Source organism: Nilaparvata lugens, chromosome 10 (genome assembly GCF_014356525.2).
Source record: "Nilaparvata lugens isolate BPH chromosome 10, ASM1435652v1, whole genome shotgun sequence".
Classification (NCBI taxonomy): domain Eukaryota; kingdom Metazoa; phylum Arthropoda; class Insecta; order Hemiptera; family Delphacidae; genus Nilaparvata; species Nilaparvata lugens.
The window spans coordinates 40926619-40998707 of record NC_052513.1 but is presented as its reverse complement, the minus strand read 5'-3'; the positions used below and the strand labels follow the sequence as shown (position 1 = coordinate 40998707).

General features: G+C 37.3%; 5 protein-coding genes across 5 annotated transcripts; 4 read left to right on the top strand and 1 right to left on the bottom strand.

The window, feature by feature from the left end:
* The first annotated feature begins 17752 nt into the window (after positions 1-17752).
* Positions 17753-18718, top strand: LOC120353204. Its single transcript, XM_039436023.1, has one exon. It carries the CDS (start codon positions 17753-17755, stop codon positions 18716-18718), a length of 966 nt encoding a protein of 321 aa, XP_039291957.1.
* Positions 18719-19520: 802 nt separating this feature from the next.
* LOC120353203 (piggyBac transposable element-derived protein 4-like) lies at positions 19521-21839 on the top strand. The gene is made up of 3 exons (XM_039436022.1): positions 19521-19747; positions 20049-21141; positions 21420-21839. Exons 2-3 carry the CDS (start codon positions 20062-20064, stop codon positions 21837-21839), a joined length of 1500 nt encoding a protein of 499 aa, XP_039291956.1. The 5' UTR covers positions 19521-19747; positions 20049-20061.
* A 69-nt stretch (positions 21840-21908) lies between these two features.
* Positions 21909-22694, top strand: LOC120353202. The gene has a single exon (XM_039436021.1). The coding sequence runs from the start codon at positions 21909-21911 to the stop codon at positions 22692-22694; it is 786 nt and encodes a 261-aa protein (XP_039291955.1).
* Positions 22695-26805: 4111 nt separating this feature from the next.
* Positions 26806-28068, top strand: LOC120353201. The gene is made up of 2 exons (XM_039436020.1): positions 26806-27290; positions 27363-28068. Exons 1-2 carry the CDS (start codon positions 26806-26808, stop codon positions 28066-28068), a joined length of 1191 nt encoding a protein of 396 aa, XP_039291954.1.
* Positions 28069-32765: 4697 nt separating this feature from the next.
* On the bottom strand, positions 32766-57209 carry LOC111050571 (ketosamine-3-kinase). The gene is made up of 7 exons (XM_039436870.1): positions 56842-57209; positions 50533-50674; positions 46871-47064; positions 42044-42097; positions 40565-40706; positions 37880-38054; positions 32766-36143 (listed from the first exon to the last, which is right to left on the bottom strand). Exons 1-7 carry the CDS (start codon positions 57025-57027, stop codon positions 36071-36073), a joined length of 966 nt encoding a protein of 321 aa, XP_039292804.1. The 5' UTR covers positions 57028-57209; the 3' UTR covers positions 32766-36070.
* Between the last annotated feature and the right edge of the window lie 14880 nt (positions 57210-72089).

Sequence of the window (72089 nt, the reverse complement as noted above, 5' to 3'; positions counted from 1 at the left end):
CTGCAGGGAAAAAATAACGCAGCAATCGAGGAAGCACTGGAGTTGCAGGACAATTTCCATTAAATAAATTAAAAGAGACAAAGGCTCAGGGTTGATGAGAAAATGTAAGGAGTTACTCAGCAGAGGAGGGCAGTCTCTGTAGGATGAGTGACAATTCATTTAAACATCAATTCATTTAATTTTAATTGCTTATTCAATCCTTACTCAAACTTACATTACTTCAAGTAACACGTTGGCTACCATGTGTACAATATCTGAGCACATTGAATCTTCACTCCAGCCCATGTGTACAATACTTGGACACAACTGATAGCAGTTTTCTCTACAGCTGTGACCAAATACGGTCACACTCCAATGCTATTCTTATGCGTTGTTGGTCTCAGCAACTTGGAAACTGAATATGATTATACACAGCCGTGTGTACCAAATATTGACACAGCCCAAATTCAAATATTCATTTTTTCAAATTATAAGGGAGACACAAATGATTTCAAAACATATTTTGTTTATAAATTTGAAAAAAAAAATCACTCCAGGCCGGGGGGAAATCTTACCAATGTGGCCCAGGAGCCAAAGTGTTTTAAGGCAGTCAATTTTATGTGGAATGGTTGGCCGGAGGGCGGTGGTCATGGGTGGGGTTCAACCATTTGGCCCCCTTCCACCACCCACAAAACGCCAAACACACCCCCAAGGACTCCCTTAGGGAATGAGTCCTCAATGTAAGTTTAACCAACTGTTTCCTATTCTATTGACCTACATTCTTCACTCACACATGAAAAATTACAATACCTACTGTAATATTACATTTTTTTCTCACATTGGAATCGAATCTTCAATTCGAGATCTATGAAACTTTATAGTAAATATCAGAGTCATCAATAGACGGACAAACTTTTCGACGGAGAATTTTTTTATCGTAAATGATTGTTGCATTGTTCCATGGTGTCACCGAGGCTTGGTTAGCAGAATTAATAGATAAATAGTTTATTTAAATAGAGAATATATATGAAAGTTTAAAATAACAGTTTCAAAATAAAGTTTTATTGAGAACAGATGTAGAATGTGAATTCTAAACTTGTAAGTTATAATTTTTTGGTGACGTGTCTGTAAAATCGACACCGAACCAGGCTTTGTTCTGACTTGTAGTTTTTTCCGGTGGCTTCTTTCTTCTCTAGAAAAATGGCTGGCTATGTGTTGTTGTAAAATTTTGCTCTGAATCATTTTCGTTTATTAATGTTTTAAATTGAGTTTTAAACAATTTATAGTGTTCTATTTTGTTCGTATATTGCTATTTGTGTATTCAAGCCATAGCCACTGTTTTTCAACTGTAGACTAGATAAGTATTTTAGTTCGTAGTAACTCTAAATAATTAGGCTTATAAGATATAGTTCTTTGTGTATTTGTATAAATGCTATTCCAACCGATTTAAGGAAAAATTGGTAGCACGGCACTACTTTCATTGTGAAGAAATTAATTAATGAAGGTGTGATTTTTGTTTACAGCATAGAAAATGCAAAGAATCAGTGAAAGCACTTGAAATTCCCTGCAGACTGCAGGGAAAAAATAACGCAGCAATCGAGGAAGCACTGGAGTTGCAGGACAATTTCCATTAAATAAATTAAAAGAGACAAAGGCTCAGGGTTGATGAGAAAATGTAAGGAGTTACTCAGCAGAGGAGGGCAGTCTCTGTAGGATGAGTGACAATTCATTTAAACATCAATTCATTTAATTTTAATTGCTTATTCAATGAATCATTGCTAATTAATGAAGGTGTGATTTTTGTTTACAGCATAGAAAATGCAGAATCAGTGAAAGCACTTAAAATTCCCCGCAGACTGCAGGGAAAAAATAACGCAGCAATCGAGGAAGCACTGGAGTTGCAGGACAATTTCCATTAAATAAATTAAAAGAGACAAAGGCTCAGGGTTGATGAGAAAATGTAAGGAGTTACTCAGCAGAGGAGGGCAGTCTCTGTAGGATGAGTGACAATTCATTTAAACATCAATTCATTTAATTTTAATTGCTTATTCAATCCTTACTCAAACTTACATTACTTCAAGTAACACGTTGGCTACCATGTGTACAATATCTGAGCACATTGAATCTTCACTCCAGCCCATGTGTACAATACTTGGACACAACTGATAGCAGTTTTCTCTACAGCTGTGACCAAATACGGTCACACTCCAATGCTATTCTTATGCGTTGTTGGTCTCAGCAACTTGGAAACTGAATATGATTATACACAGCCGGTGTGTACCAAATATTGACACAGCCCAAATTCAAATATTCATTTTTTCAAATTATAAGGGAGACACAAATGATTTCAAAACATATTTTGTTTATAAATTTGAAAAAAAAAATCACTCCAGGCCGGGGGGAAATCTTACCAATGTGGCCCAGGAGCCAAAGTGTTTTAAGGCAGTCAATTTTATGTGGAATGGTTGGCCGGAGGGCGGTGGTCATGGGTGGGGTTCAACCATTTGGCCCCCTTCCACCACCCACAAAACGCCAAACACACCCCCAAGGACTCCCTTAGGGAATGAGTCCTCAATGTAAGTTTAACCAACTGTTTCCTATTCTATTGACCTACATTCTTCACTCACACATGAAAAATTACAATACCTACTGTAATATTACATTTTTTTCTCACATTGGAATCGAATCTTCAATTCGAGATCTATGAAACTTTATAGTAAATATCAGAGTCATCAATAGACGGACAAACTTTTCGACGGAGAATTTTTTTATCGTAAATGATTGTTGCATTGTTCCATGGTGTCACCGAGGCTTGGTTAGCAGAATTAATAGATAAATAGTTTATTTAAATAGAGAATATATATGAAAGTTTAAAATAACAGTTTCAAAATAAAGTTTTATTGAGAACAGATGAAGAATGTGAATTCTAAACTTGTAAGTTATAATTTTTTGGTGACATGTCTGTAAAATCGACACCGAACCAGGCTTTGTTCTGACTTGTAGTTTTTTCGGTGGCTTCTTTCTTCTCTAGAAAAATGGCTGGCTATGTGTTGTTGTAAAATTTTGCTCTGAATCATTTTCGTTTATTAATGTTTTAAATTGAGTTTTAAACAATTTATAGTGTTCTATTTTGTTCGTATATTGCTATTTGTGTATTCAAGCCAATAGCCACTGTTTTTCAACTGTAGACTAGATAAGTATTTTAGTTCGTAGTAACTCTAAATAATTAGGCTTATAAGATATAGTTCTTTGTGTATTTGTATAAATTCATCTGAAGATTATAAGTTCATTTGCTCTGAAAACTGGATTTCTCATTCATAGGCGATAGATCCATTCATAATTTATCAAGAATCTATTACATTGGAGCCGACAACTATCCTTAGGTTAATAGGTGTTAAATGCTATTCCAACCAATTTAAGGAAAAATTGGTAGCACGGCACTACTTTCATTGTGAAGAAATTAAAAATATTTGGAGTGTCTTAGCAGTGACTCTGATTATATTTTCACTGACAATAGTGATGAAGATCCTACCTACGTAGATGAAGAATCAGGGCCAAGCAAGAGAAGAAAAACTACCACAACAGACGTTTTACAAGATGCTGATTTCAGAAACTGATCTATCCAGTGATGAATCTCAACATTCTGATGCAGGGGCACTACAATGTGATCATCTTGTGTGGAGTGAACCAACTAGAATTGCTAATTATTTTGTTTTTGATACACAGCCGGGAATGAATTTTGATTTTATTTCTACGTGGTTAGGTAACTCACCCATAAATTTTTTTGAATTATTCAATGATCATGGATTATTGAGCTTCATTGTAGATGAAACTAATAAATATGCATTCCAGCAAACAATTTTAGGTATATTGAAAGGAAATGTGAAAGAAAACTCGATAATAGCTTTGTGGAATGATGTGGATGTTGAGGAGCTGAATTTTTTTTTGGATTTCTAATTTGGATGGGACTAGATAGGAAGCCTAGAATTAAATCATACTGGTCAACTTTTATTTTATATCAAAATAAATTTAGACTCAATTCTGGCTTATCCAGAAATCGTTTTGAGGCTATTTTGAGCATGATTCATTTCAATGACAATGAACTTTGTCCTGATGCAGATGAGAGTGCAAAAAGATTGCACAAAATTTCACCAGTCATTGAATTACTGAATTCTCGCTTCATAGAAGCAGTCACACCCGGCAAGTCATTGTGTATTGATGAAACAATAGTGCCCTTCCACGGTAGAGTAGTTTTCAAGCAGTATATCAAAGGGAAACGCCATAAATATGACATCAAGCTATACAAGCTTTGCTCACAGGGGGGATACACTTGTAAACTCAAAATATATAGTGGTAAGGAGACAATCTTGGACAGTAAGCCAATTACAACAAGTTTAGTTTTGAAACCAATGAACCCATTTCTAGATGAAGGTAGGCATTTGTTCACTGACAATTTTTATACTTCAGTTGATCTTGCCCATGAACTGATCAATAGAAAAACGTACCTAACTGGGACCCTTTGTAGGAATCGCAAGCATGTGCCTAAGGTTGTAGTGAACAAAAAGTTGAAGAAAGGTGAGCTTGTCAGTCTACAAAGTAATTCAGACGTGATTGTGGCGAAATGGAAGGACAAGAGGGATGTTTTGTTCTTGACAAGCAGAGCAGTTCCGGAAATGGTTACCATCACCACAAAACGAGGCCAAGAGATACAAAAACCAAAGTCGATTGTAGAGTATAATGCTGGTAAAACGTTTATTGACCTATCAGATCAGATGAGCTCCTACAGCACTCCACATAGACGCGGCCAGAAGTGGCATAGGAAATTGGCATTTGAGCTACTACTAAATACTTGCCTTATAAATGCTCATTACATTTTCAAGAAAGTGAACATGGATATTACCACATTTAGGGAAAAACTTGTAATAGCGTTATGTCCAGATAAAAAAATAGTAGTAGGAATCACCAGCTCACACCATCTCACATATGCTCATATAAGAGAAAGTGTATAAACAATTTATTTATAAACATATAAACGTTAGCTTAGGTGTTTTATTTGACAGTGAAACAAATTGTATATGGGTTGTTGTGGAGAAGGTTCTGGTTCATAAAGTATAACCTTGACAAATCACCTTCCATACCATCGTCATCATCATCATCATCATCTGAATAGTACATTATCCCCTCTTCCTCATCGTCTTCTTCATAATCTTTTTCGACAAATTCAAACTTTTTGAATCGATATTTTGGCATCTCCAGCTGGTAGTATCTAGATTGTAACTAATGAAGAAGCAGTTGTGCAAGATGTGCACATGTCAGGTGCCTCAGCTTTGGCAGCTATTTTGCCCAAACTGCATCCACCAACCCCATCGTCTTCTTTGCAGCCAATCATTTACTAGTGTATAAGGATCTCAGTCGTGATGGATTCCCACCTGGACTTTGACAAGCATATTGATCATCTTACATCAAATTGTATTGAATGTCGGAATATGTACGTTGGTTGAGTCATTTTAGTGATTTTCATCGTAGAGAAATTGATTAATCAAGGTTTGATTTCAGCAATGACATTCACATCAACAGTAATAGTCAATAAAATTCTATTATCATTCTATTATTGTAAGGCATTATTCGATTAAGGTGAGGTATTGCAAGGTGACATGTTTGACTTGTTTTTCAGAATGCCAGTCGGAGGTTAAAACGTACGACCTTGTGGCAACTATCATGCTATGCACTAAATCATTACATCTGCTATGCACTAAATGATGCAGAAAAGATCTGGTACGAATTGGATGACGACCATGTGACCAAAGTCACAGATGAAAAGGTTTCTTCATGTGAAGCATACATATTGTTCTATAGGTTAGTCCATTTCCAATGATTTACACAATTTATTGAATCATTTTCTGTACCCAGGAACAATGCCCTAGAATATTGGTAGGGAGTTCGGAAACAGTATGTATAGAAAAGCGAAATTGCACTCATTCATTCTATGCATGAGTAGTGCTATGCACTAAATGACGCAGAAAAGATCTGGTACGAATTTGATGACGACCATGTGACCAAAGTCACAGATGAAAAGGTTTCTTCATGTGAAGCATACATATTGTTCTATAGGTTAGTCCATTTCCAATGATTTACACAATTTATTGAATCATTTTCTGTACCCAGGAACAATGCCCTAGAATATTGGTAGGGAGTTCGGAAACAGTATGTATATAAAAGCGAAATTGCACTCATTCATTCTATGCATGAGTAGTGCTATGCACTAAATGACGCAGAAAAGATCTGGTACGAATTGGATGACGACCATGTGACCAAAGTCACAGATGAAAAGGTTTCTTCATGTGAAGCATACATATTGTTCTATAGGTTAGTCCATTTCCAATGATTTACACAATTTATTGAATCATTTTCTGTACCCAGGAACAATGCCTAGAATATTGGTAGGGAGTTCGGAGACAGTATGTATAGAAAAGCGAAATTGCACTCATTCATTCTATGCATGAGTAGTGCTATGCACTAAATGACGCAGAAAAGATCTGGTACGAATTGGATGACGACCATGTGACCAAAGTCACAGATGAAAAGGTTTCTTCATGTGAAGCATACCTATTGTTCTATAGGTTAGTCCATTTCCAATGATTTACACAGATGGTTTCAATTTTAGTGTTAATATGAAGGATAGATGCTTGAATTAACACTACTGGTGTACAGAATGTTACCTTCTTGTTCTATTTTCTCATCAGCATGCTTCAATTTTATCATGTACAGTATAATACTGTAATTTTATGTTAATGGTCTTCCATTAGCTTAGGAACTCGCTCCTCAATCATAGGCGTTAGCTCATTGTTCATTAGTTTACAAAATCGAAAAAAAAACAAGTGAAAGCCCTTACAATTCCCCACAGACTGCAGGGGAAATGAATGCGGCAATCGAAGAAGCTCTGGACAGGCAGGATAAATTTGAATAGATTAGATCCTTTAATAAATTGTAAAGGATGTGAATACCATTACATCACATTAGGTTTAGGAATTTTTAACCGTAGTTTAGTATTAATAGTGATAAGTGAGTGCTGAAAAATGTGAGGAGTTACTCAGCAGAAGAGGGCAGTGTCTGTAGGATGAGTGACAAATATGCTTACTGGATTTTCAGTTTGCACAATTGGGATTCGAATATCACCAGATAGCTCAATTGCTATTGCTACCACCATGGACAAAGACAAGCAATTAAGGAACCACCATCGTTTCATCCAACACCATGGAATAATTGGAAAAAGAACAAGCAGCGCTGTGAAGAAAAGCCTGGAAGAAGAAAAACTCTTCACCCACTGCATTGCTGTAGAGATGAGTGGCGTGGAGAAGACCCTTCCCCCACCCCGCCAATCCATTTCCTCCCCACCTCTGCTCACAAACATTGTTCAGCCTGTGACAAATGATAAATTGAATTGAATTGAGTCCAAGATCGGCACTCATTTCTCTGACGACTGATCTCTCAGCACGGTTGCACTTGAAAAACACCAGATCCCGGTCATCCTCCAGCGCTGCCACACTCTTGCCGCCATCTTTTCTCTGACGACTTCCGCGACTTTGTCAAACTGTGTCTGCTGGAGAGTCCCTACGAGCGGCCTGGTCTCACAAATTGATCAATTGGGGCCCTAAGAATATTTTGGAGAGTGAGAAACTCAGATCTCAACTGGAACGATGCCCGGGGAGCAGGAAGCTCCATGGCTGATTCACTCCTGTCATGGACCAAAGCTTTCAAGTATGGCATTTGACCAAATCGGTGGAGGAGATACATAAGACAAGTTCTGAAATATATTGATAAAGGGTTGGTGTGATGCCGGCCAGGCAAGCTGCCCTACTGGCCAGCCATGGTGGTGGTAGATGAGGAGGGCAAATATTATTAACAGAAACGTAAGTCATCAAAATGATCTACTTATAGTCATCTAAAAAAAATGATCTCTAAAAAATAAAATGATCTCTAGATAATGATCTCTAGTAAAATGATCTCTGGATAGTCATCCATTTCATATTGTACAATAATTAAAAAATTGAAATGAACAAAGAGAGATGCTTGAATTAACACTACTGGTGTACAGAATGTTACCTTCTTGTTCTATTTTCTCATCAGCATGCTTCAATTTTATCATGCACAGTATAATACTGTAATTTTATGTTAATGGTCTTCCAATACTATACTTTAGCTTAGGAACTCGCTCCTCAATCATAGGCGTTAGCTCATTGTTCATTAGTTTACAAAATCGAAAAAAAAACAAGTGAAAGCCCTTACAATTCCCCACAGACTGCAGGGGAAAATGAATGCGGCAATCGAAGAAGCTCTGGACAGGCAGGATAAATTTGAATAGATTAGATCCTTTAATAAATTGTAAAGGATGTGAATACCATTACATCACATTAGGTTTAGGAATTTTTAACCGTAGTTTAGTATTAATAGTGATAAGTGAGTGCTGAAAAATGTGAGGAGTTACTCAGCAGAAGAGGGCAGTGTCTGTAGGATGAGTGACAAATATGCTTACTGGATTTTCAGTTTGCACAATTGGGATTCGAATATCACCAGATAGCTCAATTGCTATTGCTACCACCATGGACAAAGACAAGCAATTAAGGAACCACCATCGTTTCATCCAACACCATGGAATAATTGGAAAAAGAACAAGCAGCGCTGTGAAGGAAAGCCTGGAAAAAGAAAAACTCTTCACCCACTGCATTGCTGTAGAGATGAGTGGCGTGGAGAAGACCCTTCCCCCACCCTGCCAATCCATTTCCTCCCCACCTCTGCTCACAAACATTGTTCAGCCTGTGACAAATGATAAATTGTATTGAATTGAGTCCAAGATTGGCACTCATTTCTCTGACAACTGATCTCTCAGCACGGTTGCACTTGAAAAACACCAGATCCCGGTCATCCTCCAGCGCTGCCACACTCTTGCCGCCATCTTTTCTCTGACGACTTCCGCGACTTTGTCGAACTGTGTTTGCTGGAGAGTCCCTACGAGCGGCCTGGTCTCACAAATTGATCAATTGGGGCCCTAAGAATGTTTTGGAGAGTGAGAAACTCAGATCTCAACTGGAACGATGCCCGGGGAGCAGGAAGCTCCATGGCTGATTCACTCCTGTCATGGACCAAAGCTTTCAAGTATGGCATTTGACCAAATCGGTGGAGGAGATACATAAGACAAGTTCTGAAATATATTGATAAAGGGTTGGTGTGATGCCGGCCAGGCAAGCTGCCCTACTGGCCAGCCATGGTGGTGGTAGATGAGGAGGGCAAATATTATTAACAGAAACGTAAGTCATCAAAATGATCTACTTATAGTCATCTAAAAAAAATGATCTCTAAAAAATAAAATGATCTCTAGATAATGATCTCTAGTAAAATGATCTCTGGATAGTCATCCATTTCATATTGTACAATAATTAAAAAATTGAAATGAACAAAGAGAGATTTGAAGTCCTATCTGTTCCTGTGTCGCAAAAATCCTGGGCACTCACTACCTCCGTGAGCGTGACACTTGCCGCCACCTCAACTGGTTCAACTTCACCCAGTGGTTTCACTTGTGAATTTTGTGATTTTTGCGAAGATCTGGCATTTGACTCGAGTTGTAAGATAGGTTCAGATTATTACAATGGTACTTTCTATGTATTCAGCAGTAAGCATGTTGATAATATTGATGATTGGTCTTCTTCTTCTTCTGGCATTACAGCTCGATGTGAGCTTTAGCCTCTCGCACTAGAGCCCTCCACACATCACGGTCACATGCCTTTCCTCTCCATGCCACATCTCCCATTCTCCGGAGATCATCCTCCACTTCATCACTCGATGATTGGTCACATACATCAAAATTATGTTCTGGTGTCCTTCTAGATGTTGGTCACCCGGTGTTCTTCCGCTCTGGGATGCTCCACAATGAAATAGCGTCCAGCGTGATCATGTGTTGGTGTCACAGGATCATACGCTTCAAGCTCTTCGGTGGGAGCGTCTTCCTTGATGATGTTATGTCCCTAGTTGACATCTCATCTGGTCTCTATAGGTTTATTTGTGCGCGGTCCACAAGGCTTCAGTCTCATCTGGTCTCTATAGGTTTATTTGTGCGCGGTCCACAAGGCTTCAGTCCGTTTTGTGGGCCATGCTACTTTCATGTTCACTTCCAAAGAGGGAATGGTCTGTGAGGATGTCTCTACAAGAGGAAAATGTTAGAGACATGATCATGAGTACCGATTCGTTCTTCGACTTGTGTGAGGAGAGGTACGTCCTATTGGGGTGCCCTAGCCTGGCTCCTCCCTATCTCTGAGAGTGATACACCGGTGATGTGACACCTGGTCATATGGGACATATGTATGAATCATAGACAGTTTGAGTAGGGTTAGAGCTTTTCTAATTGATAATTTTAGAAATATGGGTGCTATCTGCACACACGATTTCCTTTCAATAGCTACATTCATCTATCATGCTAAATACTGAATATTCGTATGACAGTTGCAGTAAAAAGACGTTTCACCATCAATCAAATAGGAATCCATGAAATAATTGGAATGGATATGAATTGCAAAGGACAATCAACTAATAAAATACTCTAATATTATTACAGTACTTCAATTTGACACCACCATTTTCAAAAGTCAATGAATTTTTAGGAAAAACGAATTTATTTTTGAATAGATCGATTTTAAGAAGCTACACTGTAGAGTTTTTATCTAGTTGGTCAATAGGGGATGTGCAGTTCAAACTAACAATTGTATATTTATCTCACATTGTTCAGGATTTTAGAGTTTCAAATTAAAAAGTTCAATGAACAGTGTTTTTGTCTTTGAACAATCTTTGTCATTGACAGAAAGATTGTTTATTTCATTTGTTGTCAAAATTAACGTAGCTTCTCTTTTGTTTCTAATAACAAACGTGCCGCTTGTGAGACAGATAAAGATATGTACTTGAAATTGCTTTCATGTTTGGCATTGACTGAGTTTATATTACCCAAAATTCAACTTTTGGGCAGAGCTCGTTCGTTAGGACTGTGAGTAAAGTCCGGCTGATCCAGTGAAAAAGGCTAGATTTCGTTTCGTTTCATAATACAGTTATTCTGTCACAGATCGAGCAGTTTAAAAATAATTGTATTGTTAGGGGAGACGGGTTCTGAGCCTATTCATTGGTTCAGTTAATTTTTGTTCTTTTAAAATACTAACTGTAAAGTCGCGATTAAACCAGTGGATGCCAAAGGGGGAAGCCATATTCAAAAGGTAGGTGACTACTGGATAAAATCATTGTTATTAATTTCATAACCACAAAGATTGAATCATCATTAATAGCAAGCGAGTGTTTTCCCCATCAATTCATATAAATAATGTTTTTATAATAGACTTAATCTTGTTTTGTTTAAATGTAAATATGTTAAAGACTCATTAAAGTTCTAGTTATTCTGTTCTCTTTCGTTATCATAGTTCTTCCCCCCCCCCTTACATAATTGGCGAAGGAACATCGTGCTTACATATTGAAGCCATTTTCAACGCCGTCGTTGACCGCTCCCTCGCTTTCATTCCTCTCACCCCTCTTGTATGGAACGACCCCCGATATTGTCAACCCATATTCATTCGGACTCTCCGACGCCAACGCTAATCTCTCCGACTTCATCAAGACATCCAGACAAGGAACCAAGCTCCTCCTCGCACTCAGTGGAGAAGCAGCAGGGATTACGGTCCTATGGCACTCTGTTGAAGGTACAACCCTTCCAACATGACACAACATCGCCACGGCAAATGCAGAACATACACGAACAGACGCTCAGTATGCCTCAGACATCTACTTCATGAATGAATTAATTTATTTGCCAAAAACAAAATACAAAAAATAAATATAAGTAGGTATATGCTAGTGCACTTGAACCAAGATATGTAAATAAAAATTAAAAAAATGTTTATTTATTTAATTAGATATAATAACTAAATGATATCCTATTCATGACACTACAAATAACAGTCATTAAATGAAGATTTAATTTATGCTCACATGCATAACTACAGTAGGTGAGGCAAAAACGCCGGCAAAAGGAAGATTCCTTGTGCGCCAGTGTGAATCATAAAATCAGCTTAATCAGAATAATATATAAACTTGAATTTAGCGTATGAAGTGTTCAAACATGTAATTTATAATATGAAATTGATTATTATATTATAAGTCAACTATTGGAAATAATAATTCAAGTTCAACCAAGGCTCTATCATGTTCGCTCTAGCAATGATGAACCACTTCACCAGCTGTGTGATGATTCATGGTGCAAGTATAAGGAAGCAGTAGCCACTGGAAAAGAATATTACCATAGTAAGCATTTCCACCTACAGAAAATAATTATGGATGAAATAAAACCCATTTTCAAGAGTCTTACTGAAAGTTGTTTGTTGGAGAAGTGTTTGTCAGGGAAAACTCAAAATGTGTGTGAGAGCTTGAACAATCTAATAATATGAGCTATAATTCCAAAAAGAACTTTTGTGACATTAAAACACTGCAGTACGGAATTTATAATGCCGTCCTCAAATTCAACGATGGAAACTTGTTTAAGGGCACCTCGTACCTTGGTTTTTTTGAAAAATATCAATTTTCATGTTTTTGCACATTCATGTACTTTGAATCTCCCGCTTTCCAGTGAGCCATCATACAAAGTTGACAAATGAATATTAAGAAAGATATTTGAGTTTTAATACATCATTGCATTAGAAAAATTTCACGATTACTCACAGCTGATAATTTTTGGAACTCGAAATTGTATTCAAATTTTTATATTCATCTGCTTCATCATTTCACTTCTGTTTACATCACTGAATGGCACTGAACATGTGTTTGTTGTTTTCTAGGTTAGTTCACAAGTTTAGTCAACGATTGTTTGTTGTATTCAGTTTATCGGTCGCGAATTACGGTTTTGGAATCGGTTTTTTTTTCGTGTGAAGTTACAATTTATTTTTGTGTGAAGTCCCAATTCTAAGTGATCTTTGTAAAAACAGCCATGACAAAGCCCAAAGGTATCTTCAAGAAAAGGAAAGGAAGAAAGAAACAGACTATAACAGTAATAACAACTCCAGATGTTGCAGGCCCAAGTTCCACAGACAATATTTCAATTGATACTAATTTGGACTCCTCAATTCAAAGTACATCATCTTCAAAGAAACTATCCTCAAGCTATGAAAACTTTGATTAGTATTAGATAATATTAGTGTAAACCTCACTTCAGGTAATATTATTGTAGACATTCAATTGCTTAGTTCCTTGATAACCAGTATTGCTAAGTGTAAATTTTGTGACAATACAGACTGTCTATACTTTTTCGAGGACACAACCAAAGACTTGGAATTTCATCAAAACTACATGTAAAATGTAATATTTGTGAAGCCAATAAATTTACAAGTCAAGTAGAAAAACAGATTCTGGATATGAGAATAATATTAGGTTAGTGTATAGCATGCGAGCTTTAGGTAAAGGCCAGCAGTCATGCATGACATTTTGTGCTTTGATGGATCTTCCTCCACCTCCAACACGATTCCAGAACTTTACAAATATTATTGTGAGGCTGTGAAGGACACAGCTGAAAAATCAATGTCAGAAGCAGTGAAAGATGCAGTGCAGACTAAAGATTCTTCAGACCTCACTATTGCTCTGGATGGGACATGGCAAAAAAGGGGATTTCGAAGTTTGAATGGGGTGGTATCAGCAACATCGATTGAAAATGGGAAAATTATTGATGTGGAGGTAATGTCAAAATATTGTCATGGCTGCAGCAGGGTAAAAACTAGAGAGCAGAGGGAGGCACATGAAAAAGTATGCAAAAAAAATATGAAGGAGTAAGTGGGGGTATGGAGGTTGCAGGTGTACTAGCTATATTCAAGAGGTCATTGAACAATTATGGGGTGAAATATACTCATTACCTTGGTGATGGTGACAGTAAAGGGTTCAAAAAAGTTATAGAGGCAGCTCCATATGGTACACAGGAAGTAGAGAAACTTGAGTGCATAGGGCACATCCAGAAGAGAATGGGATATAGATTGAGAAAGCTAAGGAATGAATTCAAAGGAAAAAAATTACCTGATGGCAAACCAATATCAGGTAAAGGGAGACTTACAGACAAGCTAATGGACAATCTACAAAATTATTATGGTATGGCAATAAGAAACAACACAGGCAATTTAGAAAATATGAGGAAGGCAGTTTGGGCAGAGATTACACACGTTGAGTATTAATCTTTGAGACTTATTTATTTCTAATATTCTACATGCCCTATTTTGCTGGTACGAAGTTCATAAGCGATATAGTATTTCTCAGATCTTTGTGTTCTAGAGTGCATATCTCCAAACAACCACACCCCACCCCATCTCATCATCCTCACCCCATCATCACCGCGTTTTCCTCTTTGAAATCATGGAGTCCAAGTCAACCCTTAAGGGTTACAAGGGTCATCCCACGAAGCAGAAAAACAAGTTGGCGCCCAACCTATGGAAGGGCAACAACGAAAAAAGTCCTTCTCAGGACTCGTCGACAGGACCAGAGAAATCTGCCACCCCTGCAACAAAACGTGTGGTCCCTGCTAAAATCAACAAACCGACGGCGTTACACGACGCGTCAAAGCAGGTCCTCACCGGCGGAAACCCCTTCTCTGACTCAGCTTTCATGCACAACGTAGTTGAGCGTGAGTTGTATATGTGTGAAACCTTTTCACCATGTACCCCTGCCCTGACACAAGTGACACGTGACGTGTTCACTCAGCTGTCCATCGATAAGCCCGACTTGACAAAGCGGCTTATCCCCGAGGAACTCAATTACTACACTGCAGCTATGCTGTGGTTTAGAATCATCAGCCTAAAAGCGCGCAACCAACAGCCGCTCACGCCAGAGGAAACCAATGTGTTGGAAATGTTACGACTGGAGTCCTTTGCGATTCCGGAGCCGTTACGTCTTCAGATCTTGGTCCTCGGTAGAGTGAAATCCGGCTTCGGCACCTCACTCCGGCCCATCTTTCCTCCACTCCCAACCACCGTCATCCAGTGGCAAGGCGCCGCCATTCCTGGTAACTTCGCCGCCGCTATCACTGCCGCCCCTCACAACCTTTATGAGGAGCTTCCATGCTTAGGTATTCACTTGACAGCCCTCATTACGGCACAGAATAATGACATCAGCCCATGGTCACCACCTGGTGTTCCTGCCCACACCCACGCCAATCAAAATCTCATTGGCTACCGCCCCACAAAACGCTACCGCCCCGAAGCATATGCGTCCGTCATCGACATTGGAATATCGGCTGGAGAAGTCCAAAACTATCCTCCAAACACCGGCCTCAACTTCGACCTCCTGAAACGTACTTCAGAGGTCCTTTCCTCGTTGACAACATTCAAGACCACCGACGTAAGCTTTCCGACTCTTACAGAGTACGGAGCTACTGCACAACTAGCCCAGTACATCCCAGATCCACAACAACCCGGAGTACGCAACATCCAAGGGCTCACTACCATTTGGACAATCAACAATGAAATACCCAGTCAAATTGGTGTATCAATTGTGTTTGCTCCCAGGTACTACAAGGAGTCGCCTAACGACAATTTTGACAACTGGTGTTGTCTGTCGCCCGACGCTCCACTTGCAGCAGACGTCCCCAACCCACTTCCCGCAGCCTGGTTTGAAAACCGAAACGATCGGCGTCAAATCAGAGACATCTAATCACTGGCTCAGTTTAGCTCAATCTCATCAGATGCTAACGAGTACAGAAGAGTGACACTGGAAGCTCTAGTTATATCAAGGAGATAACACTAGGCATCCGCGGCGCGTGTATCCCGCCATAATACACAGCTGGTAAGGCTTACTTCCACCACGGGTTCAGCAATGATTCCCATAGCGCACAGCAGCAGACGTCCCCAACCCACTTCCTGCAGCCTGGTTTGAAAACCGAAACGATCGGCGTCAAATCAGAGACATCTACTCACTGGCTCAGTTTAGCTCAATCTCATCAGATGCTAACAAGTACAGAAGAGTGACACTGGAAGCTCTAGTTATATCAAGGAGATAACACTAGTCATCCGCTGTGCGTGTATCCCACCATAATACACAGCTGGTAAGGCTTACTTCCACCACGGGTTCAGCAATGATTCCCATAGCGCACAGCAGCAGACGTCCCCAACCCACTTCCTGCAACCTGGTTTGAAAACCGAAACGATCGGCGTCAAATCAGAGACATCTACTCACTGGCTCTGTTTAGCTCAATCTCATCAGATGCTACCGAGTACAGAAGAGTGACACTGGAAGCTCTAGTTATATCAAGGAGATAACACTAGTCATCCGCTGTGCATGTATCCTGCCATAATACACAGCTGGTAAGGCTTACTTCCACCATGGGTTCAGCAATGATTCCCAAAGCGCATGCGTCCTATCATAACGCACAGCTGGCAAGGCTCACTTGAGTAGTTACAAACCAGAAACCATAAGTACAATGGTAATGTATTAATGATCCATTTACTTTAACGATTTTTCCTTTTTTGTAGCCTTTGCCTGATCTGTCTAGTACCCATACGCCATCGCCCTCTCCGAACACCTTTGCGTTGACTCTCGGCTTGCTGTTCAATGGATTGGCGGAGCGTTGTGTACAAACGTTCAAAGAATGTATGGAAATTTCAAAAGGAAGTACTGGCACCTTACAAGAAAAACTAAATAAATTTTTATTCGCTCATAGAACATCCCCAAAGAGAGCAACGGGAAAACACCTGCTTTTATGATGTTCGGTCGCGAGTTACGCTGCAAAATAGATCTATTACTACCAGATGTTAACGACAGAGTAGACGAAGAGTTAGTTAGACAAGGGAACAGCAAGCCGAGAGTCAACGCAAAGGTTTTCGGAGAGGGCGATGGCGTATGGGTACTAGACAGATCAGGCAAAGGCTACAAAAAAGGAAAAATCGTTAAAGTAAATGGACCATACTCATACCTAGTGAATGTTGAGGAAACGATGAGAAGATGCCACGCAGATCAACTGCGATATGCAGTTTGAACTTAAGAAGAAAGGGGGAAGATGTAGTATTTCAGAAACCAGATGTTATGCAAAACAGATGACATAAATCAGTTATAATATTTAATAGTTTGTTGATTGGAATTCACTCGATCCTACATGTTTTAATAGAGATTACACACGTTGAGTATTAATCTTTGAGACTTATTTATTTCTAATATTCTACATGCCCTATTTTGCTGGTACGAAGTTCATAAGCGATATAGTATTTCTCAGATCTTTGTGTTCTAGAGTGCATATCTCCAAACAACCTCACCACACCCCATCTCATCATCCTCACCCCATCATCACCGCGTTTTCCTCTTTGAAATCATAGAGTCCAAGTCAACCCTTAAGGGTTACAAGGGTCATCCCTCGAAGCAGAAAAACAAGTTGGCGCCCAACCTATGGAAGGGCAACAATGAAAACAGTCCTTATCAGGACTCGTCGACAGGACCAGAGAAATCTGCCACCCCTGCGACAAAACGTGTGGTCCCTGCTAAAATCAACAAACCGACGGCGTTACACAAAGTGTCAAAGCAGGTCCTCACCGGCGGAAACCCCTTCTCCGACTCAGCTTTCGTGCACAACGTAGTTGAGCATGAGTTGTATATGCGTGAAACCTTTTCACCATGTACCCCTGCCCTGACACAAGTGACACGTGACATGTTCACTCAGCTGTCCATCAATAAGCCCGACTTGTCAAAGCGGCTTATCCGCGAGTAACTCGATTACTATGCTGCAGCTATGCTGTGGTTTAGAATCATCGGCCTAAAAGCGCGCAACCAACAGCCGCTCATGCCAGAGGAAACCATTGTGTTGGAAATGTTACGACTGGAGTCCTTTGCGATTCCGGAGCCGTTATGTCTTCAGCTCTTGGTCCTCGGTAGAGTGAAATCCGGCTTCGGCACCTCACTCCGGCCCACCTTTCCACCACTCCCAACCACCGTCATCCAGTGGCAAGGCGCCGCCATTCCTGGTAACTTCGCCGCCGCTATCACTGCCGCCCCTCACAACCTTTATGATGAGCTTCCATGCTTAGGAATTCACTTAGCAGCCCTCATTACGGCACAGAATAATGACATCAGCCCATGGTCACCACATGGTGTTCCTGCCCACACCCACGCCAATCAAAATCTCATTGGCTACCGTCCCACGAAACGCTACCGCCCCGAAGCGTATGCGTCCGTCATCGACGTTGGAATATCGGCTGGAGAAGTCCAAAACTATCCTCCAAACAGCGGCCTCAACTTCAGCCTCCTGAAACGTACTTCAGAGATCCTTTCCTCGTTGACAACATTCAAGACCACCGACATAAGCTTTCCGACTCTTACAGAGTACAGAGCTACTGCACAAGCAGCCCAGTACATCCCAGATCCACAACAACCCGGAGTACGCAACATCCAAGGGCTCACTACCATTTGGATAATCAACAATGAAATACCTAGTCAAATTGGTGTATCAATTGTGTTTGCTCCCAGGTACTACAAGGAGTCACCTAACGACAATTTTGACAACTGGTGTTGTCTGTCGCCCGACGCTCCACTTGCAGCAGACGTCCCCAACCCACTTCCCGCAGCCTGGTTTGAAAACCGAAACGATCGGCGTCAAATCAGAGACATCTACTCACTGGCTCAGTTTAGCTCAATCTCATCAGATGCTAACGAGTACAGAAGAGTGACACTGGAAGCTCTAGTTATATCAAGGAGATAACACTAGGCATCCGCGGCGCGTGTATCCCGCCATAATACACAGCTGGTAAGGCTTACTTCCACCACGGGTTCAGCAATGATTCCCATAGCGCATGCGTCCTATCATAACGCACAGCTGGCAAGGCTCACTTGAGTAGTTACAAACCAGAAACCATAAGTACAATGGTAATGTATTAATGATCCATTTACTTTAACAATTTTTCCTTTTTTGTAGCCTTTGCCTGATCTGTCTAGTACCCATACACCATTGCCCTCTCCGAACACCTTTGCGTTGACTCTCAGCTTGCTGTTCAATGGATTGGTGGAGCGTTGTGTACGAACGTTCAAAGAACGTATGGATATTTCAAAAGGAAGTACTGGTACCTTACAAGAAAAACTAAATAAATTTTTATTCGCTCATAGAACATCCCCAAAGAGAGCAACGGGAAAAACACCTGTTTTTATGATGTTTGGTCGCGAGTTACGCTGCAAAATAGATCTATTACTACCAGATGTTAACGACAGAGTAGACAAAGAGTTAGTTAGACAAGGGAACAGCAAGCCGAGAGTCAACGCAAAGGTTTTTGGAGAGGGCGATGGCGTATGGGTACTAGACAGATCAGGCAAAGGCTACAAAAAAGGAAAAATAAAGTAAAGTAAAGTAAATGGACCATACTCATACCTAGTGAATGTTGAGGAAACGATGAGAAGATGCCACACAGATCAACTGCGATATGCAGTTTGAACTTAAGAAGAAAGGGGGAAGATGTAGTATACCAGAAAACAGATGTTATGCAAAACAGATGACATAAATCAGTTATAATATTTAACCCTTCGTCGGGCGCAATAGGCCTGACAGGCACAGCAGATTTGTTTTAGTTTCTCTTGATGCCGCTAGGGCGCGTACATTGCTAGTCTCCAGGATACTCGCGTCAATTTTGAAGGTGTTGAAGATTCCTCATACCAGTAGCCGTTCTGATTGTGTGTTGAGGAGATCTGTCTATCTTGGCTTCTCAGGCCAGTTGCGCCTGAACTCGTCCATTTTTTGAAGGTTTGTTTTTTGTTTCATTATTCATTTAGTCAGTTTAATTTGATCATTTTATAAACATAATTATCAAATTTGTGTCTGTTTTACAAAAATATATATGTTTTTTCAGGTTGGCTTCTCAGGCCAGTTGCGCCTGAACTCGTTCACTTTTGGTCAAATTTATATTTTGTATGATTATTTACTCAGTCAGTTTACTTTGATTGTTATATAAAAATAATTTAGCAGTTATAAAAAAGTAATTTAGTAATTTAGCAGTTATACAAATAAGCTATTATAAAAATAATGTTGTTTGTTTTGGTTTCAGTTTTACTGGAAAAATGGCTCGAGAAACGTATGATACGACCAATCAGAAAAATATTGAAGAGCTACGACGTTTCCTTGAGGATGACGATGATGAAGACCCAGCGGCCAATGAGGATTTGGGAGAAGAAAGTGACATCGATTCACAAGATGAAGTGGAGGAACAACAAGGTGATTCCGATACAGAGCAGGATTGTGATAAGTTTAGTGATGATGAAGATACTACGAGTGAAAAAACAGATGAGACATTTTTTTTGGGCAAAGACAAGAAGACTAATTGGTTGAAAAAGTCACCTGGAAGCACTTTTTGTCGGGTACAATCTCAAAATATTGTAACTCATCTTCCTGGTGTAAAAGGTAATGCAAGAAATGCTAAATCTGCTTTTGAATGTTGGAGCAATTTATTTACTGACAACATCCTTGACACAATTGTAACATGTACAAACCAATACATGAACTCTATCAAGGACCAATTCTCTAGAGAACGAGACATCAAGCCTACTGATGTTATTGAATTGAAGGCTTACATTGGTTTGTTGTACCTAGCTGGGGCATACAAAGCAAATCGGCAATGTCTAGAAGAACTTTGGGGAGCTGAGGGTGATGGTGTAGAGAAATTTAGTCTTGTAATGAATCTGAAGCGATTCAAGACTCTAACACATTGCCTCCGTTTTGATGACCGGACAAATCGAGCTGATCGAAAAAAATATGACCGTCTAGCTCCTGTTAGGGAGGTATTTGAAAAGTTTGTGGAGAATTGTCAGAAGAGCTATTGTGTTGGGGAGAACGTGACTCTTGATGAAATGCTTCCTGGTTTTCGAGGTAGATGTAGCTTCAAGCAGTACATACCATCTAAGCCAAACAAGTATGGAATAAAAGTGTATGCTCTCGTAGATGCCAGAATGACGTACACTATGAAGATGGAAATATATGCTGGTAAACAACCAGCAGGTCCATATTGTTTGAGCAATAAACCAACTGATGTAGTGAGACGAATGGTTGAACCAATTGTTGGAACAGGTCGGAACATAACAGCCGACAATTGGTTCACTGATGTTGACTTGGTTGATGAACTGAGAAAAAAGAAACTGTCCTACGTTGGCACTTTAAGAAAAAATAAATCAGCATTGCCACCAGATTTTGTGAATGTGAAAGGAAGAAAACAATATAGCAGTATGTTTGCATTCAATGATGGCAAAGTTCTGGTTTCCTACATCCCTCGTGAAAGGAAAAATGTCATTCTTCTATCCTCCCTTCATAATGACTCAACAATTGACCCTGATTCTGGAGAGCGGAAGAAGCCTGAGATAATAACTTTTTATAATCAGACAAAAAGTGGTGTCGATACTGCAGATCAAATGTGCATGACATACAGTGTAAGCCGGAACACCAAGCGCTGGCCAATGGTCATCCCTCAAAGCAGAAAAACAAGTTGGCGCCCAACCTATGGAAGGGCAACAACGAAAACAGTCCTTCTCAGGACTCGTCAACAGGACCAGAGAAATCTGCCACCCCTGCGACAAAACGTGTGGTCCCTGCTAAGATCAACAAACCGACGGCGTTACACGACGCGTCAAAGCAGGTCCTCACCGGCGGTAACCCCTTCTCCGACTCAGCTTTCGTGCACAACGTAGTTGAGCGTGAGTTGTATATGCGTGAAACCTTTTCACCATGTACCCCCGCCCTGACGCAAGTGACACGTGACGTGTTCACTCAGCTGTCCATCGATAAGCCCGACTTGACAAAGCGGCTTATCCCCGAGGAACTCAATTACTACGCTGCAGCTATGCTGTAGATTAGAATCATTGGCCTAAAAGCGTGCAACCAACAGCTGCTCACACCAGAGGAAACCATTGTGTTGGAAATGTTACGACTGGAGTCCTTTGCGATTCCGGAGCCGTTACGTCTTCAGCTCTTGGTCCTCGGTAGAGTGAAATCCTGCCTCGGCACCTCACTCCGGCCCACCTTTCCTCCACTCCCAACCACCGTCATCCAGTGGCAAGGCATCGCCATTCCTGGTAACTTCGCCGCCGCTATCACTGCCGCCTCTCACAACCTTTATGAGGAGCTTCCATGCTTAGGTATTCACTTAGCAGCCCTCATTACGGCACAGAATAATGACATCGGCCCATGGTCACCACCTGGTGTTCCTGCCCACACCCACACCAATCAAAATCTCATTGGCTACCGCCCCACAAAACGCTACCGCCCCGAAGCATATGCATCCGTCATCAACGTTGGAATATCGGCTGGAGAAGTCCAAAACTATCCTCCAAACACCGGCCTCAACTTCGACCTCCTGAAACGTACTTCAGAGGTCCTTTCCTCGTTGACAACATTTAAGACCACTGACATAAGCTTTCCGACTCTTACAGAGTACGGAGCTACTGCACAACTAGCCCATTACATCCCAGATCCACAACAACCCGGAGTACGCAACATCCAAGGGCTCACTACCATTCGGACAATCAACAATGAAATACCCAGTCAAATTGGTGTATCAATTGTGTTTGCTCCCAGGTACTACAAGGAGTCGCCTAACGACAATTTTGACAACTGGTGTTGTCTGTCACCCGACGCTCCACTTGCAGCAGACATCCTCAACCCACTTCCCACAGCCTGGTTTGAAAACCGAAACGATCGGTGTTAAATCAGAGACATCTACTCACTGGCTCAGTTTAGCTCAATCTCATCAGATGCTAACGAGTACAGAAGAGTGACACTGGAAGCTCTAGTTATATCAAGGAGATAACACTAGGCATCCGCGGCGCGTGTATCCCGCCATAATACACAGCTGGTAAGGCTTACTTCCACCACGGGTTCAGCAATGATTCCCATAGCGCGTGCGTCCTATCATAAGGCACAGCTGGCAAGGCTCACTTGAGTAGTTACAAACCAGAAACCATAAGTACAATGGTAATGTATTAATGGTTCATTTACTTTAACGATTTTTCCTTTTTTGTAGCCTTTGCCTTATCTGTCTAGTACCCATACGCCATCGCCCTCTCTGAACACCTTTGCATTGACTCTCGGCTTGCTGTTCAATGGATTGGCGGAGCGTTGTGTACAAACGTTCAAAGAATGTATGGAAATTTCAAAAGGAAGTACTGGCACCTTACAAGAAAAACTAAATAAATTTTTATTCGCTCATAGAACATCCCCAAAGAGAGCAATGGGAAAAACACCTGCTTTTATGATGTTCGGTCGCGAGTTACGCTGCAAAATAGATCTATTACTACCAGATGTTAACGACAGAGTAGACGGAGAGTTAGTTAGACAAGGGAACAGCAAGCCGAGAGTCAACGCAAAGGTTTTGGAGAGGGCGATGGCATATGGGTACTAGACAGATCAGGCAAAGGCTACAAAAAGGAAAAATCGTTAAAGTAAATGGACCATACTCATACCTAGTGAATGTTGAGGAAACGATGAGAAGATGCCACACAGATCAACTGCGATATGCAGTTTGAACTTAAGAAGAAAGGGGGAAGATGTAGTATACCAGAAACCAGATATTATGCAAAACAGATGACATAAATCAGTTATAATATTTAATAGTTTGTTGATTGGAATTCACTCGATCCTACATGTTTTAATAGAGATTACACACGTTGAGTATTAATCTTTGAGACTTATTTATTTCTAATATTCTACATGCCCTATTTTGCTGGTACGAAGTTCATAAGCGATATAGTATTTCTCAGATCTTTGTGTTCTAGAGTGCATATCTCCAAACAACCTCACCCCACCCCATCTCATCATCCTCACCCCATCATCACCGCGTTTTCCTCTTTGAAATCATGGAGTCCGAGTCAACCCTTAAGGGTTACAAGGGTCATCCCTCAAAGCAGAAAAACAAGTTGGCGCCCAACCTATGGAAGGGCAACAACGAAAACAGTCCTTCTCAGGACTCGTCGACAGGACCAGAGAAATCTGCCACCCCTGCGACAAAACGTGTGGTCCCTGCTAAAATCAACAAACCGACGGCGTTACACGACGCGTCAAAGCAGGTCCTCACCGGCGGAAACCCCTTCTCCGACTCAGCTTTCGTGCACAACGTAGTTGAGCGTGAGTTGTATATGCGTGAAACCTTTTCACCATGTACCCCCGCCCTGACGCAAGTGACACGTGACGTGTTCACTCAGCTGTCCTGATACATGTTTTAATAGAGATTACACACGTTGAGTATTAATCTTTGAGACTTATTTATTTCTAATATTCTACATGCCCTATTTTGCTTGTACGAAGTTCATAAGCGATATAGTATTTCTCAGATCTTTGTGTTCTAGAGTGCATATCTCCAAACAACCACACCCCACCCCATCTCATCATCCTCACCCCATCATCACCGCGTTTTCCTCTTTGAAATCATGGAGTCCGAGTCAACCCTTAAGGGTTACAAGGGTCATCCCTCGAAGCAGAAAAACAAGTTGGCGCCCAACCTATGGAAGGGCAACAGTCCTTCTCAGGACTCGTCAACAGGACCAGAGAAATCTGCCACCCCTGCGACAAAATGTGTGGTCCCTGCTAAAATCAACAAACAGACAGCGTTACACGATGCATCAAAGCAGGTCCTCACCGGTGGAAACCCCTTCTCCGACTCAGCTTTCGTGCACAATGTAGTTGAGCGTGAGTTGTATATGCCTGAAACCTTTTCACCATGTACCCCTGCCCTGACACAAGTGACACGTGACGTGTTCACTCAGCTGTCCATCGATAAGCCAGACTTGACAAAGTGGCTTATCCCCGAGGAACTCGATTACTACGCTGCAGCTATGCAGTGGTTTAGAATCATCGGCCTAAAAGCGCGCAACCAACAGCCGCTCACGCCAGATGGAATCATTGTGTTGGAAATGTTACGACTGGAGTCCTTTGCGATTCCGGAGCCGTTACGTCTTCAGCTCTTGGTCCTCGGTAGAGTGAAATCCTGCCTCGGCACCTCACTCTGGCCCACCTTTCCTCCACTCCCAACCACCATCATCCAGTGGCAAGGCGTCGCCATTCCTGGTAACTTCACCGCCGCTATCACTGCCGCCTCTCACAACCTTTATGAGGACCTTCCATGCTTAGGTATTCACTTAGCAGCCCTCATTACGGCACAGAATAATGACATCAGCCCATGGTCACCACCTGGTGTTCCTGCCCACACCCACGCCAATCAAAATCTCATTGGCTACCGCCCCACGAAACGCTACCGCCCCGAAGCATATGCATCTGTCATCGACGTTGGAATATCGGCTGGAGAAGTCCAAAACTATCCTCCAAACACCGGCCTCAACTTTGGCCTCCTGAAACGTACTTCAGAGGTCCTTTCCTCGTTGACAACATTCAAGACCACCAACATAAGCTTTCCGACTCTTACAGAGTACAGAGCTACTGCACAACTAGCCCAGTACATCCCAGATCCACAACAACCCGGAGTACGCAACATCCAAGGGCTCACTACCATTCCGACAATCAACAATGAAATACCCAGTCAAATTGGTGTATCAATTGTGTTTGCTCCCAGGTACTACAAGGAGTCGCCTAACGACAATTTTGACAACTGGTGTTGTCTGTCGCCCGACGCTCTACTTGCAGCAGACGTCCCCAACCCACTTCCCGCAGCCTGGTTTGAAAACCGAAACGATCGGCGTCAAATCAGAGACATCTACTCACTGGCTCAGTTTAGCTCAATCTCATCAGATGCTAACAAGTACAGAAGAGTGACACTGGAAGCTCTAGTTATATCAAGGAGATAACACTAGGCATCCGCTGCGCGTGTATCCCGCCATAATACACAGCTGGTAAGGCTTACTTCCACCACAGGTTCAGCAATGATTCCCATAGCGCGTGCGTCCTATCATAATGCACAGCGGGCAAGGCTCACTTGAGTAGTTACAAACCAGAAACCATACGTACAATGGTAATGTATTAATGATCCATTTACTTTAACGACTTTTCCTTTTTTGTAGCCTTTGCCTGATCTGTCTAGTACCCATACGCCATCGCCCTCTCCGAACACCTTTGCGTTGACTCTCGGCTTGCTGTTCAATGGATTGGCGGAGCGTTGTGTATGAACGTTCAAAGAACGTATGGAAATTTCAAAAGGAAGTACTGGCACCTTACAAGATAAACTAAATAAATTTTTATTCGCTCATAGAACATCCCCAAAGAGAGCAACGGGAAAAACACCTGCTTTTATGATGTTAGGTCGCGAGTTACGCTGCAAAATAGATCTATTACTACCAGATGTTAACGACAGAGTAGATGAAGAGTTAGTTAGACAAGGGAACAGCAAGCCGAGAGTCAATGCAAAGGTTTTCAGAGAGGGCGATGGCGTATGGGTACTAGACAGATCAGGCAAAGGCTACAAAAAAGGAAAAATCGTTAAAGTAAATGGACCATACTCATACCTAGTGAATGTTGAGGAAACGATGAGAAGATGCCACACAGATCAACTGCGATATGCAGTTTGAACTTAAGAAGAAAGGGGGAAGATGTAGTATACCAGAAACCAGATGTTATGCAAAACAGATGACATAAATCAGTTATAATATTTAATAGTTTGTTGATTGGAATTCACTCGATCCTACATGTTTTAATAGAGATTACACACATTGAGTATTAATCTTTGAGACTTATTTATTTCTAATATTCTACATTCCCTATTTTGCTGGTACAAAGTTCATAAGAGATATAGTATTTCTCAGATCTTTGTGTTCTAGAGTGCATATCTACAAACAACCTCACCCCATCATCAACACGTTTTCCTCTTTGAAATCATGAAGTCCGAGTCAACCCTTAAGGGTTACAAGGGTCATCCCTTGAAGCAGAAAAACAAGTTGGCGCCCAACCTATGGAAGGGCAACAATGAAAACAGTCCTTCTCAGGACTCGTCGACAGGACCAGAGAAATCTGCCACCCCTGCGACAAAACGTGTGGTCCCTGCTAAAATCAACAAACCGACGGCGTTACACGACGCATCAAAGCAGGTCCTCACCGGTGGAAACCCCTTTTCCAACTCAGCTTTCATGCACAACGTAGTTGAGCATGAGTTGTATATGCGTGAAACCTTTTCACCATGTACCCCTGCCCTGACACAAGTGACACGTGACGTGTTCACTCAGCTGTCCATCGATAAGCCCGACTTGACAAAGCGGCTTATCCCCGAGGAACTCGATTACTACGCTGAAGCTATGCTGTGGTTTAGAATCATCGGCCTAAAAGCGCGCAACCAACAGCCGCTCACGCCAGAGGAAACCATTGTGTTGGAAATGTTATGACTGGAGTCCTTAGCGATTCCGGAGCCGTTACGTCTTCAGCTCTTGGTCCTCGGTAGAGTGAAATCCTGCCTCGGCACCTCACTCCGGCCCACCTTTCCTCCACTCCCAACCACCGTCATCCAGTGGCAAGGCGTCGCCATTCCTGATAACTTCGCCGCCGCTATCACTGCCGCCTCTCACAATCTTTATGAGGAGCTTCCATGCTTAGGTATTCACTTAGCAGCCCTCATTACGGCACAGAATAATGACATCAGCCCATGGTCACCACCTGGTGTTCCTGCCCACACCCACGCCAATCAAAATCTCATTGGCTACCACCCCACGAAACTCTACCGCCCCGAAGCGTATGCGTCCGTCATCGACGTTGGAATATCGGCTGGAGAAGTCCAAAACTATCCTCCAAACACCGGCCTCAACTTTAGACTCATGAAACGTACTTCAGAGTTCCTTTCCTCGTTGACAACATTCAAGACCACCGACGTAAGCTTTCCGACTCTTACAGAGTACAGAGGTACTGCACAACTAGCCCAGTACATCCCAGATCCACAACAACCCAGAGTACGCAACATCCAAGGGCTCACTACCATTCGGACAATCAACAATGAAATACCCAGTCAAATTGGTGTATCAATTGTGTTTGCTCCCAGGTACTACAAGGAGTCGCCTAACGACAATTTTGACAACTGGTGTTGTCTGTCGCCCGACGCTCCACTTGCAGCAGACGTCCTCAACCCACTTCCCGCAGCCTGGTTTGAAAACTGAAACGATCGGCGTCAAATCAGAGACATCTACTCACTGGCTCAGTTTAGCTCAATCTCATCAGATGCTAACAAGTACAGAAGAGTGACACTGGAAGCTCTAGTTATATCAAGGAGATAACACTAGTCATCCGCTGTGCGTGTATCCCGCCATAATACACAGCTCGTAAGGCTTACTTCCACCACGGGTTCAGCAATGATTCCCATAGCGCGTGCGTCCTATCATAACGCACAGCTGGCAAGGCTCACTTGAGTAGTTACAAACCAGAAACCATAAGTACAATGGTAATGTATTAATGGTCCATTTACTTTAACGATTTTTCCTTTTTTGTAGCCTTTGCCTGATCTGTCTAGTACCCATACGCCATCGCCCTCTCCCTCCGAACACCTTTGCGTTGACTCTCAGCTTGCTGTTCCCTTGTCTAACTAACTCCTCGTCTACTCTGACGTTAACAACTGGTAGTAATAGATCTATTTTGCAGCGTAACTCGCGACCAAACATCATAAAAGCAGGTGTTTTTCCTGTTGCTTTCTTTGGGGATGTTCTATGAGCGAATAAAAATTTATTTAGTTTTTCTTGTAAGGTGCCAGTACTTCCTTTTGAAATTCCCATACGTTCTTTGAATGTTTGTACACAGCGCTCCGCCAATCCATTGCTTTTTGGCTGATATGGGGTGATATGTGCATGTTTTATGTTCAGTTCTTTGCAGAAATTTTGGAATTCATATGAAGTCAGTTGAGGACCGTTGTCACTTACAATTATTCTTGGGTAGCCAAATTTAGAAAATAGATCTTGTAATATATTGATTGTGGATTTTGTTGTGGTTGTTGACATGGGTATTACTTCGAGCCATTTTGATCTAGCATCTACAACGACTAACCACATTTTCCCTAAAAATGGTCCTGCGAAATCTATGTGGATTCTAGACCACACTTCTGTTGGAAAAGTCCATGAGAAAAGTGGCATCTCAACATCTCTGTTTCTGTTTTCTTGACATGCGGTGCAGTGTTTTACATGTTCCTCTAAATCTTTGTCCAGTCCAGGCCACCATACTTGGAATCGTGTTTTTCCTTTCATTGCTACAATTCCTGGATGACCTTCATGAAGAATTTGTAGTACTTTTGTTCTTAATCTTGTGGGTATGACTGAACGACCCGACCAGAGGAGTATGCCATTTTCAAATGATAGTTCTTCTCGTTTATTGTAATATGGTAGTAGTTCTTTGTTTACATTTGTATCTGTTGTCCAACCACTTCGGAGATAGTTTGTAACTTTTGCAAGTGTTGTGTCATGTTTTGTTGTTTCTTGTAAGCTCTTTGTTGATAATGGTATATCTTGAAATTGAAGGTGGAAAAGATGTGCTCTATTGTTTTCCCCTAACTTTTCGTTTTTTTGACTTCAATACATTTTCCAACGGAAACCTTGATAGCATATCCGCCGTTGCATTATCTATGTAATAATAACAGCTCCCACAAGAGAAGAACACATTAACAGAGTCAGGGAAGTGTTGAAACGTTTTGAAAACAATGGACTTCGAGTACAAACCACAAAATTACATGTCCAACCACAAAAAACAAAAAGTTAGGGGAAAACAATAGAGCACATCTTTTCCACCTTCGATTTCAAGATATACCATTATCAACAAAGAGCTTACAAGAAACAACAAAACATGACACAACACTTGCAAAAGTTACAAACTATTAAATATTATAACTGATTTATGTCATCTGTTTTGCATAACATCTGGTTTCTGGTATACTACAAATAATGTAGAATATATTATACATATATATATATACATATTTTTCATAAATGTAAGCTTAAAATATAAAAATATTAATAAATGCTGAAGCTTTGAAGCTACACATTTTATTTTTTTAGTTACAACACATCAAATCTTTGAATTAGTTTTTCTCAAAACTATGATTTTGTAATACCGCCCTTCCTTATTCCATCAAACTCCTCATATTATAAGAGGAAGGAACTGGGCCTGAAGCCAAATGAAACAGAAAAATTTCCGTCAAGAATTGATTTTGGAATTGACTGGCAATATAAGGAACAATGAACAAGGGAAGAAACGAGGAAGACCATCATCAAATGACACAGAAGAACGATTGGATGGAAAACCACATTTCATCTCTATTCAAATGAAAAAAGCAATTCGAAGGACTGTGCAGTCTGCAGCAACAGGAAAGTGCCAGGTGGAAGGAGAGAGACTGTATTTTTCTACAAGACATGTAGCCGAAAACCTGGGCTCCATCCTGGTGAATGCTTCGAGAAGTATCATTCAATGGAGAAATAAAAATAAGGTAATCATCAAAAATATTACTTACATTAATAGCACGTTAAATTAGATTAACACTGCATGCTGTAGAAGAATGACAGAATTGAATAAGATAGGATGAAACTGTAATGTATGCGCACGCCAAGTGTAGTGCTGTGGTTAAATGCGAGTGGGCAGGGAATCCAGTTGTAGTAAAATCTGAATGGGAGAGGAATCTAGCAATGTCGGGGCTCTCCCGCCACACGAGCGCTAAGGGTTAAAGGAAAGTACCCAATAAGATCGAAGATTGTGATAGACAACAAGGTGTATTGCAGCAGGTATCTCAGTTCACATATCTGGGTTGTGAAATCAGTTACAGTATAAAGAAATGGTGGTTAGTGATGCATTTGTGATTATAAAATTGAATTGTCCACAATCAGTAAACTGTCATAATCGGTACGTTTTTTTCTCTCCATATAGGCTACCCTGTCATTCATGATAATAAAATAATCTTCATCACTAATTCATAATTGATTTTAAAAGTCACTATGGAAAGTTTGAGAACAGTCTTTCTCTTTTCGTGCTGTAGGAAGAATGGAATGTTCCACAGAGGCTGCCTGCAACGAATGGCTTGTAGTTTCGGCAGTTACACATTCAAGTGTAAAAAACAGTATAAAGAGGAATTGGATGTAGAGTTCCACAGAGGCTGCCTGCAACGAATGGCTTGTAGTTTCGGCAGTTACACACTCAAGTGTAAAAAACAGTATAAAGAGGAATTGGATGTAGAGTTCCACAGAGGCTGCCTGCAACGAATGGCTTGTAGTTTCGGCAGTTACACATTCAAGTGTAAAAAACAGTATAAAGAGGAATTGGATGTAGAGAAGAAAATAGGAAGGCTCCAAATGATTTGTGGAAGTATCAGTAGGACATTTTGGGGATCAAAGCTCAATAAATTGTTTTATGCCTTACATTATAAGCGATTGTTTTAGGTTAACGACACGTCCAATAGTAAACTTCTATCCGATATTAGAAAAAACTAGCATAAACTAGTAAACTTGTTTTGGGTTAACTGCAATTGTTTTGGGTTACCGACACGTCCAATAGTAAACTTGTTTTGGGTTACCGACACGTCCAATAGTAAACTTCTATTCAATATTACAAAAAACTAGTATAAACTAGTAAACTTGTTTTGGGTTAACTGCAATTGTTTTGGGTTACCGACGCGTCTAATAGTAAACTTCTATCCAATATTAGAAAAAAACTAGTAGACTTCAATCCAATATTAGAACAAAAAACCCCATTGCTACAAATCAACCCAACAATACTAGAAAAACCCTATTATGAAACAATTCAAATTTATTTTAAAATCAAAGTCCTTGGAATTCTGCATACCCGTTATCAACAGTAGCGCCAGTAAAACCGTTTTATCTCAGAAGATTTTTGCGACCACAGTATTTATTAGTATTATAATACATATTTTGACCCATTTTGATACAGTCATTATCTCAGACATCCATACTCAGGCATTGTTGCACAAAAGCCTGTTAAATTCTAATCATGATTAAATGCCGCTGGAACCAATCAAAAGGTTGCTTTGAAACAAGGAGAAAGCATCTTAGATTGGTTCGCTTGACATCCAATCACGATAACAGGCGTTTGTGCAACCGACCCAAGTCTAATTAATTTAAAAAATGTTAAATTCATCATGCAACTGTAACTTTTTGCAGTGCATTTGCACTGAATCACCATTTCACATAAATACAGTCTGCTAGTCGTCATTACAGTGTCGAACACTGAAGAGAGTGTACAGTCGTATTATAGAGATAAAAACTTGATGAAGTGTATCAAAAAAGAGATGTTTTGAATAGGGAAGAAACATTCAATTAATTTAATAACAATTCAAGTGAATTAAGTACTATTGAAATAATAAATCAATAAATATTGTTAAATCGATAAAATTTAAGTTCATGCAATTCGAAGGACTGTGCAGTCTGCAGCAACAGGAAAGTGCCAGGTGGAAGGAGAGAGACTGTATTTTTCTACAAGACATGTAGCCGAAAACCTGGGCTCCATCCTGGTGAATGCTTCGAGAAGTATCATTCAATGGAGAAATAAAAATAAGGTAATCATCAAAAATATTACTTACATTAATAGCACGTTAAATTAGATTAACACTGCATGCTGTAGAAGAATGACAGAATTGAATAAGATAGGATGAAACTGTAATGTATGCGCACGCCAAGTGTAGTGCTGTGGTTAAATGCGAGTGGGCAGGGAATCCAGTTGTAGTAAAATCTGAATGGGAGAGGAATCTAGCAATGTCGGGGCTCTCCCGCCACACGAGCGCTAAGGGTTAAAGGAAAGTACCCAATAAGATCGAAGATTGTGATAGACAACAAGGTGTATTGCAGCAGGTATCTCAGTTCACATATCTGGGTTGTGAAATCAGTTACAGTATAAAGAAATGGTGGTTAGTGATGCATTTGTGATTATAAAATTGAATTGTCCACAATCAGTAAACTGTCATAATCGGTACGTTTTTTTCTCTCCATATAGGCTACCCTGTCATTCATGATAATAAAATAATCTTCATCACTAATTCATAATTGATTTTAAAAGTCACTATGGAAAGTTTGAGAACAGTCTTTCTCTTTTCGTGCTGTAGGAAGAATGGAATGTTCCACAGAGGCTGCCTGCAACGAATGGCTTGTAGTTTCGGCAGTTACACACCCAAGTGTAAAAAACAGTATAAAGAGGAATTGGATGTAGAGTTCCACAGAGGCTGCCTGCAACGAATGGCTTGTAGTTTCGGCAGTTACACACTCAAGTGTAAAAAACAGTATAAAGAGGAATTGGATGTAGAGTTCCACAGAGGCTGCCTGCAACGAATGGCTTGTAGTTTCGGCAGTTACACACTCAAGTGTAAAAAACAGTATAAAGAGGAATTGGATGTAGAGAAGAAAATAGGAAGGTTCCAAATGATTTGTGGAAGTATCAGTAGGACATTTTGGGAATCAAAGCTCAATTGTTTTATGCCTTACATTATAAGCGATTGTTTTAGGTTAACGACACGTCCAATAGTAAACTTCTATCCGATATTAGAAAAAAACTAGTAAACTTGTTTTGGGTTAACTGCAATTGTTTTGGGTTACCGACACGTCCAATAGTAAACTTGTTTTGGGTTACCGACACGTCCAATAGTAAACTTCTATTCAATATTACAAAAAACTAGTATAAACTAGTAAACTTGTTTTGGGTTAACTGCAATTGTTTTGGGTTACCGACGCGTCTAATAGTAAACTTCTATCCAATATTAGAAAAAAACTAGTAGACTTCAATCCAATATTAGAACAAAAAACCCCATTGCTACAAACAACCCAACAATACTAGAAAAACCCTATTATGATACAATTCAAATTTATTTTAAAATCAAATTCCTTGGAATTCTGCATAACCGTTATCAACAGTAGCGCCAGTAAAACCGTTTTATCTCAGAAGATTTTTGCGACCACAGTATTTATTAGTATTATAATACATATTTTGACCCATTTTGATACAGTCATTATCTCAGACATCCATACTCAGACATTGTTGCACAAAAGCCTGTTAAATTCTAATCATGATTAAATGCCGCTGGAACCAATCAAAAGGTTGCTTTGAAACAAGGAGAAAGCTTCTTAGATTGGTTCGCTTGAAATCCAATCACGATAACAGGCGTTTGTGCAACCGACCCAAGTCTAATTAATTTAAAAAATGTTAAATTCATCATGCAACTGTAACTTTTTGCAGTGCATTTGCACTGAATCACCATTTCACATAAATACAGTCTGCTAGTCGTCATTACAGTGTCGAACACTGAAGAGAGTGTACAGTCGTATTATAGAGATAAAAACTTGATGAAGTGTATCAAAAAAGAGATGTTTTGAATAGGGGAAGAAACATTCAATTAATTTAATAACAATTCAAGTGAATTAAGTACTATTGAAATAATAAATCAATAAATATTGTTAAATCGATAAAATTTAAGTTCATAAATTCAATCAAAATAATCAATATCTGGTTATCCAATCAATCAAAAAAATAGTTTAATATTTCTTGCAATATCGATAGCTGATTGGTCAGATCACTCTAATCTACACTTATTGAACAATTTCCTTAAGCTTATTTTCTTTTTTCGGGTTGTTTTAATAACTTATATAATAGGGAGATCATTTTCAAGATACCACATTGTAACATCTTCTATGGCAAATTGTCAACGACAGCATTGTAAAATACCATCTTCAACTCTATGGTTCTCTAAGGTTGAACTCACACGTAAGTGGTGTATGGCACGGTTTTTTGTCACTTCCACACCACTTTTATATAAACATTTATGGTCCAATGCAAAAAGAAGGAAGTGACGCCACGTCTCTAACACTATGACGCCATGTCTCTAACACTATGACGTCATAAGTGGCGTCACGTCTTTTCTGTTTGCATTGAACCACAAGGTGGGCCGTCCACTGGAACCGCTTTCGTCCGAACTAGCATCTGCCGAAAACTACCGAACTAGTCCGAACGATCCCCCAACAAAGAAAGCTATAGATGCTCGTACATTGCAACCGTTTCATACGTCCGTGAACGGCCGTCTCCGGCCGATCAATTTTTCGATCCGAATTGAATGGGATTTTCCGGCTCTATCCGGACAAAGTCGAGCTGAGACAACATCATCCTAACCTCAAAATTGTCTCACAGACTTGTCTGTTTTTGTTTTTTGAACTTGTTTTGTTTTATAAAGTTTTAACTATGGACAATGAAAAGTTGAAAAGTTTGGTTTAAGAGCATGTTCCATTGTGGGATATGCGAGACAAAATATATCATCGTCGTGATGTTCAAAGGAATCTGTGGACAAAGATTGCTGAACAAATAGGATCTGAAGTTAAGATTATTATAATGAATAACTAATTTAGTGGATATTTGTTTATTCAGTTTTCAAAATCTCAATATAACCATTGTTTATGAAAAATTTTGGTGGCTATGATAGTAGTTAATTCAATAATTGGCAACCAGCCTACTACTGAACTAGACTGACGTAAACGGTTCCAATGGACGACCATATTCGGCCGAATTAACGTTCGGCAGATTCGTCCGATCCAACGGACGAACAGATCGGTTGAATACGGCTCCAGTGGACGGTTACCCTAAATGTTTGTATGAGAATTAAAAAAGTCCGCACCACATCCGTGCCACTTATATGCGAATTCGGCCTTACATTATCATTATAGTATTATCAAACATAAAAATATTAAAGCTATAACAGTAACGTGAATATTCGAAAATATTCAACAGTAATTGACAATTAAAATAGTAAAGCTATAAGACTAGCTACATACACATCGATTTTTTTATCGTAAAATATTTTGCCGTCCTTATAAAATCTATTAGATTAAATTATGTTTGTCAAGTTCTGTTTAATCTGATAGAATTCATTCATAAAGACGACAAAGTATAGTATGAACAAAAATCGATGTGTGTGTGTGCAGGGCTTAACAGTAACGTGAATATTCAAAAATATTACGTCAATTAGAGATTTCATTGTAACTAAAAAAGTAAAGCTATAACAGTAGCGTAAATATTCGAAAATATTCACCAGAGATGGACTAAGATAGAATATCTACCAATCGTGAACCACTTGTAGGAATGTCGTATGATGCATCACAGTAGACTTGTGCAGGCATTGAAGTAGCAGCCGGAGTCCAGGATCTAGACAGGAATCTTGAGTAGACTGCGCATGACAGATAGACTAGTCCCTTTGTAACCACCTCCAAAATGATTCCTGAAACAAGAAACACATTTTTATTCATGTTTCTAAGTCAGAAATACAATACAGACAATGATTGGTTGTACAAATCGACATCAATTGATACAGATATAAAACATAGCCTGAAATACGAATAGACAAGTTGCAATATGAATACGATACAATAGTAACTATACGATACGATAGTTTTAATACGAATACAGATACAAGTTGCACAGATCGACATTAACATAACTAACTAAAGCAAAACATAATTTTAATCTATTTTTGAAGGGCTAGGCTACTTGATAGTGTACTAACATTTTTATTCATGTTTCTAAGTCAGAAATACAAATACAGACAATGATTGGTTGTACAAATCGACATCAATTGATACAGATATAAAACATAGCCTGAAATACGAATAGACAAGTTGCAATATGAATACGATACAATAGTAACTATACGATACGATAGTTTTAATACGAATACAGATACAAGTTGCACAGATCGACATTAACATAACTAACTAAAGCAAAACATAATTTTAATCTATTTTTGAAGGGCTAGGCTACTTGATAGTGTACTGACTAGTAGCCTTTTATTTATTATAAAAAATATTTCAACCTCAAGACATTATAATCGAAAAACAGAATTTTCATTCAAATGACAGTAAGCAGACTGGTTCATCTTTATAAATGTAGGTTTCCTTATTCACGTTTCCAAATCAGTGGATTTCATAGGAGTGCGCACTTGTCACGTTTCCTTTTCCACCGCCTTCTAGAATGAATAACTGATTTAAAAAACACGTTTCCTTTTTCACCGCCTTCTAGGACGAATGGACTGTTTTGAGAAAATCATTCCGGTTCATCTCATCAAATATTTATTAATAGTTCGCCTCCATGGTGCACATTGGGTAACGCTAAATGAACTAGCATATAATGGCAGTCAGAAACTCAAGTTCTCCTGACCAAAAACTACACAACATCTTGAAGAAAATATTAATAGTTAATACTTGTTAATAATGATCAATGATACATTGAATATACCATATTCATCAAAAAATGTATTCACATTTCCATGATTGAAAATAAATTTTCATAATTGAAATCAAATAGTGTCCTGAGGCTTCGCTAGCCTTGATTATGGGTTTGAATCCTGAGGCATGAATATTAGAATACTTTATCTCATCACCTATGCACAAGCCAAAGCTTACGTGAAAATCATCATCCAGCAAAAACAGGGCTTGAAATTTCAAGTTATTCAATGGTGGGCCGCCTGAAATACCAATCAAAGTCAATGAGGGAATAGCAAAAAACGTGATCAGATACATTTGAATAAACCACTTGATATTGTCAAAGCCACTAATTTACTGAAACAGTTTGAGATACTAGTTTCCGTTGTTACACCATTATCAATCAAGTGTCAGTAAACTGTTTACTCAGTTTACTAGAGATTGATAATGGTGTACCAACCGAAGCTAGTATCTTAAATTGTTTCATAATTTCTATGGGAATTCAAGATACTAGTTTCCGTTGTTACACAAGTATCATCAAACTGTTCAGTGTCAGTAGACTGTTTACTATCCAAGTTTACTGGAGAGTGATACTATGGTATCAACACAGTATCATCTCAACTTGATACACAACACCCTAATTTGATACAAAACTTCCAAACTTTGAATGAATTCTACAAACCATGGGATAGATATCTTATATGCTATTATGCTTAAGAAGATTCTTATGCTATCTTTTTTCAATAGTAATACTTACCAGTGGTTAAGATAATGGTATAAAGTATAAAGCTTATGCCTGGCTTCAAATCCAGGCGCCCTTGGTATACGCTTGTGGTAAGCGTCATAGAAGTTCTTATTGAATCCATCAAACATCCCAGCAATTGCCAGGTCGTATTCATGATGCCCATAGAAAGTGGCCGGATCAAAAATAACTGCAACACGTCAATAATACGTTACTTAATTGGAGCAACAATAATGTTGAGTTAATTAATTAATTAATTTATTTATTAGATAGAGCGAACAATACAATAGTCGGAAAAGAAAAAACAGGCTATTGCCCAAAACTTTTTCAATTTCCTGATTTTGTCACAAATCGTCCAAATATTATGAAGGTTATGTTCACTTCAATTTCAACACCAAATCTTCAATCTGAAACTATGAATCAGAATAAAACAAAGAATTTCAAATTTAGATACAGTAGATTGATAATGAAACTTCCGTTAAAACAAAAACCAAACTTCAAATATTCACAAAATATAGAATAGAACCACTTAAATTTTGAGCTCGAAAATATCACTTTCACCATGAAAGTTAAACATAAAAGTTAATCTTAATTATATTTGATAACAGTAGACTAATTGAATATATCTGGTCTGAGTAAGATAGATAAATATTATACCGAGTGATTCAAAAAGGACTTTACAACTAAAAATTCATATAAATCTTATTAAACAAGGTACAGAGCTGGTTTTGGTATTGCTTTAAAGGAAAACACTCCACGTTTTTTAACCTCAAACTAAAGATGTTCTATGTGACTTCCGTTGATTATCCTGCAGACATCCCATCGATAGTCGATTTCTTCCCAGACTCGCACAAGCATTTCAGGTGTAACTTGCTCAACATCAGTGCTTATCCTTGCTCTAAGTTTAGGTAGAGTGGCTGGCAAAGGAGGTAAATACACCATATCTTTTATGATCCCCCACAAGAAAAAATCCAGCGGTGTTAGGTCTGGGGAACGAGGGTGCCATGCAATTGGTGCATTACGGCCAATCCACTGATTTGGAAAGCGGTCATCAACGTCGAGCGCTTAGCTCTAGGGACAAACTAATTCCGCTAGATCGCTCCAGCTGTACTATTCACTTGCTGCCCGAGCATAGCAGGCGTAAAACCGTGCTTTAAAGGTACACATACCAGCGGCTATTATTGTGTCTATAAAAGAAGTGTAAGCATCAACTTTATTCATCAAGAACAGCGCTACAAATTGCTATGAATTTGAAGTCTATGGAACGAGCATTGAATGTGAAAAAGGAGTTTAAAATGCATAAATATTCAATTTTTTTAGATTTACAAGAACAAAGTTGACGTAATTTATGCTATATTGAAGAGGAGACTTGCATATTTTTCTCAAATTTTTCTGACTAGTAGTTTTTGTAGGGTATGTGTACCATCTGCCTCAGAAAATGACTTTTGAAGCCCTATTGTTAGCTAACAGAAGCTGATAAAAATATTTCAATTGCATAGATTATGTCCTAAGAACCTGTCCAATAGATTAGAGAAAGAAAAAATATTTGTTTGAAAAAAAATTATTGAATGCACAACCTTATCAACATGCCAAGAAGCAGTTTAGCAAGGATTCAGAGGAGTTATCCTTTCATTGCCTTCAAGATGTTTAATAAGCTGCCAGAGTGGGTCAAGGATAGTGGAAGTGATAGACAGTTCCGTGCAGTTTTGAAATCACTCTTGGTGGAGCATCCATTCTATAGCCTGAGTGAATTTCTTGATAGTGAGATGACATTTTGAAACTTTTTTTTTGTGACATGTTTTTTAAACCCTGACACAGTCTATCCAGCAGCGCTGGTCAATGACCTAGAATAAAACTAAAACTAAACTAAACTAAAACTTAAGAAAATCCCGGATGTCAGTCGGATAGTGTGGTGGTGCGCCATCCTGCATAAAGAAAACATTTCGTTCTCGGTCATCCTCATCGATCTGTGGTATCAAAAATGTTTGCAACATATCAAGGTACCCTATGCCGTTCTTCAAACCAAAACACAGCTAGCACGCTCGGGTCCAGTGAAGGTAGCCATCTTTGACGTAACTGCCGCTAGCGCTTGTGCGGCGCGACAAAACACTAGCGGAATATGCTAGTGAAAACGTGAGTGTTTTCCTTTGAAACAACGCCAAAACCAGCTCTGTACCTTGTTTAATAAGATTTATATGAATTTTCAAAGTTGTAAAGTCATATTTGAATCACCCGGTATAATATTTAAATATAGCCTAATTAAATTTTGGAATCAAATCAAATTCAAAATCAACTGAAACACATAGCCTGTAAGAAGTTAGGTAGGCTAATTACAGCGATTCAATTTCCACTACTTGAGCAATTACATAGGATTATGAGGATGTTCTTCGGTTTCAGTCGAGTTTCCTTTCCACGAATCACCATCAATAAATCATAACTTAGATGATCAAAATCGGTCATCTCAGAATAGATTTTGAGATGATTGTTTCCCTAACAACATTAACTGCAACACGCAAATAAAGTCAAGTAATTAGAGCGATTCCCTTTCGACTACTTGACCAATTACATAGGATTATGAGGTTTCAGCCGTTTCCTCTCCACAAATCACCATCAATAAATCATAACTTAGATGATCAAAATCGGTCATCTCAAAATAGATTTTGAAATGATTATTATCTCAAAAATATTGACTAGTTTTACCTGGATGTTCCTTAGTTTCAGCCGCATTTCCTTTCCACAAATCGCCATGAAGTAATGAAGGACGAATTTCAAGATCTTTGAAAAACCTCGGCAGGACAATTTGCAGTCTCGACCACAGCTCGTTCGCTTCTCTGTCACCTTTCTGAAATTACAAACATAAAATATTATTAATGATACACTTTCTGATTATATTCTGATCTAATATTCTAAACACCTTTATGAAATCGATCAGACAAAATTAATAATCTGATTAACTTGGATTGCATCACTTTCCAATCCATTTTAGAACTAATTCTTGAAGGTTATCAATATTGAAGATGATGAAGAACTTCAACCACAGCTGTTAAGCTACTAAGGGACGGTTTCCGAGCTCGGGATTTAGCCAAGTCCTAGACTTTAAACAGCTGGAGTCAGAAAATTGGCTTTCCAAAACGGGGCGTAGTCGCAGTCATTGTCATAGTCACGTTTGAATTAAATTTCGAAAAACTAGAAAATTGAACAGAAAATAAAATAAAGAGAAAATACTGTAAAGTTTCAGCTATTTTGAATTATTTAGAAATGTCTAATTTCGTCAAGGAAAAACGTTTCCAATTATAGAAATGAGAAAATAGAAACTGCGGCTACTTTTGTAGAAACCGCGGTTACGCCCCGTTTTGGAAAACCAATTTTCTGACTCCAGCTGTTTAAAGTCTAGGACTTAGCTAAATCCCGAGCTCGGAAACCGGCCATTTCTTTTTCTTTCCATCATGATACTGTTTCTATATAAAACATTTTATAAAACATGTCAGTGTTGTAAATAAATTTCAATTTCGATGCTCACGTGTTAAAATTTATGAGATGAATGAAATAAATTTAGTCTGATAAACTGAAAATATATAACCATTTTTCAACATGTATAAGTTATTTGATGTATTCTGACATTATTTGATAATAAAAAAAGTTGAACAGTTTTGTACAGAAAACTGAACTTTATTCTTGAAAGACAAATGTAACCTATGACCATTTTGATAGTGTTACTGTTTGTAAAATTAGGGAGAGCAGACAGTTTTGTGATAAGCCTGTATCTCCTGACTCTCTATCAGTCATAGCTACGTTTATGATTTTATTGAATAATTAATAGAAATAATTATCCGAAACTAGACGTGACTTAATGGAGAAGTCTATCAAATTATCTGTGCGCTTATACGGTTCTGTCTAAGGTGACACCCGCTCCACATTAATTAGGTTAATAATTATATATTAATACTAGGTTATTACTCAAATATTTATAGATTGAAAACGAAAGACTGGAAACATTGTTTTCAATCTATAAATATTCGAGTCACAAAAATTCTAGTAAAATCCAGTGAACTACCAGCAAGCTTGAGTGATTCTTTATCTTACTGAGCTGTGTGTTTTTGTTTTTTTTATTAATTCTGATTGTAAATATTGTGAGTTTGATTAAATAAAATTTGAATTTGAATTTTTGAATTTGATTACCTCTTTCGCTAATAGTCGTATCTGGTAATCCAAACGGTTCCTTGCATAGAAAGACTGAAACAATGAGAGAATAGACTCGATCAAATCAATGCTATGTCACCTGGTCATATGGGACATATATATGAATCACATATTTATCTCATATTGATCAGGATTTTAGAGTTTTAATTTAGAAAAGTTTAATGAACAGTGTTTTGTCTTTGAACATTTTTTGTCATCGACAGAAAGATTGTTTATTTCATTTGTTGTCAAAATTATTGTAGCTTCTCTTTTTGTTTTTCATAACAAACGTGCCGCTTGTGCGAGTGATAAAAATATGTATTTGAAATGGCTTCCATGTTTGGCATTGACTGAGTTATATTTAATATACAAAATTTTACTTTTGTGTCGGTGGTGTGTGAGCTCGTTCGTTAGGACTGTGAGTAAAGTCCGGCTGTACTGGTGAAGGGGATAGATTTTGTTCTTGTTTAATAATACAGTTTTCCTGTCACAGTTCGGGCAGTTTAAAGAGAATTGTATTATTAAATAGGAAGGGATCTGAACCCACTTCATTAGATCAGTTATTTTGATTTTTAATTAATAATTAACGTCGCGTTCAACCAGTGGATGCCAAATTGGGAAGCCATTTTCATAAAGGTAGGTGACTACTGAGTCATTGTTTTAAATTTTTCATAACCACAACAAATGAATCTTCACTAGCAGCAAAGCGAGTAGCCCTTGAAATATTCATCTGTTTATTATTATTCCGTAATTTCTAATTATAATTCTAATTTTGTACAAATAATTTATTGTTTGTTTAAATATCAAAATCCTGTACGATCTTTTCTTGTTTTTTATTTTCCCACCCTTACATATTCAGTGAAGGCACATCTTGCTCACATATTTGGTGGAGGCTTCTCCCGCCTTCCATATCGTGCTTACATATTTGGTGGAGGCTCAAGGGTTTTTAATCCAGCTTTTAAAATTTGGACTTTTCCGGTTACCTCATTGAAGATTCAATTTTTGTGTTTGCATTTTTCATAATTAAATATATGTTTTTATTTCAGTGAAATTATGGGTGAAATAGTTGAGTTTAAACCTTGCGGGGCTGTAGAAACAGTTAGGATGAATTTCGAGGATTTATTGAATTGGAATATTGTGGAACAATAATTGATTACTAATAATGGATTTCAACGGATGGAGAATGATAATTATAATTGAACAGATTTTGAGATTCACGATATTGGAAGATTTACGATTATTGATTTGAGATTTTGAATTGCAAAAGCTATGGTAATTGAAGATTTTGTACGATTGCAAGATTTATTATCAATTCTTATTAGAAAGAATTAGATATTTATGATGAGATGAGAAATTAATGATTATTAAGATATGATTGAATAGGATAAAATTTATTATTACTGAAGAGATATTTGAGATATGGAGAATTTATGATTATTGAAACCAGATTAATTGGAAATTTATTATTTATTATTGAATAGAATTGGATTGGAACAGATTAACAATGGAAAAACTTAGACCGTTACTATTACCGAAATTTTTTGATGGAAAAGATGAAGAATTTGACATTGATGATTTTTTCAACTATTTTGAAAAGGTTGCCTTGGCCAACGACTGGGATGAAAAGGATAATTTATTATACTTGCGGTTTTGTTTGAAAGGAAGTGCTGAGAAATATTTTGACGTTATTGAGAATGATTTGACTCGACAGGACAATTTTGAATATATGCCAGTGAAAGAAAAATTGGTTAATTTCTATCGATCTCCTCTCAAATTGTGGAAACTAGAAAAGGAATTAGATACTTGTAGCATGGAATTTGAAGAAGATGGTAGAGATTTTGTAGCACGAGTCTTATCCCTATGTAGAAAAGTAGATTCGAATATGCGTGAATCTCGGATTATCAGGATAATTTTAAGAGGTTTGTCTTCAAATATATTTGAGAGAATTATAATGTTATCAAATAGTACTATTGTAGAATTGTATAAAAATATTGAGAAATATGAATTATCATGTCAGTATTTGAATGAGTGGAAATTTGGACAGGTGCAAGTAATTAATGATAATATGGAACCAGAATTTGAAGAACTATTGGAAATCGGAAATGAGTTTGAAATTGAGATTTGTTTAGAGAATGCTATTATCTCTGATGATTTTGATTCTTGTAATTATTATGTTTCAAATGAAGTGGATGTATATTATCATGTTAGTAACTTCGAGATTGAAAATGGGTTGGATGAAGTTCTTATTTGTAATGATTGTGATTTGAATGAGGAAGATATAATTTACAAAGAGGATAAAGATATGGAAATGATTAAGGAAGAGTTATCAGATTTATCGGAAAGTGATTTGGATTTCTCTTTTACAATTGATAACAGGCCGTTTGAAAATTGTGTGAACTCTGGTATGCGTAATGATTGTGAATCTAGAGGAGTCAAGATGCATCAGAATGTTAGTCTCGTGAATAATAGGACTAATAGAAAAAGAAGACGTAAGAAATGTAAAGTTTGTGGTAAACATAATCATTTTACACGGAATTGTTTTTACGACGATAATTATGCTTATCGGGTTTATAAAAGGATGCATAGAATTTGTGAAAAAGAAGGCTATGATATTAGAGTGTGTTCTTTTGATGGCAGAAAGTTTTCGGACAATGCTAGACGTAAGAAAGCATATTTTACTGATAGGACACAAGAGTTTAGTACTAGGCATACTGATGAAAATGTTTTAGACGGGGGTCAATCAAATAATGATATGTCAAGAAATGAATTAGGAAGTTGTATAGTCACTGGATCAGGTTCTACTTTGGAAGGTGTTAGGCACAATGGAATATATGTTAGAAGAAAATATTCTAATACGGATGATAAGAAGTAATCAATCTTCAATAAACACGAAATTGATCTTGGAGATAATAAAATGAATTGTAGCCAGAAATGTGAATCAGCAAATAATGGTGTTAAACGAAAAATTTCGGACTCGTGTTCAGAATTGGAAAATATTAAATGCGATAGTAAGACTTTGTTAACAATATGAATGAATCAATTATCGATAAACAAGAACCAGGAGTCAACTCAAAAACATGTAGTCATGTAGTAGATTTGCCCAGTACTTAGTTTAGTTATACCATAGAAAAAGAATAGCGTAAGTAGATATCCTATGGTATAGGGCGTTTATGTCGCAACTTTTACTGTTAACTGAAGCCGATTATTGTCGATTTGTACTGTTTTGTTAGGGTGAGAATGTAAGAACGGCACAATATGAGAAACTACCAGCGTCAAACAGCTTCACAGGAAAGAACTACATGAACTATCGGCTTGAGATAACAGTAAAAGTTGCGACATAAACGCCCTATACCATGGGATATCTACTTATACTATTGTTTATCTATGGTTATACACACATCTATTCTTGGACGTACGATTTTTTGCCATCCTTATAAACTGTATTAGATTCAACAGATTATGTATGTCAATTTCCGTTTAATCTGAAAGAATTCATAAGGACGACAGAACCCTGAAAGTACAAAAATCGATGTGTGTGTGTAACTACTGGCTTTACTCCAATAATATCACCATTACAAATATTATTTATTCAATTTTCAAAAACGCAATTCAACTTTGGATTATGTTCCTCCATGAACTCGATGATGAAATATCACCATTACAAATATTATTTCATTTTCAAAAAAACAATTCAACTTTGGATTATGTTCCTCTTACACATATAGCCTACGCATCAAATGTGTATAATCATAACAGTATAATCATACTGTTATACTGAAAACACCAGGTACTTGGTATACTAGAATTAATAAAAACAATATAGAAACATGAAGTACCCTTTTATTAAAACAGTTTAAGAATGTTATTAAAACTGTTCTTAGTGAGAATTTGTGTGTATTTTTGGCTTCAAAATTCATAAAATAACTTAATACAATGTGCAGTGATAATTAAGTGTAATATTTAACTATAATTTGGTGTTTTAATTTTTCTAAATTTAAAATTTGCATCTCATATTTATTTTTGGACGAAAGTTGACCTTGAACTTCTTACAGAACAAACATAACCTATTTTTTGGACATGTAATCAAAATTTGGGAATGGAATAGTTTTGGGCCATGCCTGTTGTTCCTTCCCAATCATATGTATATGATTTGTTATTGTATCCACGTATAAATAAATAAACATTGAAACATTTCAACAAAAAACGTTACCAGAATATCTTGAAGGAGATTAGCTTTTGATGTTAACATTTTTGATACACCAACCCCAACAGCCATTAGCCGTTTTCACACCGATATCTCGCCGACACGACTTACAGACAGGATTTACTCTGATGGACAGTATAAGAGAAGGCTGTGGTTTATAACTGCGCGAGGTCTACTGTTCACAGAACTACTAGTTCTAGGAAAGAACTGGCTTGTACACGTACGGTATCGGAAATTCATGTATGACGCATCATCACGTTTGAGCTATTGAACTGATTAACTTGAAATTTTGCATATAGATTCTTCATCTACCGAGGATGGTTATAGGCCTATTTCAAATTCTTCGAGATTCTAGTAGGTCGAGTTTTATTCTGATAGGTCGACAGGATTTATTCTGATGGACAGTATAAGAGAAGGCTGTGGTTTATAACTGCGCGAGGTCTACTGTTCACAGAACTACTAGTGATGTTTTAATAGAAGGGTACTACAAGTTTTATATTGTTTTTATCTAGCCCATAAAAGTGAAGTGATTTTTTGGTATACTGAAAGCACCAAGAACTTGGAGTAGCAGAATAAGAAATGGTTCTTGTTAAAACTGAAATCTTGATGAAGTGAATACTCACGACCCAATCGTCACACCACGAGTTCTCCTGCGCTATATAGCCACAGCAGGTGGTCGTGTGGAATCCAAACTCCTTGACGTATTCGAGCGTGGACCCAGAGTCGTCCTTGGGAGGAGGTTTGTTACGGAGTTGCTCGTTGTACAGATGTAGCTTGGCTAGCTCCTCGCCGAGGCGTTGGTGGTACCGTCTCAGGCCTATAATCGATCAACCAATCAACATTTCATTCAGAAAATACATTTAAATGTACATAAAAGCGCCAATAGAAAAATTCTCTACAACTCGCTGAGGAATTGGTGGTATCAGTTTAATTTTCGTCATATAACACTACAGAATCAAGCAAACCTTGGTAAATTATCGTCTAAAATCAATCAGAATTTCATTCAAAACATATATAAGAAAATGTAGGCTACATGAATAATAATAATTTTTCTGATTAACAATGAATTGCAACCAGAGGAGTTTATTGACAATGCGCCATAAAATCCAAAGAAAAATACGCTATGATAGAAGTATGACCAAGTTTTATAATGAGGGATTTTCGGTTTATGTGTGTTCAGGCTCTTGAAGAGTTTTGCAAAACTGATTACAGCAAGTGTAATATCCTTAATATTAGGCCAAGTTTTATAAGGTTCGTGCCAAACAAAGCTTATAATTTTTACAAAAGATAAAATGCTGTACCTTACAACAGTTTGTTAATGCGGGACTTTCGCTTTATGTGTGTTTAGGTCATTAAAGAATTCTGCAAAACTGATTACAGCAAGTGTAATATCCTTAATATTGAGTCAAATCTTATAAGGACCGTGTCAAACTAAGCTTACAAAATTTCACAATAGATTTAAAGCTGTACCGTACAACAGTTTATTATTTCGCAAAACTGATCACAGCAAGTGTATCCTAAATATTAGGTGAAGTTTTATAAGGTTTGTGCTAGACTAAGCTTATAAATTTTACAATAAATTTAAAGCTGTGCAACAGTTTGTTGAAGATGGACATTTGCTTTATGTGTGTTCAAGCCGTAAAAGTGTTCTGCAAATCTGATTACAGCAAGTGCATCCTTAATATTAGGTCAAGTCTTAAAAGGTTCGTGCCAAACTAAGCTTACAAATTTTACAATAGATTCAAGGGTAACCGTCCACTGGAACCGTATTCAACCGATCCGTTCGTCCGTTGGATCGGACGAATCTGCCAGCCGTTAATTCGGCCGAATATGGTCGTTCATTGGAACCGTTTACGTCAGTCTAGTTGCCAATAATATTGAATTAACTACTATCATAGCCACTATAAACAATGATTAGGCTCTCTTTCCTGTATAGGGCTACTTGTAATATAAATATAAAGAAAATAAAAATCTCAGTACCCTTTTTTTAAATATTTTATCACAACATGTTTCGGTCATTTATGCCAAGTTCTTGAAAATGGCATAAATGACCGAAACATGTTGTGATAAAATATTTAAAAAAAGAGTACTGAGATTTTTATTTTCTTTATATTTAATGATTAGGCTATATTGAGATTTTAAAAATTGAATAAACAAATATCCACTAAATTAGTTAATCATAACAATAATTTTACCTTCATCAAATATCCACTAAATTATTTATTCATTATTAAGCAATCTTTGTTCATAGATTCCTTTGAACATCACGACGATGATATCTTTTGTCTCGCATATCCCACAATGGAACATGCTATTGAACCAAACTCTATCAACTTTTCATTGTTCATAGTTAAAACTTTATAAAACAGAACAAGTTTAAAAACAAAAACAGACAAGACTGTGAAACAATTTTGAGGTTAGGATGATGTTGTCTCAGCTCAACTTCGGATTAGATTTCTTTATGTATGTTTAGTGATGTAAAATGCCTGGGCATTTATAAGTCGGGGCAAATGCCTGATATAAATGCCCGGGCAAATGCCCAAAACCCATAAATGCCCAGGCATTTTGGGCATTTATCTCTTTTAAAGACAAATTAATAATGTTTTAGCCATTGTATGTACATAGATGCATTATATATTTATATATAATAACACAAATGAAAACAGTAAAATATAAATTGAAAAACAATAAAAAACTTACATTTTGTGAGCTGGAAACAGCTTTCACAGTTTCATAGGATCACAGTTTTGGTTGACAAAAGCTTGCACAGTGGCCGAAATATTCCAGCTCACAAAATGTAAGTTTCTTAGTGTTTTACACTATATTTTACTGTATTTATTTGTGTTATTATTGACTGATAGTGACTTTTGTGCTTTTTTATATATTTTTATATATGTACTTTTTTTAGTAGTTTATGCAACGGTTGTATAATGAGAGCCTTTAAACCACGAGTGAGATGTAAGTTAGAGCACGAGCAAGCGTAGCGCAGCGAGTGCTCTAAATATCTCACGAGTGGTTTAAAGGCCTAATACAACCGTTGCATACACTATTTTATCTACAAAAATACAATCAAAGATCACAGCACAATGGCTGCTCAGACCCCCCCCCTCGACTATCAACCGCACTCAATACTCACTGTTCACACCATATGAAACTCCTACAGCAGTCTGCAGTCCTAACTCAATCCTTCAAATGTTTTATTCAAGCTAGATATACACCATTGCCATTAAGTGTTATTGACAATTGCACAGGATAATTAAATTATTATTAACAATACTTGGGTATTGTTTTTTTAACATTTTTTTATCAAACATATTATAGGCCTACACATCAACAATTAAGGCATATTCATAGAAATTAAAGTACCCTTTGCTTTTAGAATTATTTTATTTAAGCACTTAATTTTAAATGCCCTCAGAACAACTGCAAATTAAGGCATTTTTATTTCATCCAAAAAATGTACGTTTAATTAATAGTTTATATTATGTTTTAGAAGCTCTAGTAACAATAAAAAATAGTAAAAAGTAAAAAAAGACACTTTTCCATAAATGCCCACATTTTGGGCATTTAAAACTGCTTTGGGCAAATACCCGGGCAAATGCCCATTTATAAATGTCCTGCCCACTGGGCATTTGCCCAACCCACATCACTATGTATGTTACAATATTTACTGGCTTATACACTAATTTACATAAAATTTCGGTAATGCTAATTATCAAAGAATTTTACAACGTATAAAGAATTAATCAATGAGAATAAGGATTAAATGCAAATAGAATAACGATAATATAAAATTGTAATGTAACTTCATAAATCGGCGGTGTTTCAACAAATAATTGTCGATTCTCTAAGAAGGATATAGAGCGGATATCGTCCGGATAGAGCCGGAAAGTCCCATTCAATTCGGATTAAAAACTTTATCGGCCGGAGATGGCCGTACACTGACGTATGAACCTGTTGCAATGGACGAGCATCTATAGCTTTTTTTGTTGGGAGATCGTTCGGTAGTTTTCGGCCGATGCTAGTTCGGACGAAATCGGTTCCAGTGGACGGCCCACCTTAAGCTGAACAACATTTTATTAATGAGGGACTTTCGCTTTATGTGTGTTCAAGCCCTAAAAGTGTTCTGCAAATCTTATTACATCCAGTATATCCTTAATATTAGGTCAAGTCTTATAAGGTTTGCGCCAAACTAAGCTTATAAATTTCACAATAGATTTAAAGCTGTAGCATAATTATTCGAACAAGTGGAACTTTATGAACATTTTTCAAATAAAAGAATTACCTTTCATCTCGAGGTACTCCATGACAATACAGGCGCCTCCGTCAGGGTTGTCCAACACAACTACTGGCTCAGGAACTGTGACAGTTCTTGTGGCCGCTATTGCTTTCAAGCCTTCTAACTCTCCGTCAAACATAACTCGAGCCTGCAAACAAAGGTTAGGTACAATTTTATTATTATTTTACAAAGGCGACTTTCTAGAAGTATTTTAAGCCTAGGTGATGATGATGATGGGATGAATGATGATACAATGAAGGTAGAGTAAGGAATGAATAAAAATAATAGGTTATGCTATCCACTTGAATTGATTTGAGTCCACTTTTCAGTCCAGAAATAAAATATAATATATTTTCATATAATAAATATAAAATATATAGCCTACTACAATTATAATAGAATTCAAACAACCTCCGACTTGAAGAATATGTAGAGCAGAGATGGAGACCCAGTTCAGCAAATTAGAGTAATAAATTGTGTCACAGGAAGAAGCGCGTTTACCAAGTTGACAATCAGGCTCAATCTTTGCAGTCATAGATGAAAGATAGCATAGAAAGATATTCCATGGTATAGGTAGTTTATGTTCCAATTTTCAAGCCGATTACTGTCCACGACTGTTGATTATTACTGTGTTGTTGGGATGAGAGTGTAAAGAGGGCACATCATGAGAGACTACAAGCGTCATATAGCCTCACAAAAAAAAATAGGCTACTATAGTTGGTGTAAAATAAGTTGAGACTTGGCCCTTCATCCGAAGAAATTACAGGGTTGCCAAATCGTGTAAAATTACAACTTTCTCAAATTTCCAATACAACGTCAGAATTGGAGTCATCCCCGATATTCTAGTAATACTAAAGAAGCTTCAGGGTTGAAGGATTAAAAGGAAATTTAACTTTTACGATAAAATTATAAACATTGCATAGATTTGTTTTTCTTCTGAATATCACTTCTCTCAGAATCATGAGGCGTCGAAATGCATAATAATTTTATATCAAATTGTAATGAAAAACCTCTGCATTCTAGGCTTTATTGATCAGTAATGAATTCATAACAGATTCAAAATTAGAATAAATAGTTCAACATCTGATAACAGAAACATAAGAAGAAAAACACTAGTCATATGATGATTCAATATCATCACATTCTTCCCGTCTTTAGGAATTCAATGAATAGTCTTTCAAATAAGAAGGCATTTTGCGCTCTCTATAAGATCTTCGCAGGGTGCCATCAGGAGGCTCTTCTTCATCACTGAGGGGGAATCCTGTATTTGTTTCATCTTGATTTTCATGATAATTTTCTTGATTGTTCTCAGGCTCTGCGTGATCACTAAGGCTTGATCCTGCATTTGTATCATCTTGATTTTTATCGTTATCTTCTTGAATGCTCTCTTCTCCTCGAGGGGCAAGGTTTTTCAATGATACAGTTGTCTCTCTTCCATCACTAAGCCGTACCTTGGCATATTGTGGGTTGATTTGAAGAATATCCACCTCCTCGACCAATGGATCGAATTTACTTCTTCGTATAGGTACTTTCATTAGGACTTTGTTTGAAGGGGCAAGCCAGGTTGGAAGTGCTATACCATTAGATGATTGTCTGTAGTGTCGGAACATCCTATCATGTGGCGTCTCATTAGTAGCCGTGCACAATAGGGATCGAATAGAATGTAGAGAGTCTGGGAGAACAGATTCCCAATCAGATACATCCAAATTTCTATGCTTCAATGTAAGAGACACTGTGCGCCAAATTGTACCATTTTCTCGTTCGATTTGGCCATTTCCTGGTGCGTTATAAGGTGATGACATGGAAGTGGCTACTCCTCGATTATGAAGGAATTCCTGCAGCTCTCTGGATTTGAAAGAGGTTCCATTGTCAGTATGTACATAAGAAGGTAAACCAAATGTGGTAAACAAGTTCACAAGGCACTGAATTACAGTTGATGAATTCATATTCGGACAAGGGTATGCAAACGGAAACCTAGAGTACTCATCAATTATTGTCAACAAATATTTGTTTTTAGTTTTTGATGGAAGAGGACCCTTGAAGTCCATGCTTAATCTTTCAAATGGATGTGTCGCCTTTATGAGAGTAGATTTCAATTTCTTGAAAAATTGAGGTTTTATGGCATTACATGTTTGACATGAAGAAGTCATTTTTCTGACATCCTCAACTGAATAGGGTAAATTATGAGTTCTTACCCAATGAATCATTCTGGTCACTCCAGGGTGACACAAGTCACAGTGTAGGGAGTGTAATTTATCGGTTTGAGTTGCATTACACACTCTGGAAAGTGCATCTGCTACTTGGTTGTCCTTTCCTGGTCTGTAAATTATTTCGTAATTGTAGCATGACATCTCCAATCGCCATCGTTGTATTTTTTCATTTTTTATTTTATTTTGATGAGTCATATCAAACATGAATGATACAGAGCGCTGGTCAGTGATAATTTTGAAGAATCTTCCAAGTAAGAAATGTCTCCACTTTTTAAGAGCACACACAATAGCAAAAGCCTCTTTTTCAATGGATGAATGTTTACGCTCACTATCATTCAGCTTCTGAGAAAAGAATGCTACTGGACGTCCACACTGTGATAGGACAGCTGAAATTGAAAAATCAGATGCGTCTGTTTCAACCACAAAAGGTTCAAAGTCGTCAATTGTACTAACTACTGCCTTAGAAATCTCAGTTTTGAGTTGATTGAAGTCAGCTATAGCTTCAGAAGTCAAAGGAAAGGTCTTTGCTGTAAGAAGCCGTTTAGCTTTATCTGAATAATTGGATATCCATTTGGAATAGTGTGCAAACATTCCAATTGTTCGCTCAAGAGCCTTTCTATTATCTGGGGGTGGAAGATTGAGCAATGGTTTCAGACGTTCAGGGTCAGGAGAAATTGTCCCATTTTCAATTTTATAGCCAAGCAAGCTTATTGAAGTAAGTGAATATTTGCTTTTTTCTGTATTGATTGTAAAATTATATTTTTGTACTGCATCTAAGAATTTTTTGAGATTCAAATCATGTTCCTTCTGATTCTTACCACATATTGTCACATCATCCAGGTATGCATACGTTTTTTCAAGTTTTTCATTATTAATAACATTATCAATGACTCGCTGAAAAGTGGGTACACCATCTGTCAGACCAAAAGCAAGCCTTCGAAATTGATACAAACGGCCACATGCCTCAAATGCAGTGAAAGGTCGATCTTTTTCTCGTAGGGGTACCTGGTGGTAAGCGCTTTTCAAGTCAATAGTGGTGAATACAGAGTTTTTTGAGACCTTAGAAACAATATCTTCAAGACTAGGGAGGGGATATGCGTCAAGATGTGTGTATCGGTTAATAGTTTGAGAATAGTCTATTACCATTCGCTTTTTGTGATTTTCGTTCTTCACTACAAATGCTTGAGCTCTCCAGGGAGACCTGCTTTCTTCAATAATTCCATCAGCTAGCAGTTTCTCAATTTCTTTCTCCATGAAACTAGTGTCTTCAAGAGAATGCTTTCGGGATTTAGTAATTATAGGTTTAATGTCTTTAGTTAAAAACTCAAAAAGTGGTGGAGGTTCTATCTTTGCTGGAGCCAGATAATTGATAGTCAATGGGGGTTTAGTTCCTCCAAATGAAACTCTAAGTTCAGAGTGTTGATTAAGTAAGTCATGTCCTACAATAACATTAGCACACAAATCAGGCAATACACTGAATTTTGTTTTGGGGTAATGTTGACCTAAAATTCTAAATGAGCTACACAATAAAAGGAAATGTTCTTTCTTAGTGATGTTGAAGCCATGGACACTGCACCAGTTGTAGGGTACATTTCAAGTCCACATTTTTTAGCAAAACAGTGTGAAATAAATGTCTCAGAGCTTCCTGTATCTATCAAAGCAGAAGTAGGAATGTTGTTTACCTGAGCTTGTACTGTAGCATTTTCAAGAACAGTAGAGGCTGCAATAAGCGCCGAAGATGAAGAAGTTTTAGTAGATTTGCAGACATTTTTCCAATGACCTATTTTCTGGCATTTTTCGCATGAGTCATTTAGTGCAGGGCACTGCTGACGTGTTTTATGTCGCTGACGACCACAAAATAACATTTTTGAAAACTTGAGCTTCCAGTTTTTACAGCTGACAAATTTGTTTCTTTACATGATTTTCTGAAGAATTATTTGAAGTGGCATTAAGAGTTATTTCAGAAGAGTAAGAAGCTGATTGATTTCTGGCAGATTCCAAGGCACGTGCTTTTTCAATAGCTTCATCAAGAGTTAGCTTGTCAAACTCCAAAAGTCTCAGTCTTATCTGATGAGAGCTGAGGCCCCGGATAAATGAATCACGAATGTATGTTTTCCTATGAGTTTCAGAATCAACATCTGCAAACCCACAATTCTTACTCAGTTGTTGTAAAGCTTGGTTATATTGGTCAATTGTCTCATCTGAAGACTGTTTTCTAGTTGCCAATTTATGTCTAGCGAATATTTCATTTATTGGTTTTACATATGCAGATTTTAGTGCGTCAATAGCCGAAGTATATGAATTTTTGTCGGCAATTGTTTGATAAACAGAATGAGATAGAAAGTTGGTAAGCAACCGCAACTTACTTTCATCATCGATGTCTTCTTCGTCAAAAGATGCGATGAAATTCTCAAAAGTCTTTAGCCAGAAGTTCCATTCTTGTAGAGCTGTTGGAGAATTCGGATCACCATCAAACTTGTCTGGTTTCAAAAATTTGTCCATCGTAACGCGAATTTTCAGTTTTCGTTTCCAGAAAAGATTTGAAGATTATACATTTGTTGTTGAATAGAAATTGTGAAATAGAGAATAGAAATTGATTGACTCGTATTTGATAAGATGAATTGATTTGATGATTTTAGATTACTGATCAATAAATTGTAATGAAAAACCTCTGCATTCTAGGCTTTATTGATCAGTAATGAATTCATAACAGATTCAAAATTAGAATAAATAGTTCAACATCTGATAACAGAAACATAAGAAGAAAAACACTAGTCATATGATGATTCAATATCATCACACAAATTAACGGGGAGAATGTCTCCTTTCTATAGGTGTCTGGATAATTTTTATCCGACTTATAGCTATTTTTTAATTAATGATTATGTTCCTCAATGTCGAGCAGAAAACATGAAATTTACGACATGCTAGAAACTTTTTTGTTTCAAAAGATAAGTAGGTGGTGAAAGCGAAAAAGTTTCTCACAAATAATTTAAATCATTTTTCCAATTGTCAATTTTACAAATTTTTGTAAATCGCAATTTTGGCAACCCTGTAATTTCTTCGGATGGAAGGCCAAGTCTGAACTTATTTTACACAAACTATAGGACTATTAGCTTGAGTTAACATCGAAAATGTTATAATCATTTACAACATAAATGATAAAAAAGGCAAAAAAATAAAATAATAGGCTAATGGAAAATAAATATAGCTTAGGCTACTAGGACTATTGGCTTGAATAATGGGCTAATGGAAAATAAATATAGCTTAGGCTACTAGGACTATTGTCTTGAGTTATAACCTAATGTAATTATCATTAAATTGTAACATTTTTAATGTTATAACCATTTATCATTCGTTTATAAACAGTTAATATTACATCAGATGCCGGTATCAGCTATCCTCTATAGCTAGGCAGTGAATCGGCAATACTGTTCTTATATCTTTCCCTACTGCCATTAAAAGATGTACCTTACGATAGTTACTGAAATGATTAGGCTATGCCAGAAAACACTTGTAAAGCGTAGGCTACCGTGCTTGATCATGTCTTCACCGAGCATTAAGTTAGAATGAAAATGTTTACTAGCCTACTAGGCCTATAATTTAGTAGACTACCTAATACTTTTGTATTTATATAACATTCCCAAATGAATTTTCCGATTACTTGAATAATTATTACATACTGTATAAATTCCCAATAAATAGCCTTTGATTTAATTATTAAAATAACTTAGCAAATGATTCACCATTGCAAATTCAAGCTAACCATGAGCTGAGCTTTTATAGGAATAAGTAATTATTATGACTTGAGAAATGAGAAACTAGCCTTGCGGTTAGTTTAACTTTATACTAAGATTGAGCAATTGACTGTTGAGAAAAATAAAGATAATTTATTTGTGGCCCAAAGCGATAACTTTGAAAACACGTGGTGGATTAAATAGTAAAAGAAGAAAAGAAATTATTGGTCCTGTATGAAAAAATAAATTGAAATACCTGAAACAAAAACAAATTGCATCATAAGTTACATTATAAAATGAATTGTAAATGGGCGTGAGTCGAGTTTACTGCGAATATACCGCAAGGCAAAATCTTGTTTTATACTCACTTTTGACTTTTTGTTTCTCTTGACAAAAACAGTTCGAGAATCCGTGATGTAAGCTTCTCCTTGATTAATACATCCACCGCCACTTTGTCCAGTTCTTGTTAAAGTTTTTGTATTTAAAGAACTTTTTAATAATTCCTCCATTCTCACGTTAGGTTCAAACATACATGGCGAATGTGACTTGAGCATTGGATTGATTCTACTATACCTTGACGCGTTTGAATCTGAAAGTATGCAAGTTACTGGAAAGTAACCAGCATGTAATCAATCTATTATCTAGACTTGAGATAAAGTTACTTCAACAATACAATCTCAAACATGAAAGAGCAAAGGAGTCGGATTTCTAGAACGCAACAATGAAAAATCCAACAATGCAATGCAACTGCAAAATGAAGTTCAAAAACCCCTTAGAGCGTTCATAGTAGGTAATAGAGTGCACAAGATGTAACCGGAAAAATTGAATCAACAGGGAGCGCTGGTGTTCTAATGAACTTCATTCGGTGAGCATACTATCTAGACATCATACTTTGTAGAGGATAAAAATTGCTCAAAGTGGGATTAGCCGTTTTTTGAGATCACCGAAGGGTGTACTATAGTGAGGTCGACGTTATAAAGGCAAAATTTGAATAGCAATGGCCAATGATATTGTTATTCTTCTCTATCATTCAACAAAGCGGATAGAGCTATCTCTTTCTCGCTTGCTCTATTGCCAGGTCGTCTTTTAACAATGTTAAATTATCAATTGATTAACAAAATATTTCATCTTAATTATGAAGTTATTGAAAAATATAATTTTGCTCAATAAAATTAAGGCTAATTGATTATTGACCGAGCGAAGTAAGGTCTAAGATTCAAGTCGACGTTTTTGCATTTATCTTTATATTCCACATTTAGGGTAAAACGCAGCAATAGATTTTCATGAAATTTTACAGGTATGTTCCTTTTTAAATTGCGCGTTGACGTATATACAAGGGTTTTTTGGAAATTTTGCATTTCAACGATAATATAAAAGGAAAAGGAGCCTCCTTCATATGCCAATATTGGAATAAAAATCTGACTATAGAGTAATTTATTCACCATGAATCAGTTGTCGAGTGGATTATAAATTGCATGCAATGACGCATGCAATTCAATAACTCAATGTAACTTGGTAAAAATTAGCTGCTGTGTGGTATATTAATTGCATGCATCATTGAATGCAATGTTGGAATTATAGTGATTATTCATTTCAGAGTGATTCATCAAAACTTGATGACCGATTAGCTAAGTATAATAATTTTTTCTCTTAAACACTGTTTTGAATCGTGAAAGTCAGTTGTTGACGAGGATATTATTTGAGGTTAGAAAGATTGAATACCAGGCAAGTAGGTTGTGGCTAGGGATAGGTATCGATAAGGTAATCTCTAATCGATGTCAGACAAAGCTTCGATCTATCAGAACATCGATTATTATATTCTCGACAGGAAATAATCATCGATTAATCGACTGGAAATATTACATCAATAGGCAAACAGCTCGAAATCGAAATGGGTACAGTAGATGAAAAGCCAGGAAAATTCTGGAAAATCTATGGAAGCTGGACATTCTTGAAAACAAGGTAGATGCTATTAATGGATTTTTGGAAAGGAAATAGAAAGTAAAAAAAATGGAAATTCAAGTTATAAAACAGAAGTGTTTGACAACCAACAGGTATAATGCTGAAAAAGAGATGAGATATAACCTACTATTTTTTGGAGTCAGGCAAAAACTTTTTTCGCAATGAATGAGGAGATAATGAGAATACTGAAACAACTTGTACCGAAAATAGATGAGAGCTATATCAAAGACAAATAAGAAGAAGGATGAATCACCGGTGGTTGTAAAATTGAACTCACTAGTTAGTCGAAATCTTATCTTGAGAAAGGAACGTGCCCTAAAAGAAAGCTCTCAATTTGAACACATTAGAATAAAAGAAGATCTAACCAGGGAGGTTCGGCAAACAAGAAAACAGCTGCTTTCACATCTCACTAGGCTGAAAAAAGAAGGGAGAAAGGTAGTAAAGATACTACCAGTTTATCAGAGATTGACAATGGTGTAATAACCGAAACCGGTCTTTCTAATTATCAATAAATCAATGGATTTTAGACAATTTCTTAGTCTTTTTCATTCAAGTAGTAATGATAGGCAATAAATTGAAAGATGGCAGTCAACTTCTATCTCTGAAAGAGCTTGATAATGGAGGCGAAACCAGTTCAAAGAGATGCAGGAGTGAAGAGATAGCCCGAAGGAACCAGAAAGATGACAACATCCGAAACCAACAATCGATAAAACAGAAAAAGAGAGGAGCAAGACAAAATAGCTTGGATAGATTTGTAACAAAAGGACTGCAAAAATCTACTGGAACAGACCATCTCAGTGTACAGCGAAGTGAAACTGTAGAGGAGGACAGAGAGAATAGGAGAGCTACAAGAAGAGAGGATGGGAGAGGAGTCATAGCAGCCACGGATGGGAAACAGGTTCGAATTTTCAGAAAAATTTAAACGGCAAGGAGTATACTCGGACTTCGACTGCAACAGAGAATGGATACCAGAGTTAGGAACACGGGCATTTTGAAAATGATTAACCCTACAGAGACACACTTACTTTATGCTAACACAGTAGACACACTGGGTTTTGAACACCCCAATTTAATTTTGCATTTTTCTTTGAAAAATATGAAAAAAAACAAGTACTTAGACCATCGTTTCTTAATCATTTCTGTTCCAAGTGCATACAGAAATCAAAAGTAAAGCACTGCTTATCAATATTTATACTAATTTTAGAAGTATATAATTATGTTCCGCCCAGGTGTTGGAGCTCCTAATCCGGTTTGAACGAATGGCTTGATCATTGCCAATGACAACTTCATAAAAAACTCACGTCTCTTCATTTTATTGTTTTGAATCTCAAGTTGTAGAGAATCATAGCATTCATTCCAATCTGATCCATCATCCCATACGACATTTATAGTGACAATACAAGTAAATCTTTGTAATAAAAGTCCTACGTAAATTACACTCTGGGGTGTTAGACACCCCAAACGAAGAACAAGATGAGCTGGTTACCTTGTAGAATGCTATTACTGACTGGAAGTGGTGGAGAGTAGTTGACAATACTACAAACCTAATTTAGACTGGGCATAAGTTCCCATCTGTTTGATATTGTCAATTGCGGAACAGGAAAAAAATCCCTGGGGTGTGAAACACCCCAGTGTGTCTCTTTAGGGTTAATGTGAAGTATCTGCAGCGAGGAACTAATCTAATCAATTGGAGATCGGCCAATCACGTGACAAGGATGGAAGTTGACAGTTGGACGAAGACATACCACAGGACAGGACCAGAGGAAGGAGACGCATCCAGCACTCTGGTGAACGGATGAATTTTTGCCAAAGAGTTGGAGATTTGGGGCTGACTGAAGCTAGAGACGGGGGAAGATTTGCAAAAATTATTGACAGACTGAGGAAAATTGAAAAATGTTATAATGTGAAACATTGTATTCCTTAACAACCACATATACCTCATAAGAGAGGCTTTTGTTCTTTTAAGAATGTAAATAAAAGCTATATTATTGACCGAGCGAAGTGAGGTCTAAGATTCAAGTCTACGGTTTGGCATTTCTCTTAATGTTTGAGTGTTTAAATGTTTTTATGTTGCGCATTTACGGCAAAACGCGGTAATAGATTTTCATGAAATTTGACAGGTATGTTCCTTTTTAAATTGCGCGTCGACGCAAAAAGGAGCCTCCTTCATACGCCAATATTACCGTAAAAATCAGACTATAGAATTATTAATCATAGATCAGCTGTCTAGTGGACTATAATATTACCCGTTCAAAAACATCGAACATCTTGAAAATTGTATCTTTCCATCAACGTTGTAGACAGTTGCAGCCAGACCTGATAACAGCGCTCACATTCACATTCCGGGACGACACGTCACGGTACGATATAGGACAGAGAGCTCTATGTTGATTTAGGATTTTTTCTAGACATTTTTAATTGATAAATTATTTATTAATTTTTGAGAAAACATAACAACAGGTCAATGTAACTCACTGATCGCGAGGTCTACTGTTCACAGAACTACTAGTTATTATAAGTTTACAATTAAATAGATGCTACTGTATCCACTCGACTTTCTGAAATCAGCAGGAACTTGACGAACTGAAAACTGGACGTACCGAAGTGTCTACGCGGATTGATTCTTGATCAACTGAGACTTCGATGCATCCTCAACAATGCATGCTGTTGGAACTATTGCATTCAGTGATAAGAGTCTAGAAGGGGATGGGGGAGAATTCGGAAATGGAGTGGAGGGGGAAATTTGAGTGGCGCAAGGATGTGCCTGTCTCGACGCGATCAGTCAGCCGGCGTTTCTCGCGTCGTTCGGTCGTTTAGTGAGGGAGTATATCGAATTTTGTTAGGAAATTGTGCAGTGCGTAGTCGCGAAATAAGTGATTTCTCAGAGAATTTCAAAACAATCGCTTCATAAGCTGGAATAGAGGTGAGAACTTATTACTTATATTGATTATTGTATCACCTAGAACTTTGGAGCCTGTAAGTTGTAAATAACGCTCTTGTCAAAACAATACTTTGCATGTTTAAACACGAGTAGCCCACTGTATTTACAATACGTTTCATGTCTATACACTGTATTTACAATACAAATACGACGTTTACGATGAATACATTTTTGTATTTTTCTATACTCTTCCCGTACGTCATCAATTCTCTTACTGTACTTTCAACTGGCTATTAACCCGTGCTCCGCAAGGGTCTAATATTAAAACTGAAAACTTGACCAACTGGAATCTTGAAGAATTTAAAATAGGCCTATAACCATCCTCGGTAGATTAAGAATCCATATGCAAAATTTCAAGTTGATCAGTCAAGTAGTTCAGACGAGATGATGCGTTATTCGAAATGAAAAGACATGAAATTGAAATGTTTTTATTGGCAGAAATAAAAAAATTAAAAGACATTAAAAAAATAATTGACCGAGCGAAGTGAGGTCTAAGATTCAAGTCGACGGTTTGGCATTTCTCTTAATGTTTAAATGTTTATAATTATGTTTGAATGTTTGAATGCTTGAATGTTTAATGTTTATATGTTGCGCATTTACGGCGAAACGCGGTAATAGATTTTCATGAAATTTGACAGGTGTGTTCCTTTTTCAATTGCGCGTCGACGCATATACAAGGTTTTTGGAAATTTTGCATTTCAAGGATAATATAAAAGGAAAAAGGAGCTTCCTTCATATGCCAATATTGGAGTAAAAATCAGACTATAGAATTATTCATCATAAATCAGCTGACAAGTGATTACACAGATGTGTGGAGAAGCCAGTCTATTGCTGTATTTCCATAAGGTCTATAGTTTCAATCAGGTACTTGTGGATGAGAATAATGCGTGAGGTCTACTGTTCACAGAACTACTAGTAGAAATCATGAGCCAGCGCGTGTGATAGCTCCCAAATAGCCTCAGCTGATGTTATGAATGAATGAATGGAAAAACTGTAGTAACTGCATGCAATGAATTCTTCTACTGACTAAATGATAAATCATAATAATTTCTATCTTATGCACTTTCAATGTTATATTTATATCCTGAAAAAGAACGACGAAGTGAGTCAATTTTGTTGTCCAACTGTAAAAAGGTTCGAAGAATACGTGTTCATAATTTGAATCTGATTGATCAATCCTTTCTAAAGTTATTGTGGAACGTACAAACAGACGGACAACGACTTTGGCCTTCACTAAGTCAAAAGTGAGAACTCGCTAACGCTCGTTCAATTATTTGTCTCTGATATTACCCACATCAAATCTTTCAGAATTGATAATAAAGTGTATTCACGTTTATGAAGAATATTATATTGAGCTTACATAGTTTAATCAACTGTTATCAAAAATCGTCTGTTCAATTCAAAAAAAGAATTAAAAAGATCCTTCCAGTAATAGGCCTCTTATTAATCAGGAATAGTAATAATCTATGTTACAGATACTTTATACTAGTAGTTCTGTGAACAGTAGACCTCACGCAGTATTCTCATCCACAAGTACCTGATTGAAACTATAGACCTTATGGAAATACAGCAATAGACTGGCTTCTCCACACATCTGTGTAATCACTTGTCAGCTGATTTATGATGAATAATTCTATAGTCTGATTTTTACTCTAATATTAGCGTATGAAGGAGGCTCCTTTTCCTCTTATATTATCCTTCAAATGCAAAATTTCCAAAAACCTTGTATAAACGTCGACGCGCAATTGAAAAAGGAACATACCTGTCAAATTTCATGAAAATCTATTACCGCGTTTCGCCGTAAATGCGCAACATATAAACATTTAAACATTAAGAGAAATGCCAAAACGTCGACTTGAATCTTAGACCTCACTTCGCTCGGTCAAAAATACTATTACTCTTTATATAGTAACTGTAGTTTATATGCTTTTGAACGGTAGAACTTATTTATAGGCACATAAAACAAAGTACAGTATTTTCTGATTTTGACAGGTTTTATAACCCAACTATACAGGTTTAATCTCTTTCACTATCCATCTTCTACAAATACTTCGTTAAATAGGTGTGTATCATGGAAACGGAGTCGTAAATCCTGAATAATAATCGTTTATTATGCAGTTTCAACCTCTTATAAATCAAAACCTCTTGATAGAATTGAGCTCAGGAACTCCTAAATTCATATAGAAACTAGAGACATGAGACGAAAAATCTTAAGCTGAGTTTACACCAAAGTTATTAACAAAATGTTAATTACTTATTCCTTATAGATTCTATCAGATTGAACATAGCTTATCATACACATGATGAACATATGTGTTTGTCAAGTTTCGTTCAATCTAATAGAATCTATAAGGATTAAGTTAATAAACACAGCTTCCGTGGTTGTATCCGCACAGCAATTCAATTTTAAGAAGCTTAATCTCCAAGTTAGGAAAAATTTCTAAAATTACAATTTTGCATATCATGTATGCCAGTATTAGTTATGAAGTCTCTACGTTATTTTGTATTATTGTTCAAATATTGAATTAGAGAGGATATGAAGTGATATTGCAGGAATCAGCGGACAATCTGCAAAGAGCAATCAATATACCAACTCCATCTCCTGAGCTCAGAATATAATATGAAGATTTCCTTGCACAAAACAAAAGTGATGGCGTTTCTGGGGAAGTCTCCAATACGTTCTAAAATAGTTCTCAACAACAGAATACTGGAACAGGTATCACATTTCAAATATTTGGGATGTGATATTACATACGAGGAAGACCATGACTTGAATGCAAAAATTAACAGATTCCAGTACATATGCGGAACTATTAACAGAACTCTCAATAATAAAGCCCGAAAAGAGACGAAGCTCAAATGTTATAAAGTAATGGCCGTCCCTACACTTCTGTATGGCTCTGAAACCTGGGTACCAAAGAGGAGGGAGTGGAGCAGGTTACTGGCGGCCGAAATGAGATTTTCAAGGTCAGTGAAGGGATGCACCAGAGAGGGCAGGCTTTATAATATCGATATCCGTAGAGAGCTCAATGTGATCTCTGTACCTCAACGAGTTGACGAGAATCGACAACAGTGGAGAGAACATGTTGAGAGAATGGAAAACGGAAGAATCCCCAAAGCTGTCATTGCTCACAAGCCAGAAGGGAGGAGAAGTATTGGCAGACCAAGAAAAAGGTGGGAGAATGTTTGAAGGTGGAACAGGTATTAATGCCTACCCCTGTAACAAGACGATATTGAATTTGAAAAAATAGCTCAATAAATTAGAATCCAATTTGTACTTTATGTGATATTATTCATGATGGTTCAATAACTTTCTGAATTATTTGATGATGATGTTGTGGTAGATATCCATATTCAATGAAAACGACTAGATATTGTCAAAACTCTTATTTATCAAAATATTTGAGATACCAGTTTCGGTTGATACACCATTATCAATATCTAGTAAACTATGAGCTTAAACATTGAGGATCAGAACATGTATTGGAAAAGCCTCACGATTGACCAATGAGAGCCAAGTATTGTTACGACAAATGCCTCTGCCAATAAGAGTCGAGCTCAACTTTCTTAGGCCAATCGTAGGGCTTCATCCACACTATAATATTCTGCTGCTCAATCTTCAAGCTTCCAGTTTACCAGAGATTGATAATGGTGTTAAAACCGGAACTGGTATCTCAAACTATTGCTTTCTACCGCAAACTATTGCGGTTTTGACAATATCAAGCCGTTTTTGTTCAGTTTACAGTTTGATGATTTCAGTCAAATCACAAAAACAAAATGTTCTTATCTCTCGCCATATTTAAGGTTTTCGGTGAAAACCTTTTCAGTTCACCCTTTAGGACAAGGTTTTCACAAGGTTTCACTGCATATTGTCGTGAAATTGACAATAAAAAGGTTTTCGGTGAAAACATTTTCAGGTCACCCTTTAGGACAAGGTTTTCACAAGGTTATGTGAAAAGGTTTACACTGCATTGTCATGAAAATGACTAAAGAAAAGGTTTCGGCGAAAACCTTCTCAGTTCACCCTTTACAACAAGGTTTCCACAAGGTTTTATCAAAAGGTTCACGCGTAAAGTTACGGTAATGAAAATGATATTGATAAGGTTTAATGCTATTGATTGATAAAATGATGCTATATTGATAAGGTTTTCGTAAGGTTATGTGCTATCTGGGACTGTCCTATTAATTAACAATATGGGGGCACCGAGCTTCGCTCGTTATTTTTATTTATTGATAAACAGAACACAATTCTCTAAAATGATCGTGTTTATATTTTACAGCTGGCTATACGTCAGTTTATGAATTTCGGGGATGCTATATTTTTATTTTCCACATAATCACTCGCTCACTTTTTACTATCCACAGACGACGAAAGTCTCAGCTGTTTCAGCCAAGGATGGATTATCCTTCTAATGTCGTTCAGCTTGTTTTCCCAAGAATGGGACCTAGTGCAATCGAATTTTTATATAATAAACCCACTATGTTCCAAATTTCGTGAAAATCGTTAGAGCCGTTTTCGAGATCCGTTGAACATAAATAACCAGAAGAAAAAATAACCAGATATAAAAATACAGAAATTGCTCGCTTAATATAATAGGATTAAGAATCATGGTCAAAAACTTTTGGCTTTGAGCAGATTTGAACTGGGATTCTAGGCTGCCAGGCAAGCACTCTATCCACTAAACCACGTATCTGAAAAATATATGTAGATGTACTATACAACATAATAAAAAACTCAATTTTTTTATAAGGTCTTAACATGATTCTAATCAAGACCACCCAATCTCATCATCATCATAATCTGAAAACTCATATAACTTGTTTTTTACTCAATTTCCAAATTTCTATACGTTTCAAGGTCCCCTGAGTCCAAAAAACTGGTTTTTGGGTATTGGTCTATGTGTGTGTGTGTGTGTGTTGTGTGTGTGTGTGTGTGTGTGTGTGTGTGTGTGTGTGTGTGTATGAGTGTATGTGCGTCTGTGTACACGATATCTCATCTTCCAATTAACGGAATGACTTGAAATTTGGAACTTAAGGATTTTTCACTATAAGGATCCGACACGAACAATTTCGATCAAATGCAATTCAAGATGGCGGCTAAAATGGCGAAAATGTTGTCAAAAACAGGGTTTTTCGTGATTTTCTCGGAAACGGCTCCAACGATTCCGATCAAATTCATACCTAAAATAGTCATCGATAAGCTCTATCAACTGCCACAAGTCCCATACCTGTAAAAATTTCAGGAGGTTCGCCCCATCAATGCAGATACATTCCCAATTATCAGGCTTCAGATACAATTGAAACGAAAAAAAATCAAGTGGAGTAGATTGAGCATGAAAATCTCTACAATTAATGTTCAGTAACAATTTCACCTAAAATTGAGAATAAGCTTTAAATTCGAGAAAATGTGATTATTCAATTGCAAATTATTGTTGATTCTATTAAATCATTCACTATGAAGAGATAGCCGACCTCATGTGTGTCTCCAGCGTTATTGCCCTGTCACCAGCTGGCTCAAATCTTCGAATAGTAGACTTGAGATGCGCGGGAACACTAGCGTCAGGTGATCAATTTTCATAACGGCAAGGAAAGTTGTGTGAGTGCGCCACACCAGATTTTTTTATAACGTCTTGACATGATTCAAATCAAGACCACCCAATCTCATCATCATCATAATCTGAAAACTCATATAACTTGTATTTCATGTTATAAAAAATATCTTCAACAATGTTTTATCAGATATCAAAATAGCTTGTGCAGCTGTTGAAATCCGTATCCCGTGGAGCCTCGTGTTAAACTCCTGTTAGTTGAGAAAAGAACTGAACACAGGAACGTGGTTCGAATTTGTAACGTTTCCCTTTTGATACACCTTCCCTCTAATCTTGACGAATCAAGCGTCTTTGTTCCAAAATCCCTCACGACAGACATTTTTTATCCCACCTTCCTCCCTCCTTACTCACAATTAGAGACAACTAATCGTGATGAAACCCAAGAAATGAAGTTTTGAAGATTTCGTTTCCAAACAGAATATTTGTAAGTGGGGAGAACATGTTTTATGTTTTACAGCAAACACAGAAAATGTTTGGAAAAAACAGTAATTTTTTGTTTGACAAACAATGATTGTCCAAACATCTTAAAATGTTTGTCCCTGAGCCCCTCAACAAACATGTTTGCCGAACATGTATATTTTATGTATGGGGAGAACAGGTTTTTTGTTTTACAGCAAAAACAGAAAATGTTTGGAAAAAACAGTGATTTTTTGTTTGACAAACAATGATTGTCCAAACGTTTAAAAATGTTTGTCCCAGAGCTCCTCAAGAAACATGTTTTCCGAACATGTATATTTTATGTATGGGGAGAACAGGTTTTTTGTTCTACAACAAACACAGAAAATGTTTGGAAAAAACATTAATTTTTTGTTTGACAATCAATGATTGTCCAAACATTTTAAAATGTTTGTCCCTGAGCCCATGTATGTCGAACATATTAAGTGCAAAATTTGACTATAATTTGGTATTTTAATCATTCTAAATTCAAAATTTCTAGCTAATATATATTCTTGGACAGAACTTTAAATTTCCTCAGTAAGAACATAACCTATTTTTTCGGACATTTCATTATTCATAAAAATTTGGGAACAGAATAGTTTTGGGCTATGCCTGTTGTTCTATTCCGATCATATTCATATGATTTGTTTATTATATCAACGAATAAATAAATAAATAAATAAACATTTGTCAAGTGTGGACACGGCTTTACTGCATTCTCCTCAGATCTTAAGTCGATTTGGTAGATATCAAATTCTTGATAATATCCTTGATTATTTGAATATTGTCCATCATTTGGTAAGCCAAGTTCTCTGCTAATCCGATCTATTTCTGCATTCTCCTCAGATCTTAACTCGATTTGGTAGATATCATGTTAACGAAAAGTTAAGTTTGGTAAGTTGAAGCTCACCCACCACACAGTATTTCCCGAGCGAATTGTCTGGAGCCAAAGTTCTTTGTGTACCTACTTGGGCAACCGGAGCCCAACTTTGTAATGTGCTTGAATTGAGCGTTAAATTGAGCTAGTGGCTCTCTTTTCGACGCTAGATACTTGCCGTGAATTATTATGCTTACGTGCTGAGTTTTCCCTGCTGATCTCCGTGTTAGAAGTTGAATTTATTCTCGCACTAGGACAGGGTTGTAAGAGTTGGAGAAGGGTAAGAGAAGGGTAAGAAAAAAGTAAGGAAAAAGCGAGAAAAGAGTGAGAAAAGAGTTAGAGAAGAGTCAGAAATGAGTTGGAGAAGAGTGAGAAGAGAGTTAGAGAAGGGTAAGAGAAGAGTGAGAAAAAGGCCAGAAAAGAGTGAGAAAAGAGTTAGAGAAGAGTCAGAAATGAGTTAGAGAAGAGCGAGAAGAGAGTTAGAGAAGGCAAGAGTTCGAAGAGAGAGTTATACAGAGTTACACGCGTGTGCAACTGTTCAGAACACGAAAACTTTCAACGATTTCGCGTCGGTTTGGCGCAACTTTATTAGAATTCTCTCCTCCATACATTCGCCTAATGTCGGGCAATATCTGTTGTCAACAGTGTTCAATAACTTCCTGTCAATAATCGTGCAGGTTCACTGTTCACTCTCCGGAAAATACAAGTTTCTTGCGCGACCGTTTTTGAGTGAGGAGGAATTTCCAGAGAAGGTTTTCCCGACAACATACATCAGAGCCGAGCAAGCAGGAAATTGGAGTTGAAGTATCAAAGGCTTTTTCCTGTATTGTCTATTTTATCTATAGTTATTACAAATTGCAGCTCAATAATTATTTTCTTAATTTATATTTTGTAAATTCATCTCTAATGTTGCTGTATTGTAAGCTATTGTATATAAGTGTATAAGCCAGTATATATTTTAATCTACATAAATAAAGTACTCAATGAATCTGTCTCTCTGTTTTTTGGTAGAGAGTTAGTATGAAGGATATTTTTAATATTCTTTCCGAAGAATGGACATTGATATGTCCAAAGCTCCGCCAATTTATGTAGATGCATAACAATATTATCTTTAGTTATTACAAATTGCTTTTTTCGTATCATATAGAGTTCAATAATTATTTTCTTAGTCTATATTATGTAAATTCATCTATAATTCTGCTGTATTGTAAGCTATTGTATATAAGTGTAAAAGCCAGTATTTATTGTAATCTACATGAATAAAGTACTCAATCAATCAATCAATCAAACTCTGTCTCTGACACAGATCATTGCCGCTTCTAATATTAGCTTTTCGAGTAAGTTGGTTGGGGATAAGGTACGGGAAGTTAAGTTATAAGAACGTAACCAGAAAGTATTGGAGGATTTTGTAATGAGAAATACAGTATGTCCCTATACAATAGAGGAGTGCTGCAACGCATTCTCAGGATCCCGATCCTGAACTTGACATGTTGCATGCCACTTGAACCTTGCTCAATAATGTGTGGCTTTACGCAACTAAATTGTAATAATAATAATAATAAGTAGTAAATGTGAAACTTTTGTAATAGTTATCTGGTTCCATTACGCTGTGTAGGCTTATTATGAATGTTTGCAATTAGTTTTTATTTATTCGACCAAATTACTTTTTGTGACAATTTCTAGTTTTCTAATTAATAGAATGGGATAGTAATCTATCTATCAAATGATCTCAATCAAAAATTCTTTATTGGTTCTTCAAAACAATAAATACAAAAAAGAAAAACTTACTGCAAACATATAAGAAACCAATCACCTGCAAGGAAAATCCAGTGCGCAGGTTTAGAGTGCATTATAATCTAATAATCTAGGTATCTATTATAATCTAGGCTATTCCATCAATGATACTTTCTATACAGAAAATTTCCTCCACAGAAAAGTTTCAGGAATATTGATGATCTCTTCCTGTCATTACTTTCAAAAGAGAGTGACAGAGTTAGCTTTCAATCTTAAACTCATTTCATTATCACACATCTGTGGAAGAAGAGAAAATTATATCCAAAACTGCAATAAGAATCTGGAAGCAATAGATTCCTACTTCAGTGGAGTAAGATACATTAAGACATCTCTGGTTGGAACAGCTGAGAGACCCTTATTATTCTGAAAAAGTGATAGAGATAGGAAAATGAAAAGAAATAAGGGAGCATTGTATTTAGATGAAAAATCTAAATATTATTTCTTCTTCTATATACCGTGTAAGGGAGAACATAGAAACATGGTCTCATGGTAATACAGTATGAGGTTACACTTAAGAGTGTTAGACCATGTGGTGAACTTATGTAAAACATGCCTAGAGATGGAGGATAGAAATGATGAAATTTGTTGAATGAGAATTGATATTGTAGAATTTTTCCATAATTGAAAAATAAAAGTTTTATTTTTGTCACCCACATTTAGGTCTATTGGACTTTTACACAGGAATGTAGTTTCGTGCTGGAACCAGTCCTGGGTAAAAGTCTAATAAATGTAGAAGTGACAAGAATAAAACATTGTTTTTCAAGGAGGGAGAAATATTTTGTAAATATATAGTGTGCAAGGAAGACAGAATAAGTTATGGTGGAAATGTTGTCATCTATTATAACTACATATATCAGTAGTTTATGATAATTAATAAAATTAATTAATAATCTAAAATTAACAATAATTCATTAGTAGTTTATCTAATATTATTAGTAGTAACTTCACAGATAGAGTCGACAAATGATTAATGTGAAACGCTGGAGAATTTAAATTCAAAGAGAAAAATAGAAACATGGAATGAGCTTGGAGAATCGAAAATAGAAAAGGAGTGAGAAGAAAGAAATTTGAAAAAGAGGGGTAAACAATGAGTAGGCCGATATTGATAAGGAGAGAGAGAAAGATACGCGTATAACAAGAATTTATGAAATGAGATGAAGAAGAAATAAGTGAAGGTTAACAAGAAAAAATCTGGTGTGGTACACTCACACAACTTTCCTTGCTCATTGATCCATAAGCCTCATTCTTAAACGAGGATAATTTAGGGGAATAACATTATGCTGATTGGCGGCTAAATAACTACGATTATACTATTGTTATTGTGTTCAGAGTACATTTTCCTTTGTTTGAATTATGAAATTTCAGGATTGTTTGAAAGTTGTCAAAACAGACAGCTGTTTGACAAATAAGATATCGACATGTGTTCTTTTGAATAAACTGCTCTACCTACCTACCTCACGCACGAGAAAGAGGTTACAAAGTAAATTTCTCAGGGATGGACCCCCTGTTAGCTTTTCAGGAAGGAGACTCATTCCAGTTAATAGAGCTGACATAACTATACAGGGTATGAATTTGAAAAAAATCGGTTTCAAGTCATTTTCGAGAAAATCGTGATAGAAATTTAACAAAATTCATTCTTCTCAGGAATATTACGGAGCTCCTGCAATTTTCCCAGAAATGAGACTCATGCCAGTTGATAGGGCTTTTAAATAGCTATCTATGGTATAAATTTGAAAAAATCATTAGAGCCGTTTTCGAGAAAACCGTGAAAAACATGGTTTTTTAGTAATTATCCGCCATTTTTTCTCATGAATATTATGGAGCTCCTGCAATTTTCCCAGAAATGAGACTCATGTCTGTTGATAGGGCTTGTAAATAGCTATCTATTGTAGAAAATCGTTTGAGCCGTTTTCGAGAAAACCGTGAAAAAGATGTTTTTTTAGTAATTATCCGCCATTTTTCTCAAGAATATTACGGAGCTCCTGCAATTTTCCC

What these genes read in the sequence shown, in the direction of transcription:
- LOC120353204 (XM_039436023.1), top strand. Translation starts at nt 17,753, where the DNA reads ATGCTGTGGTTTAGAATCATCGGCCTAAAAGCGCGCAACCAACAGCCG.
- LOC120353203 (XM_039436022.1), top strand. Translation starts at nt 20,062, where the DNA reads ATGGCTCGAGAAACGTATGATACGACCAATCAGAAAAATATTGAAGAG. An exon ending in GAAAAAAGAAACTGTCCTAC is followed by an intron (nt 21,142 to 21,419) that starts GTTGGCACTTTA and finishes CATGACATACAG; the next exon opens with TGTAAGCCGGAACACCAAGC.
- LOC120353202 (XM_039436021.1), top strand. Translation starts at nt 21,909, where the DNA reads ATGTTACGACTGGAGTCCTTTGCGATTCCGGAGCCGTTACGTCTTCAG.
- LOC120353201 (XM_039436020.1), top strand. Translation starts at nt 26,806, where the DNA reads ATGAAGTCCGAGTCAACCCTTAAGGGTTACAAGGGTCATCCCTTGAAG. An exon ending in ACGCCAGAGGAAACCATTGT is followed by an intron (nt 27,291 to 27,362) that starts GTTGGAAATGTT and finishes GGTCCTCGGTAG; the next exon opens with AGTGAAATCCTGCCTCGGCA.
- LOC111050571 (XM_039436870.1), bottom strand. Translation starts at nt 57,027, where the DNA reads ATGCTCAAGTCACATTCGCCATGTATGTTTGAACCTAACGTGAGAATG. An exon ending in CGTGGTGTGACGATTGGGTC is followed by an intron (nt 42,098 to 46,870) that starts GTGAGTATTCAC and finishes TCATTGTTTCAG; the next exon opens with TCTTTCTATGCAAGGAACCG. An exon ending in TACCATTATCTTAACCACTG is followed by an intron (nt 36,144 to 37,879) that starts GTAAGTATTACT and finishes TTCTTGTTTCAG; the next exon opens with GAATCATTTTGGAGGTGGTT.